The following is a 72,089-nucleotide window of genomic DNA, read 5'->3' as shown; positions in this document are numbered from 1 at the left end:
CAAAGAGGGCACGAACTGCCACTGCCTCAAGTGGTGTTTAAAGAGGTACTTGAGCACACACCACTCCATTCTGCACTACTACTGCAACACCGCCGGAAGGAGTGGGGGAAAGGCGATCCTTCCTAAAAACTTGGTGACGACGTAAGATCTGTGTATGATTGTCATTGAGATGAGTTTCCTGTAAACAGAGCGCCACGGGATGGAGCTCATCAAGAAACATGTTCACGTCATCAATATTACGAAGAAGGCCGCGACAGTTCCATTGCATGACGCCCATATGTTTACTCATAGCAATAAAAAGGTAAAAATAAAAAAATAGACTAAAAAACAGGACGAAACATAAGATGACATCACTATGGTTTAAAATCAATTTTTACAAGTGGAGCGTTTTTTTTTTTTCGACGTATCTGCCTGCCTCCCAGTGGGGTCACTGGGGGCAGAGAAAGAAAACACCGATCCTGAGGAGGGAACCCCCTTGTCGGATCTGGGCCCACTCTCGTCCATGGGCTCCTCATGCGTCGCCGACGGCCGCCCCTGGGGGGTCGACTGCCGTGACGGTTGACCAGGTCTATTCGGACCAGAGGTGCGGGGTGGCCGGACCCGACCAGGGGGGGCCTTCCCCTGCTCTGAAGTGGATGCTAGTGAGCCAGCATCCGCCCTGGGCTTGGGACCCGGTGCCACTGGCACCGCCCCTGTGGGTTTAGGAGGGGACTTCAACGAGAGCCGCAGATCATCCGGAGACGTCTGGGTTCCCGTCGATGCCGTTACTGGTCGTGCCGGTCCCCTGCGCACGACCTCGGCATATCCACCCTTTGATAAGAAAGAAAATCGTTTCTTTGCTTCTACGTATGGTATGTTTTCTTTGGCTTTCAGCGTCAGTATTTATTTTTCTTGTTTCCAAAGAGGGCAGGAACGCGAGTATGAAGGGTGGTTACCTTCGCAGTTCGCACATTTTGGCTCATTATCACAGTTGTCAGCAACATGTTCTTTGCTTGAGCACTTAGCACATGTGTCGGCCCCCCGACAGCTACGTGACCCATGGCCGAACCGCTGGCACTTGAAGCACCGTTGGGGGTTTGGCACGTAGGGTCGGACTCTGCACTGTAGGTAGCCTGCCTTTACAGTCGCAGGGAGAGTGGTGCTGTCAAAGGTGAGGATGATGTGCTTTGTTTTCCGTTCGCTGCCATCACAACGAATATTGATTCGTCGCGCAGCAACAACTCCTTGGCTAGAGAGCCCCTCCACTAACTCTGCGTCTGATGTGTCTAGCAGGTCGTCCTCGGAAATAACTCCTTGGACAGTGTTCAGTTTGCGGTGCGGAGAAACAGTGACTTTGTAGTCCGAAACCGAGTTGAGAGCCAGGAGGGCATCACTCTGCTGTTTTGTTCTGATCTCTACAAGGAGGTCTCCGGATGCCATTTTCTTCGCATGAAAGTTCTGACCAACAACGCCTTCTAGTACCTTGGCTACAAGGAAGGGGGACAGTTTGCCCAGTGGCTTTTCACTTTCAGAATGTAAAACTAGAAATCTCGGAAACTTTTCGGAAACAAGAGACATTTCAAATTGAAACGGTACTTCGGTGCGGGTCCTTTTCAGGGCCCGAGCAGGAGGTTTTTTAGTTTGAGAACCCATATAGATGGGAAGTAGTTTCAGTGCCCGGGTGCGCCGCCCACCACGGAGCCCAACGAGGGGGTAGGTAATGTGCCATAACAAGAAAGGCTTGGCTGACACAATTACTCTACCAGTGCTGCCCGGGCACTATAATCGAGTGTGGATGCAGGGACAGGACCTGTTTCCACTCAAGGTTAGCCCTTGCCGCCTAAGAAGGTGAAAAAGGAAGGAAGAGAGTGCAGAAGAAAAGAGAAAGAGGTGGAAGGAAAAGTGAAAGAAGGAAGAAGAGGGTAGAAGAGGCGACTGATTGAATCATCCTGGTCGGGCCAAGCCAGGACACCCGTCTACGAGAAGCAGGGGTCGAAGCGGTGTATTGCCTCGCCCGGGGGTTCCGAAGGGTCCAAACATACCCCGGGCTCAGCTCAACCACCAGGGTCCCCTTTTCCCCGGACACGGGTGCGCCACGCACAGCCAGACGTGAGTGGGCGAACCCACATGGCTCGGGGTTCGTAGTGACGCCACTCACCAAGCACCTACAAAAGTAGGTGCCCCCTGCGTGCGGGTATGGTGGCCCACGTGGCTGGGGTCCGTGGTGACGCTACTCACCAAGCACCTAACACCTAAGGTGCAGGCGCTCCCTGCGGAGCTCGGGGTCCGTGGAGACGTCACTCTCCAAACACCTGCTTTCACAGGTGGCCCCTGCGGGGGATCAACAAATGGAATGAAATGATTGTATTAGCGCGTTAACTTGCGTTCATCTTCTTTTTTTTCTTCCCAATGTTTCGATTGAACAGGTGGGACTAACAGTAAAAACCGTGTAAGGCGCAGTAGTGGAAGTGGATGATTTCCTAAAAAGGATCACAGTTAAAAAGTAAGACACGCGAAAAATACAAAAAAAAAAGAAAAAAAAAAGTCCCTAGTGCGATTTGAACTTGGAACTTTCACGCCGCGACGAGAAGTACCGGCGGTTTAACCTCTCGACCATAGCAGAACGCGCGAGGCGCCGGCGCTGGCGGAAGTAGATAAATATGCTGCTACCGCTTTTGTCTCGTGCGGTTTTTTCTTTATTTTGGCTCCTATTTACCCTCCCTGGCCGTAACTTTACCTGCCGCTCCTACAGTATAACGGGGCGGTCAATTGGACTCCAGTTGAAAGTCCCTGCAATCAGTTCCTGCGAGCGACATTAGGCTTTTGTGCTTGAAGTGGTCCGGATCTGTCCGCCATTAGGCAGGGACGCTAGGTACTTCCTTGTCCCCATGGAGCTGGTCACGTGACGTAAAAATCCCTCTTGGCCGCGGCCGCAGCCACAGCCCCAAGATGAGCAAACCGGCCCAGCGACATCCAATAGGTCTTCTTGCTGGCGCAGTTCAATAGAAAGTACAACCAGACGCTTGCGCGCGCAGGGACACACGTAGACGCGCACGCACGCACGTACACACGCATGCGTACGCGCAAACGCACACCCGCGCGCAGACGGACACACATGCACAAGCACATATGCATACACGCATGCATGCGGACGCATTCACGCGCGCGCGCACACACATGCACGCACGCAAACACGACTAAGGAAACGTTGCTTGAGTTAGTTTCGGTTTTACACAAAAAAAGAAAGAACCTAAAGTTTAAATGAAACCTAATATTTATTAAATTTTTGTTATTTTTTACATTATTTTTGTAGTGATATTCTTATTGTTACTAATACAGTAATGATTTGCTTCGTTTCGTTCTAATAAAAAGAAGAAAAAACGACTCTTGAAAACTGCGCAGGACCATCGCTATTGCAATCAGTTTCCGTTGGCTGCCGTTGAATGGCCGTTGGAGTGGCAGTGGCTTCAAAAATCTCTTCTCTTTTTACGTATTAGCTGTTTTAGCGGATATTTTAGATATCTTTCCCGCGAAGACCGTGTTCAAGAGTGGCAAGCGATGACTGAAAGCCGGGAGGCGCTGCGTCTTGCCAACGCCCGTAAGTTCAGGACAAGCACGGACGACTCATGAAACGCCGGTAAGCAACTTTCTTTTGTTTGTGCTTAGTGGCTGCCGTTTAACACTTTGTCGTGTACCGTGTGCTTGCTAAGCTATGCTTGGTTCTCACTATGCTTCTGCCCTGTGTTATTTCGTTATTTGAAAAGAGCGTATCTTCTTAAAGACCTGTGACTTGCTCCGCAGTGCGAGAAAGATTGCCATGCGCGGAACAGTGGGCCTGTTGTGGGCGCCGTCCTCCGATGCTCCGACGACGACGCTTTTACGGAGCGTTTAAGTGCCGTCTGACGGCTGTTCAAGCATTCAGTCGCCGTCCCAAAGTGTTAATCACAGGTCATGCTAGTTCTGACGCCTTGTCCCAACAGCCGCTAGTCAACGATTTGTTTCATAAGGTGGGAGCGAGAAAAACGTTACAAGAGCGAGCAGAACCGGCACACTTTCCAAGTTTACGATTGTGTGATGTAAAAAAGAGAAGTGTTTAGATGTCACGTTTTTTAGTGGTGGCGAAATCCCTTACAAAAAGCAGAGCAGCTGGAAAAAGCAAAATCATAAAAGTGGAAAAGAATTAACTTAAACGCCTAGTGTCCAACCTGAATATTCAATGGAGTTGAAAGACTAGGAACCGTATCAACTCGCCCGGTTATTTTTTCTGTGAAAGAATAATAGCCAATAGTAATGAATAAATAAATGCCAACTGTTAATTGGTTGCAAATTCGTAATTGATGCAGTGCAGACCTACCATATTGTACTATTTTTATGATATCAGGTAATGTGTAATTGTATAGGACGGTTCATAGCAACCTTTTACGTGCGACCCATTATATTTAACCTTTTTCTAGGAGCTCGAAGTTATATAAAAAAGTGTTCTTCATAAATTAAGCCGCACCACTGAATGTACAATAGCATGTGACTTGTATGCATGTTCTCAGCAAAGGAAACTTGTATGTATGTTCTCAGCAAAAGAAAAGGATGCATTCGAAAATCGCCTATCATTTTGTTTCCTCTCTGTTAGAGCTTTTTCCTGTAATCACAAAAGGCGGGTGTCTACGTCTAAAATAGTTGAATTGACTTTTTCGGCAGGGCTGGAAGGCCTGTATCAGTTTGGCTAGACGCTTAAAACCTATGGGAGCCGGGGGAACAGCAACACAAGAGTGAGAATGACACCCGCCTTGCATTTCCTCAACGATGGCACCATGAGGAACGGGGTGCTGCCCTAAAAAAACATGGAGTGTGAACAGCACGGACAAGGAGGAGATCAAAACAGCGCTGTGTTGCGTTGGTATCATCTGTTCCCATATTCTTCAAGATTTCTTTGTAATGATTGGCTACCAACTGGTTCAATCATGAGCACTATAGTGCTGATGATTGAACCAGTTGGTAGCCAATAACACCATACTATTATTGACTATAGTGTCTAAAAGTATGCTGCTATTTATTAGTATGCATTAACACCGTGCTTGCAGTCATTCATTAATAGGACAGTGCAACGATTTTAATGTTGAAAGAATTGCCCGTTCGCGTTTTTATATTGTTTATGCAAGCCCAAGTGACCAAAAACTCGTCACCTTTCCTCGAAAAACTGCTATTCTGCTGCGTAATCGCAATTATTTGCCGATTTGCAGTCCTCTGTGGCGGTTACGGGAACGGAAATGACGGCGTCTCTGGGGTATCGCGGAAGTAAAAAAAACCTGTCCCCCTCCACTGCTACACTCGCCGTCAGCCCCGTGATGAACTGTCTTTTGTGTCGATCGCTCGCCGCGACCTTCGACGAGGCTAATCGTTTAAAGTTGACAATCGTGGGGGAAGCGGCTGGGGTTTCTGAAGAGAGGACCCAAGGCACACCACGTGAATCCCCAGAGTGCGTCACTCGGAATTCGGCGTGGAGAGTTGAGAGTGGGCGCTTCGACCTTCGATTCGTATCATTTTTTTTTTAATAAGAACTAGCGGTCGGAAGAAAATCCTGTTTTCAGTTTTTCGTTTCTCGGGTGACGCAGATTAATTTCCGCAGTTAATTGGCCAAAGTCTGAAAATCGTTGCACCGCCCCTTTAGTGAACAAAAATAAAAACGAGAGTGCAAGCTAGCTGTACAGGCTAAACACGAATAATTTATTGAAGACGGGTTTTCTGAAAGATGACACAAACGCAGAGAAGTGTCAAACACAGCTGAGTTTTAACGGACAAAAATTGAACAGGCGACTCAAAAGAGGAAACATAGGGGAAGACATGAAGTCACTCTTTACAATTTCTCTTCTGCTTACCGCCACTTTACGAAGGGAATTCCTTCCTGGACCTTACAGCGTTATACTGCTCACAACCCCTAACATACCCAAAAACAGTAAACGCAAAGAAGCAACCTACTGACACCTGGGTAAACCTGATTAAACAAACAGGGAATGCCCTTGAGCTTTCACCTAGGAAATAAAAAAAAAAAATATCATGCACAACATCAAGATTTCAAAAACAGACAGATATCACAACAGTGTTGTGCACGTTCCGCAAAAAAATGGAACGAAAGCTCGTTCCTCGTTCCTTCTGATTTTTGGAACGCGTTCCCGTTACAAGTTTCATATGAGAAAAATAAACTGCTTAGTTAAAAAAAATGGAACGTATCGTTACATGTACGTTAAATTTGTATTTTACTGATTACAATATTTATTTCGATAGAGCAAAGCTTTTTTTAATCTATACTATTAAATGGCTACATACGAATTTGAAAGCCGTGATGGAAGGTCACCAGGAGAAGAAAGCAAGCGAAGCAGGGTTTCACTTGTTGATATTCACCTTTAAAAATCTTAGCTTTTAACCTTATTCATGTTTCTGGTGGGCGAACGCAGACGTGCAAAATATATTGTTACCCCACATTGCACGAGCGTTTTACAACAACCTAACGCGTTTTAATCTAACAAAGTCGATTGTTCGAACTTAACAACAGTTGCTTCTCGATGTTGCTGTCCGCAAAACGACCTAGTGAAGAACGAGGTAGGTCGTTTGGAAGGTCAGTCTTGAAAACTGCTAGTCCTTCTTGTGAAGGTTGAATTAGTTGTTCAATTCGAAGGTGCGGGGCTAAGGGAAAAGGAATGAAGTTTAATTTTTGTATATCTTTTAAGTGACCAATATTCGGGACACAAGTGTGCGTCCGATGTCTGGTAATATGTTCTTTTGGCGTAACTCTAGGTCTCTGAAAAAGTTCAGTGATGGCTGTAGTAGGCCTCATATATCTAGGTGTATGAGGATTCGTGGAAGCAATGAAATTAGCCGAGTTTGAAACGTCCCTGTTTCTGTGTCTGTTCGTTTGACTAAAAGGTTTGCTTTGTGTACCGCAGTCACGGGCCCTGAAAAAGAATCATTGTCAACAAGCTTTCCTGCACCCGACTGTTACTAATTGAGGACCACACAAAATAAACCCTCAGCTAATTAACCAAAAAGTTAACAAGATTCTGTTCCTCGTAAAGATATTGTTTGTATACTTTAAGACTTTCCCTCTTAGAAATTAAAAAAAGGGCGAAAAAGGAACGCCGTTCCTTTTTCCGTTTCAGTAAAAATGTAACGAGTTCCCGTTCCAGTTCAACTGATGCAAAATAGAACGGCGGCGTTCCTTCGTTCCTCCTAAAGAAAACGCGTTCCAGGAACGCCGTTCCGAACAACACTGCATCACACCTGTTTCTAATGAAAAATATAGGCCAAGAAACTTCTTCCACTCGATGGCAAAACAGAGGGAAGTCATTCAACTGATTTCTAGGTTACATCATTGTTATTGATTCTTTCAGTATACACTTGCTGTCACTCTCGTTAATCAAAATTATTTCAGTAGTGTTCTATAAGGCCTGACAATTATTACATTAGATCACGTGTTTTGACAAAGCTGAATACAGATGCTTGTTTTCCTGCAACATTTATACTAAGTTCAATCGGTCCTCAATGCAGGGTTTTGTCGCATGAAGTGTTCTGTGAGTCAAGCGAGAATTTCTAGCGGTTCTTGCGACATGTCATGTTGTAGGCTTATGTATTACTAGCTTTTCTTTGTTCCTTCGTGGTATATGGCAAGCTGTATTAAATTTATTGCAGGTCCCAGCTGCACCAAGCGGGCCGACTCACCGTCGAACACTGCAAGCCGCTCTCTTCAAGCCGCACAGAGTGTTCTACGAGGTGAGCAATCATTTCTGGCGGTCTTTGGTACACGCTGTGCTGGGGGTTTATGTAAAATTGGCCTTCTCCAGTTTGATCCAGTTTTACTTAACGAAAAAGTGGACCTCTATAGTTGGATGGTGCACGGCTGCATGCATATGCACCCGGAATTTAGATATATTTTTATATACATATAAACAAAGCTTTCTCTTTTAATTCGATCAAAAAAAAAAACGGCGTGAGTGTTATTTCGATGCCGCCTTCACTGTATGTTCGTGGGGCTCGGGGGACATTATATAAAGGGAAAACTGTTGCAGTATGTTATTTAAAACTAATTAACCAAAATTATAATATTTCTAGTAATGGTTTTATGGGATATGTTTCAATTCTAGTTTCAAGGGCAGTGAATATTAAAGACTAGCCCAGTTGACACAGTTTGCGAATGGCAACGATTTCAGGATATTCAATGCTAAAATCTGTCTTTCGTCGCCCAATTCCAAACTCTTGCGCTCAGAAGGCCTCAGGATCGTAAGGACGTGGTTGCTTCAAACGCACCTTCCCTATCCTGCAATTATGACCCCGATGCTTCCACCAGGGACGCACTGTCGAGATAGTGACCCGGTACAACTATGTCACTCTTCTACCAACCATAAACGGCACGAATTCTTGAGCTCAAGCTGAGCGCGGTTTTTGCATCCGACATTAAAACGCAAATGTTGGACAATGAATACCTCGAAGCCGCTTGGCCTTTCGTGAATTGTTTGAATCGGGATAGCCTTTAATATTGGTTGGATTTTAACACTGCAGTTACAACATGGTCCATAGAGCCATTAATTACAGAGCTAACAGATTTTGGCTAATTAGTCAACATACTGTGACGATTATTCCCATTACTAATGTCCGCCGAGTCGCACGAACACGCAGTAAAGAAGGCATCAACGTAACGCTCACGGCATTTTTTAAAAATTCTGTTAGCTTTCAAATAGAATGCTGCGTTTACATGTAAAACGACTTTTAGAATGTTATCATGCACATGATTGTTACAAAGCTTTGCTTTTCACCCAATTAAGTATTGCATTTTGTATCGCAACTTTTCAAACATAAGCAAAGCATCTACTTTGGTGTTCAAAACGTATTCTATTCGGCAATAAATTCAACGGACTACTACTTGGTTGGCCTTTGGCTTCGTACTGAAAATAATAGACATGTGCGAATCATAGAATTCGGGCTTAAATTGGATAAGGATTTGAGATTATTAACTTTTCAGTTGAAGGTCACATAGTTTCTGCACCTCACTCCAAGTCCGCGAATTCTTGGTCCGTTTACATCACGTCATCCAGCAGCCGCAGGCTACCTTTTGGGCCACCGAGATTGGTCTTTTCTTGATGCAGACCAGGGTGTCGAACCGACATTTTTATCAGTTCGGTTCCGGTTCGGGTTCACGGCTTTCGCTTCAGCTCCGGTTCAGTTCCGGGGAGCAACAAATCTCAGAATATATTTTTCGCGTTTCTTTGGCAATGGGTACTATTTCAGCAGTGAAACGAGTATTGTATAGCGTTTCATCATTCGTAGAATCCACTTATATTTTCATAGTATAGCACATAGTATAGGGGGATAATCGCAACTATCAGTCGGCTAATTAATTAAAACTTGTTAATTAACTTTTTAAATATGAAATAGGCATATATATTTAATTAGAAGCTTTCTGAGCATCATCGAAAACCACTAAATAAACTCTTGTTAGAAGGATATGATGCCGGTGCAGCATTTTGCGGTGTTCTGTAAAAACGCTCCATTTGAACGCGTTTCTAGATTCAGGTTTTTTATCGGAGCGCAATTACGCGCCCGTGGTCCTGCTCCCCAGTGGCTGAGACGGGCCCTACTACCCTCCATTCTACGAGGGAGGCCAGGGGATGGCTTCGCGCCGCGAAATCACTTCTAGACGTGCCTATCGAGGATAAATACGCCGGAAAAGATTTGTAGAGCATATATCAGAGATAATTTGGGGATGCATTTACTTATGATGTAAATTTAGGTTGATCGGCCCTTTATTTATGTTGTCAAGTCTTCAGGCAGTGATATTATATGTTTTATTGTCATCAATAAATTTGACTGTATGAGTCCGCTTGAAACCGCTTGATATATGATATGATAGGATGATATATCTCGAGAATACGCAGTCTGTTGAGTCTGCGGAACGCGCTTTTTGGTTCGCTGTTCGGCAGTGTGAAACACCGAGTCGCGGGCTACGCCAAGAAGACTGTGTGCTCACATTATAGATCTGAAGGCAAATGAATGAATTAAACAGAAAGAGAGATAATAAATGGTATTTTTTTAAGATAATCCCATACAGGACGCCTTACTCCAAAAATAAATGCATAGCAATGAAACACCGTGTCGCGGGCTACGCCAAGAAGGACTGTGTGCTCACAATATAGATCTGAAGGAAAATACACAAATATGCAAAAAGAGAGATAATAAATGGTATTTTTTAAGAAAATTCCATACGAAACACCGTACTTAAGGATAAATGCATAGAAATGCAGGTTTAAACGTAAACGCGTTTGACGGAACTTCGTCTTGTTGGGTCAAACATTTGAGAGATACAGACTTTCACCAACCAAGTCTTAAACATCTTGGAGCTCGACGTTTGAATAGGTCGGGCTCAATAGGTCGACAGCCACTTAAGCATCGGCGTATGTCAACGGACTAGGGCACTTGAAGAGCAAAATAGTCCGGGGACACATAAGCACTTCGTAGTTGTGAAGGCGAAATGATGAATGTCGTCTTCTGCTCCCTTCGTTCGTCTACGGCGTAGTGGCGTGGGTTTTGTTGGCCGACGGCCGAACGCGCGCTCACGTGAAGTGGCCTCGCAGCGCTGAGCTCGGCCGTGCAACCTCTCCGAAGTTTGCCCGAGCGGGCCGTGCGGCCAGGCTCGCGCCGCTACACCTCTTACCGGCGGCCGGGCCGCTGCGTGCGCTGCGCCGCCATGGAGAGGGCTTCTCTGGTGGCATTTTTCGGAACTACGCCGAACGAGAGCCATTGGGAGCCTTGTTCCTTGATGACACGCGCTAGCCAATGGGAGCCTATCCATCAGATTTCTGCTATTCGCGACATTGGAACGGGGGAAGGCGCCGTTTGGCGCAGCTTCAAAGCTGATGAAGTCTGTTCGCTCCATGGGACAGTTAATGCTTTCGCATTAGAAGTGAAGGAAGCAAAGGACACACAGTAGGTGAAAAAGAAGCTGCAGCTCTCCACGTGCAAATAGTTTTTCCTGGTGAAAATACCGAACCGGTTTTGAAACGTTGAGGTCCTAACTGTTCAGGACTTATGGTTATCCTCCGTATTTCTCTAAGAGAGATGCATGATGTTCCTAATGTCACATAAATATCGTGAAGAATAGACAATATATTTCTAAATTAAATCACATTTGGACATCGCATTGCACGAGCTGAAACTTCGCAGAATACATTCTCGGGAGGCTAAAGTTTTTTTCGGTTTTACGTGCACTTGTTTTGGGGCCTCATATTTCAACTCTGTGCTTTATTAGACATGCGCGCTCTAACATTTTATTAGAATGCCACATATCATCTCGAGACTGCTATATATAGTGCGCAACTTTACAATTCAAACATCCATTCTTGCTATACTTCGTTTCAGCTTAAAGGGGCATTTCAAAGAGACGAAGAAAACTAAATGCTGCTTCGAAAGGCGTGCCTATCAGTATTACACGAGAGTTCAGTGATAACATTGGTCTAGAGCGTCAGATAATGACGACATAAAAGTGTAGAGGATGGACTGGCTGAACAGAGCCGTATATTGGGAGAGTTTGGCCAATAGGCAGAGCAAAGTCCGCTGCTAGCGCCGAATATCCAACCCGCAGTTAGAGCGTAAACTAAATATGTGACAGCACGTCGACCAATCAGGAAACCGCGACGTCACAATATTGGAAACGACATTTAAAGCGTGAAATAGAAGCGTTCAATCTCGCAGCAGCTTGACGACGACGACGTTTAGAGGATGCCACACCGGACGTCGGCGGTGCCTCAATCTAAGTCCTGGGTCTCGGTACCTCGGTGGCGGCAGCTTTCTGCTTTGACTGGGCTACCCCCTGGGAGCCTGATGCTTCGACTCCAGTGAGCGACAGCACCATCATGCTCCTGGGGCTCCTTTGTGCGACCGTGCACCGATTGAACGGCAGGCTGCAGGTCCCCTTGGCAGGCTGCTGACCCAGCTCAACGAAATGTGGACATCTTCAAATCAGACTGACATCCTCCGCAATAGCAAGAATCCATCTTGTCGTCATCTTGCATGTATATACTCATCGCCTTATCACGTTCCATAGGCGCGGCACCGTGGGCCTCCGTGGTATGGGCTGTTGTCTTTCCGTGGTTTCGACACTCTCCAGTGCCAAATGAAGATATTATTATTATTATTAAAAAGTGCAGAGGGTGGGGCGCGTGAGCGTCATGAGACGCGGTTTGCTCGGTTTGAGACGGTCCCGCACGGTTCGTGCGCTAGCTTTTGTCAGTGCTTTCCTTCCCCATTCTCAGCTCAGACGCTGTTTCTAGCAAGTCAGCCCTGGTTTGGACCGCACGTTCGTTTATTGTACCGTTGAATATGGACATGACAAAACCCTGACATGCGCCAAGTTTTCAGTCAGCAAGATTTACACATTCTTACTCGAGCGACGCTAAAACGACTTAAATTATTTGAGTCACATATTTAGAGCTTACGGCCACCGCTAGGGGCTGTTTCGAGGCCTATGGTTGGCCCCGAGATGCTCGCCTATTCAAACCAATGTATAGCCAAACTCTCTTAATAAACGGCTCTGTGGCTGAATAGGCGCAAATGGCCCCTTCTCATCTCTTCAAGCTCGTGGCTCTCACCCATATTTTAGTAAGTAAGTAATATTTATTTTCAGCAATATTGTGCTGAGGGCACCAGACAAAAAGCTTCCATGAGGTAGCTTGACTGGGCCTGGTGCCCCTGCACTTACAGGGCATTATAAAAAAAACAAGTACTACAGAATACACTTTGACTAAACAAAACAAACACGTACATCTTTTTTTGTTAAACAGTGAATATCATTGTGGTCTATAAGGAACTTGTTAAGTAATGAAGGCAGGTTATGCGCAATAGATTGGAGTGCATAATTTGTACACCAATCTATTGCGCATAACCTGCCTTCATTACTTAACAAGTTCCTTGGAACACCCATAAATTGGTGGGGAGTTCACATCTTCAAAACTGGATGTTAATTTTCAACATTTAGGGAGATCGCGCATGGTCGCGGCACGCTCTTGTCGTTTAGGTCGTCATCAGCAAATAAAATGTGCTCAAAATTCAAAACTTGTTTCACCTATTATGTTCAAAATTAGGCAGATTTTTTTTTATTTCTTTTATTTTAGCTTTAATGTGTTGCTACAGTCACACTCACTAGTTCGAGCGAACGCGATGCAAATAATAAAATGGCCAGAAACGCTTTGCAGGGCCCCTTCAAGTCCAGTCGCAGCCGATGCTACTAGCGCGAGCATGTGGTCCTGAACAGTGCTTGCACTGCAGGATCGCGGGTGCTTGACAAGAATGCTGAAGTCCCGAAGCTCGCTTTCTTTAGCTTCTGCTAAGCTCACAGTTAAAGTGAAACCACGGTGAGTGAAACCGAGTATTGTGTTGAGTAAATCACATTTAATCAGAAAACTGAACTGTTTAACATGGTTTGCACGTGAGGTCATCGCACTATATGCTAGTGGTCAGAAATTTGTCTTTTTGCTGAGAAAATCAAGACCCGTGGTTTACAACGCACGCTGCAGAAGGCTCGCGCTCAGTGCAACTCATGTGTTCAGAGACAAAAATTATTCTTTCTTTGTGCAGCGACGTGAGGAACGGCGCGAGCGTGTGGCACCACAAAAACGCACTTTCTGGCAGGATTGAGTTTGCAAACGAAGTAGCTTTGCGGGATCACGGTGTCTGGTCTGCGCCCAAGATCACCGTGGCCCAAGATGCAGAGCAGAGGAACTTTTACAACACAGTATGTTATCAAAACACCCCCCCCCCCTTTTTTTTTTTCTTGTTTTGCGACGTTCCTCAAGAGAATAATATTTAGTTCTGAGGCACTCCCTCCTCCGTTTGGAGGTGTCAATTCGAAAATTATAATGTAGTGATTGCGCAGGCGAGCTGGTGGATGTTAACCATTTTGTTCTTAGCCCGAGTCTGAGGCAGGAAAAGAGGAAAGTTTCAAAGTAGAAGAAAAATGAACAGTCGAGGACACGTCTCTAACACAGCTCATGAGAAGGGGATCAAGCCTGCTTCAGGTATAATCAATGATAATGTAGTGATTGCGCAGGCGAGCTGGTGGATGTTAACCATTTTGTTCTTAGCCCGAGACTGAGGCAGGAAAAGAGGAAAGTTTCAAAGTAGAAGAAAAATGAACAGTCGAGGACACGTCTCTAACACAGCTCTGTTAGCTGCGTTAGAGACGTGTCCTCGACTGTTTATTTTTCTTCTACTTTGAAACTTTCCTCTTTTCCTGCCTCAGTCTCGGGCTAAGAACAAAATGGTTCGACAATTATATTTGTCTCATTTGTTAACAGTAATCCTCCATTTATTTTATTTCGCACCTAAAAACTGTGAAGTTTAAACAAAAATGCGAGAATTAGAGCGGCTGCATTTAAGGCCACTAGAATCTTTCTTTTCAGGTATCCCTGCCGTACACCCTTGTAGTTTTATTTATCGTCAGATTAATTAGCCACTTTTAGTCCTTTCAATCCTTCTATTCTCGGGGAAAACTTTCATGAGACAGTTTAGCAACAACGAAAATATGTTTGGCTGCCTCAATGATGTGTACATGTAAAATGGTTCATGCAACAATTTTTGCACTTCCAGTAAATACCACTAAGAGCTGATCCCTGACGTTGGTAGTTTGCAAAAGCACCCATTAGTTTTCCTCTCCGCTCAATGGCAGGCGCAAAAAAAAAAAATAAAGGAAAAAATCTTTCCCTTTCTCAACTCGCTATGAGAACAAGCGGCGATGTTATCTGACGCTAATTGTGTACCGCCAGTGCAAGAGTTCGTCTATTCTCATCTTTGATTGAACACGAGCCATTAGTAATCAGACGAGCATAAGGAGACAAGCAATGAGTGAAGCGTGTTGCCTGCAATCCTCTGAAACAAACAAAACATGTCACTTCATCTCCAAACAGGAAAGCTCCACTTGCCTCGTCTGTGGCAGCCCATGATGCTTACAATGGTTCAACCGTGCAGTACGATGCTTGGGGCCACTGCTTGCTCACTTAGAGTTCGAGAAAGGGGGGCGCGATAGCACTTCCCAATTGCCCATGGGGTTATGATTGCATTTTGCAAGGAGCTCTTTTGTATTACTTCTTCATGAGTTGTGTTCACTGTGACTCATTATTTCGTTACCACCTGCCTCGTATGTGGTGATGTGGCAATTCCCCTAAGTGGAAAAAGTGTAAATGTGTTCAGTAAACATGATAAGTTGTGAATCATGTAATAATAATATAAGAATATGCAATACCGTATATGATTTTTGTACAATATACAAGTTCTGTTATGTGTATTGGCAACATTCCTCTAAAATTTTCACTGGGGCCTATACTTCATTTCACCCTTCGTCCGAGCGCGGCAGACGCTACCAGCCGTCCAAGCCAATCCAAAGTTGAGAGACCGTCATGGGACCTTGAACTCCACATAACCAAAACGTCGCGTGATACTCTCCTGGCGCCGAACTGGCTGGAGTGGCCCATCATCCACTGGGCCACCCCAGCGGGCGCCCATTCTATGGCAAGCACCCCTTGCCCAGGTTGTTAGCAAGCACTCATTATGAAGGGTACTTGCCTGAACACCATGAGGGTGTTAGCCCTGGGACAAACTCATTTACATCCTTAAGTGTGTAAAAACTTTTACTGTGTACTCAAGGCTTCTCTTTCCATTTAGTGCCAGTAAGCTTGTGTAAAGTGAAACATATTGTAACTGAACATCGGTTGCACTGTCCCTTCACATAAATTACTTCTTTTTTTTTTTTTTACTGCTGCATAACCGTGGGGGAAGGGGGGGTACTTAATGATGGGAGCACGGACGAGTGGAATGGTGGTCGCCACCCGCGTCGTAAGACGTACTACTCAAAAAGTCCAATAAATATTAAGCAACCTTGCAGCAGCGTCGCTTGTCATTAATATCTAAAAGCTCCTGGGTATGAGTTCTCAAGCTTGAGCTCCCGAAATTCTTGAGTCTTCTGACTAATACCCAAATTTCCTGGCAGTCTGTGATAAATCTTGAAGTCTATAGACGTTTGCAAGTCCGGCTTCAGGGCGCTACCATCTTGCTTGGCTGGGGTGCGCTTGGACGACTCATAATCCGATTACGAAGCCCTGCTAAGGCGCCGTAATTGGATTATGGCCGCCCCCAAGAGCGCACCCCTCTGATATATATATATATATATATATATATATATATATATAGAGAGAGAGAGAGAGAGATAGATAGATAGATAGATAGATATCGATAGATAGAGCTATATATAGATATAGATAGATAGATAGATAGAGCTAGATAGATACAGATAGATAGATAGATATTGTTATAAAGCAAGACTCCGGAGCCGACGAGACAATATCGAGACGTGTAGCGGTTTAGGAACACAGCAGTCTTCATTTTTCACGCGGCTCCATCAGTCGCGAGGACCCACTCCGGAAATATTATAGATCTCGCGACATCGACTAGTATATAACATATATAGATAGATAGATAAATAGATATAGATATAGATAGATAGATAGATAGATGTACATAGATAGATCTAGATATCTATCTATATATATATATATATATATATATATATATATATATATATATATATATAGATAGATAGATAGATAGATAGATAGATAGATAGATAGATAGATAGATAGATAGATAGATAGATAGATAGATAGATAGATAGATATAGATAGATAGATATAGATAAATAGATAAATAGATAGATAGATAGATAGACAGATAGATAGATAGATAGATAGATAGATAGATAGATAGATATAGATAGATAGATATAGATAGATATAGGTAGATATAGATAGATAGATATGTATGTAGGTAGGTAGGTAGGTAGGTAGGTAGGTAGACGGATGGACGGGCGGGCGGGCGGGCGGGCGGGCGGACTGCTGCGTCGTTTGACCACTCAAGACGTGACACCGTCACTGGTTTCACGACAAACCCGTGGCACCGCAAGTTTTGCTGATGCCGCCCGCATAGGTTCGACTGGTTGCGTTGCTCTACAGGGCGCTCGAGATAAACCAGGAAGCCAGAACGTAGATGCTCGTGGCAATGAACCAGTGCCGTCCAACTTAGCCACATCAGCCATCAATCGACAATCGCGCCAAACGACCGAGGATATTACAGGAATAGATGCTGATGGAGTCATTCTTGTTCAACGGAATCGGAGGATCAAGCCTTCTTCGTGATCGTGTAGAAACAGTACGGTGGCTTCGGTTCTAAGACCCAAAAGGCGTAAAGCACTCTTTGTTTCGCGTCTTCACCTACCACCGCGTGTTGGGATGTTGTGGCTGTGCTTGCTCCCATATTAGATGATAAAACTTTTACGTGTACCCAATTTAAAGACAAACATGACAGCTGCTCGTCGTTTCACATCTCTGTAAACTACGAGGATATCGAAAAAAACAGAACCGATGACGTTCGGCCCGTGGGTTCTTTCTTCGTCATTTTTTCGGGGCCATTAAGGGTTGATGAAGATACTTCAACTGCAATGCCGAGTGAACAAAAATGTGTCATTTTTATATAAAATATTTTGTATATTTTCAAAACGTTCGCGGACTACGTTCTAACGCCAGCACATGGTATTAGTATGTAGCTTTGAGTGATTACGACATAATTTCCCTAATCAATCATGGTTGAACCGCTCTTTTTCATCATCTTATTACTTTCCTCCAGCATATACTGCCTTCCGTTGAGACCGGAATTTCGAAGGCATGTCGGCAATCTCCGGGGGTAATGTACTTATTCCTGATAAAAAAGAAACAACAGAAAAACATTTGCAGGTAGTACGGCGATTTGACCTTGAACTTAGCGATTAATCTGTCTGGGTGGAAATAACTTTTTCTGACTCCAACTTGCTCATTGGCACGTTTTACTTCCCGCCGACCCTTGATGTCACCGGATTTCCGGAATAACTGAATCGTCTCTGTAATCAACTAGAAGTAGAAAAACACCGTATTCTTTTTCCAGTATATTTTAATGTCCCGGATATAAACTGGAATTTAGAGCACCCCTTCTCTACTGCTGGTTGCGTAACATCTAAGGTAAACACTCTACACTATTCTGTAAACTACCTAGGATTGAAGGTGTTAAATAGTTTCCAGAACCCAGTGGACAACGTGCTGGACCTCGCTTTAGTGAACTTTCGCGTTCATAACCTCGCACCGGTGTCTAAGCCCCTTGTTCACCCCGATGAGTGGCACGTCCCCTTCTCCGCTTCTTTCAACGCTTCCTACAGAGAGCAACGCATGCAAGCTATGAATCTTTCGATCTTAATAAGGACAATGAGCTTGGGCATTTCACATCTTTAGATAGCGTTGATTGGGCACCACTATATGAAACATGTAATGTAAATTTTGCTGTTGAGTTACTAAGTGTATTAAGAACGCCATCGAAGTGTTTGTTCCAAAACAATGTAGTAGTCCATCCCGCTATCCTCAGTGGTTTTCACAAGAGCTTAGGTCCGAGCCAAGAAAAAAAATTTCACTTTCAAAGCAAAAATAAGGTGAAACAAACACAGTTCTGTTATAATAAGTTTTCCAAATCACGAGCGTTAGCTGTGGTATTAATCAAGCGGGACAAAGAATCTTATCGAGAGTCAGTTGAATGCAGCTTAAACTGCGACCCCAAGTATTTCTGGCGGTACAACAATGATCGCATGGCCACGTCCTCTTTTGCGATAAGCCTATGTGACCCATCTGAATGAACCTGAATGTGTGTCAAAGTGCTGAATGAACCTGAATGTGTGTCAGACGCATTTGCTGATTATTTTGAATCTGTTTACTCTTCACAAAAAGTCGCGTCATGCACGCGAGATGATAGTAACAAGTGTAGTGATAACATCTCGATAACGTATTTTCAAAACTTTGAAATCGAGATTACGATATCAATACAAAAAACCCAAGCTATCAATGTGTTTTGATGGCATCCCAAGCTTTATTGTTAAAGGTTGTTCCTCAACTTTTAAGCCAATATTAACGAATATTTTCAACATGTCTCTATCAAGTCTTACTTTTTCCCAGCTTTAGAAAAATTTAGTAACTGTGCCTGCTCACAAAGGTGGTAAGACCGTTGACGTAAAGAATTAAAGACCGGTATCCTTGCTCTGTGCTTTTCCGAAAGTTTTTGAAATCGTTTTATTTGAACATTTTCACAATTTTTTTAATGTAAAATTATCATTTTACATGTTTTTTTTTCTCTGGCAGGTCGGTAGAGACCAATCCTTTGCCATTTTTAGACTTTGTTTCGCCCATTGCCGATCAGCGTGGGCAGGTGGATGCCGTATGCTTTGATCTGTCGAAGGCGTTCGACTTGGAGAATCATTTTATTCTTGTACATAAATTGGGGACACTTGGAGTAAATACCCACCTTGCAATTTTCTTTTCAAACTATTTGATGGAAATAAAACACGTCGTTCGAATATTGGGAAATCATTTTAGAGTCTAGACCTTACGTGTCTTCTTGTGGTGTACCACGTGGGTCCATATTAAGCCCAATTTTATTCAATGTTTTAATAAATGATCTGGGTTCTTTTGTCCGCCATTCATATATTTTGCATTATTCTGACGACATCGAGTTGCTAGGCAGGTGTCATCTATCTATGACTGTGAAATGCTACTCGAGAAGGTTAATGCTGTGCACCATTGGTGTTGCAGCAATCAGTTAAGACTAAATGCTAAAAAAAATTTGTATTTATGTCAATTTTTTAAGAAATTGGAAATCATAAGTTTTGTTACTATCTTGAGAGCCTACCACTGCGTAGTGGTGAATTCACAGGAGATTTTGGAGTATATATTCATTCATCATTGTCATTCAAAGACCATCTGTCCAATATCAGAAATGCTGACTACCGGATGCTAGGTGTTGTTTCGAAAATAACTCGTAAATTACCTTCGTCGGCTTGTATCTACATTTTTTTTTTTTTAGTACGCAGCAACCTTGAATATAGTTCGGCTCTTTGGAAATGTTTTGGTAGTGTAGAACAGGCAATCATAGAAAACGGGCAGAGACGTTTCTTTTTTATTATTTATGATCGTTAGATTGGCCGCAGTGTGTAGTATGAGTATCACAGGCTTTTACGAGAACGTGCCTGTACTACACTAAGCTCGAGAGGACTTGAGTCTGATCTTATATTTTTGTATAAATGCGTTCATGTTCGCATTGAATGTTCAACCCTTAGATAAGCTATTAATATATATGTCCCGCCACTGCTTTTCAGAGTACATGTACTTTCTGAGTTAAACATAATCTTTCCAGTCCCATGAACCGCATCCAACGCTTTTATAATGCGTTCATACAACCAGCATCGACCTTTTCAACTGAAATGTTCAAGCGTTTAGGTATTCAATGGCTGATATTTAACTGTTACCTATTTCCTGTACCCCCATAATAGATATATTTGTTGCAAGTACTGTCGATTTCTTGTGTGTGCTCCTTTCGACTATGTGCATTATTACCTTAGGCTACTAGCCGTTCATGAGCTCGGAAAATAAATGAATGAATGAATAATTCCATTGAGGCGTTGTGCGTGTTCCGTAAATAAATGAACAAAATAAAAGAGATTAGATAGTGCCAAACTAAACTTTTTTTACTTTACTTTGCCTTTCAGGGTTTCCCACAAAATTACCAAAGTACCAGATATGAGCCAACCACGGAGCGTTCCGCAACACAACCGGCGGTGAATCATAATTTAGGAATTTGTTTGCCAATTTACACCAAAGTTCTAAGGTAAAAAGAACAACCAGATTAAAGCCCGATTCGGGCATATCCTCAGGACCTCAGGTATCCGCAGTGTCGGCGCTTTCGTCACGCTTAATATTCAACAGCGCGTTTGCCCGCTTAAGTTCAGTTCATAGTTGTAGTGCTTCTTTTATCAATGTAAGTGAATAATACAGATGAAAGAGAGTTAACATTGCGTTCTGGCCACTAGCGTCTCTGATGTGGTGCACAGAAGGCAGCCAATAAGTATATAATAAACCCAATTTGTAAGCAAACAGGTCGTTTGTTTTAACCGTTAAAGGGCTCACCTACACGTCCAGGTGGTTTCTGTAGATGTTTCACACAGCGGGACAAAGCCAAAGTTCACTTAATGAAGGGAACGTTCGATTTAAAAATCTAGCCATGTCGGTATTTCTAACCATATTCAATAAATGAGCAGTTTATTTGTGATTGACAAAACGTCATGCATATACACGGCGCACAAAACGCAAAAATGTCTTTATTCGGCGAAACCGAATGTTTCAAGTAAGATATCATAAAGCGACAAGATCTTCATCGTGTCTGATACAAATCACTTGGGCTGCAGTAAACTACAATCCATTTTTTATTATGATTGCATTTTTTTATTTTTTGCTACAGCGCCAAATTTGATTTAAGCCAAACAGCAACACTGTCTTCGAAACAAGTACCGACGTGTGTCAGCCGTGTCAATGTGCCCACCATCACTAGTTCGTGTACGCTGTAGACAGAGAGCTAGCCCAAAGTACAATGTCAAATCAGAGCGAGCTAACAAGCAAGTCCCCTTCTCGAATTTCTCGACTCGCCGGACACCTCCACCAATCCTCATCAAAGCCCAGAAAGGACATCGATCATAGAAGCCGGGACGCTTGATAAATGACTCATGATGATGACCGTGCTTGAATAAATCATAGAACCATTAAGGCTTCAGCGGCTAGACGCACCATTGGCCTTGCTGATGGCGGTGGTGATATGTGTTTGTTTCGTTGACGAAGATGTGTCTGCGCTAGACAACATTGTTCTCTTCCACGCTATTGGTTAGCTTTAACTATCGAGAATGTCTCGTTGAACAACTCTCTCGGGGTGACGAGGTGGATATGCCAGTAGATTCAGTGAGTGAGAGGTACTAAAATTTCCAAGACGCTTCTCGAAGGACCGTTTTTATTGATACCAAGTACTGTTTGTGTTAATGGTTCAATAAATATCTTGTACAGTGGCAACACTTGCTTCAAGAGAGCCGACACGAATAAATAACTGAGGGTTGGAGACGCCAAGTATTCTCTTTTTTTTTAATTTGTTTACTACACTATGTCGGACTTCATCAGAATAAATTTACTTTCTTATGCCTGTGTCCCACTAGAGCGACAGACAGAGACAAAAGACAGCGACAAGCCTCAAACCCATGCAGCATGCTCGCGATAGTACCTTTGGCAGGCGTTTAGTCGTTCGGTGCTCGCGAAGTAAGCACGAGCGATTGCAAGCCTGCCAAAGATACTCTCGCGTGCATGATGCTCTGGTTTCAGCATATCCTCCTTTATTTTACGAAGCCTCACAAATCGCGAAAGACTGGTTTGAGGCTTGTCGTTGTCTTTTGTTTCTGTATGTCGTTCTAGTGCGACGCGGGTATTACAGCGATAGCTGTTAGGGGGACTAACCACGAATCGAAATGACATCCGTTTTCGGGTTCAGGATGTATAAAAGGAGGCAGCACTGAATAAAGTGGTTAGCTGTGTTTGAGACGTCATCGTCTTTCTTCCAACCAATCTCAGGTGGTCTAAAAAAAATAGTAAACATACACCAGCTCGCCTGCGCCCTACCTGTTTTGACATCCGTCTTTGATGGTGCAGTTAGCGGTGTAGGGTGTCCGTCGTGGACGCTTTGAATTACTTGAACAAGATTGTTTGCAAGTCGCGGGAATCCCATTTGTGGCCGCTGCGTGAGCAGCGGAGGCGTTATACCAAAGCTATGCGACAGCGTAAAAAATACACTTTATATTAAAGGTTTTTATGGTACCCGATGACCACTGCATGCGCTCTCTGGAAGAATATGAAGAAAAAGCCGATGCGCAACTGCCGTCGTAGCACACGAATTTTCTCGAGCAAGTGACAGGAGATGCGCTTTCACGAGCTCCGGGACAAAAACAACAATAAATAAAAGGATTAAAAATAAAATGATCGGATGACTTTTTTTTACGTTTTTCTTTACGCACCTTAAAATAAATGAACGCGACGCCGATGCCCACCGACTTCACCCTGACGTTTCACAGCAGTCGCTGTGACTGCACTGTTAATTAACACGGGACCGCTTATTTTTTTTTTTTTGTAGAATCATTCCAGACTTAAAATCCGAGTGAAAATCGTACCTCAATTAAGCAGATAACGAGAGTGCCGCCTTTTTATGCTTTTAATATGTTTAAATTAGTACAACGAAATTAGCGTAGTCGTTTATTAGTCTGCCGTCTTTAAAAATAAATCATCAAACTTACTCGTTCGCACCTTCACGATGGTACGAGACAAAAAAAAAATAAGATAGAACCTTTATAAAGAGCCTCAGAGTTGGTCACACCATATTTTCTGCCCTAAATAATGAACGCGCTACAAATCGGAGACCCGGACTTGATGATCGACTTCGTGAGCCTAGCACTCAGGTGAGCATTCCTGCGGTCCGGGGCGCAACTATGACTCAGTCATTCAGACGAATATGGGAAACACGCATCTTTAATTTTCTCAACCCCCGTAACCGCTTGTGTCACCTTCGCGTCTGCTGCCGTCTCCCACCAATGGGTCACGACCACCTCGCTCGTCCGACCGACTCGGCCTGCACAAGCTGACCTATACAACTCTGCGATAGTCTCAGCCCCCGGTGTAGCCCTGATTGCCGTGTCTGTTTCCGCGGTATGGAGCTTATCTAGCACGTTCGCGCGATACTCCAACGTGTGAGGCGTGTAGCACCGCGCCGCGTTGACACATGGCATGCCAAGGCGCACTGCAGCGTGCTTCATAGGGCGCGTAGCTGACCGACCAGAGTCCCATCACTAGTAAATCAGGCATTTTATCGTTTTTCTTAGCTTAGTGCCTCAGCACCGGGGTGACTATGCGTCCGCCCTCCGTTGGCCGCCATCTCCATTGGAGCCCGAGGGAGCCCGGGCTCTAATACTATAGCACCGTAGTAATCCTATAAGGCAAAAGCTGTGTTCTAAACTAGAAAGGCCAAAGCGTTTCCCGAAGTATAACAGTTTTTTCGGCGAAATCTGGTTATTTTTTCTGAACATCTGAAAGCCGAAATAATGCCAAGGTACATGCCATCTTGATAATATTTTATTAGACTTTGGTTATTTTCCCTTAATCTGCCTAAAGTACAACAGTTACGCTTCCCCGCCTGGGTGTTCGGTTGTGATTTGGCTGCTTTCGCCCCCAGTTTCAGAGGAAATGCTTCGATTAGGCTGCATTTCGGGTTATTTAATTGTCCCCTGGGAAATATGGGCCAACATTTCCAAACCAGTGCTAGAATCAGGACTTTCTACTGATTGTAAAGTTCGATTGTCTCTATTCTGGTACTTCAGCAGTGATGTACCTAACGAATTAAAAAATAACTGTCACTAACTAGCGCCCTGAGTAAAACCTTTTTAGGCCCAATTTAGCACCCTGCGATTGCCAAACGTTGGCCAATTTACACGTTTCTCTGGCGTGCTGCCTCTGGCGACTTCTCCAATATACCTATCTTTCTAGAAATTCGGAGCTTCACCAAGCATGTCCTGTACAGTTGGGAGCCCGACGTTCCAAAACCGATTCGTTTTTTTTATTTTTGTTTTTTTCATCACGTACGACTATTTTTGCGTGGAGAGCAGGAGCTTCTTCTCCATCTGTTGTGTGGTCGTTCGCTTCACCCTCTTTTCCCTTTTTATGTGCCGTAGTCCGGTGAAATACGCCGATGGTAAAGTGCCTGTCGGCCTATCGATATTCGCTGGCGTAGTCTGGATAGACCAGGATTTCATGAGAAGTCTTTGGTGGGTGTTAGTTTAAACGTTCATTAATCTGCTGTTGTAAAACTCCATACGGTGGTCCTTGTCGTCACAGTACTCTGCCACAGCACTCCGCTCCCGGACAAAATTGAGTACATTCTTCTTGTGTTTCATAGTTCTTTGTCTCGCCGATGTAAGTGGAGGAACATTTAGAGCAAGGAATTGGGCATACAACATCTTGTGCTTTTTATTTACTAGGGCGGTCTTTATTTCGGGGCATTGGGCACCGAAGCGTTGATATCGGCTCCTGCTTGACTTGAATACCTTCTTTTGCAAGCGCACGTGCCAACCCTTCACTGGACCTCTTTATGTACGGAACACAGATGCGGCTGTCCCGGCAGGACTGCATATTCTTTTTGAGGATACAGATTCCAATGACCACGAATTTAACAACGGGCCACAGGACCAATTACCTTCGACATCATCTCGCTCTTCATAAGTGTTCCAATCCCTCTGAACGTCAGCACAGCGCAAGATGCCATTGAGAAGGAGGGAGGCTTGCATGAAAGGTTGTGCCTTGGCGTGAATGAACTGTGCCGCCTCATTGAGTTTTTCCTCAGAAGCACCTACCTCAGCTTTCAAGGAGAATTCTTCAGCCAGGCCAGCGGAACCGCAATGGGTACGTCCATCTCAGTTACTACAGCAAATCTGATTATGGAAGTCATTGAACAGAGGGAACTGCAGCTATTCCCAGCGAACCCAAATGTGTTCGTTCGCTACGAGGATAATGATTCTGCATCATGAGAACGTCAGAGGTTAGCAACGTTCTGGGACTTCTACCATCCAGGCTACAGTAGAACGCAAAAAAGACCATATCTTGCCGTTCTTGAATGCACTTGTCAAACGACAGGAAGATCTGACATTTACAGTGTGCAGAAAATTGATCTACACTGAACGTTACCTCCGCTTTAACTACCACCACCTTACGAGTCACAAAGCCTCGGTGGTTAAACCCTCGTAGCCAGAGGTAAGAACATCTGCTCCTCAGAGACAGAAAAAAAAAATAACGAAGGGGAAAGAGTCATCGCCGACCTGAAAAAGAACGGCTACACACGCAGCTTCATCGGTCTTGTGGCCTGCTGTCAACATCGTGGTCATCGGACCCTGCAGCAATAAAATAGTACGCATTCCCGCCGGAACATCCGCATCTCCGTACGTTTCATGAAAAATACTAGCCAAGCATTGGTGCGTACGCTGGTAAAAGGAGGTATTCAGGTATCAACGCTTGAGTGCCAGATGAGGAGGTATCAACAAGGAGGTATCAACACTTGAGTGCCAGGTGCTATGACCCAAAAAACGGTCTCCAAAAGAAAAAGCAGAAAGTGCTGTATACCGAATTCGGTGCTCTGAAGGCTCCGCCACTTACATCGGCGAGGTCTAGAACCTCAATGAAAGACTTTTGCAACACAATAATGGTGCGCTCAGATTTGACCGGGAGCGGAGTGCTGTGGCCGAATTCTTTTGACGACAACGACCACCGTAACGATTTTGACAACTCCAGAATAATGAGCGTCGAATACACCATCTGCCAAAGTTTCCACATGGAATCCTGGTATATCCGGACTAGAGGGAATATGAATATGTCGACCGGCACTTTACCATTGGCGTATGTTAACGGACTGGGTCACTTGAAGACGAAAAAGTGAGTGGAGCAAACGACACCCCTGTAGGTGAAAACGAAGCTGCTGCTCACCACGTGCCCATAATTGCACCTGATGAAATAACCGAAACGGTTTTGGAACGTCGGGTTCCGAAATGTATAGGACTAGGTTTGTGAAGGTCCATATTTCTTTAACCTTCGACCAAACCAGGGCCCCTTTGCTCGAAGCTGGTTAACTAACCGCGGTTAACCGGATTTCCCTACGAGGGGGAATTTCGGGTCACGTGACCGGCAAAGTAAGGACGGCGGGGAAACATGGCGGTGCCCCGGTGAGTGAGCGCCGCTCGCTTTGGAACTAATAGGTCGTAGTAGCTGCAGTAGCGGGCGCGTTAGTCAGCAATGAATGGCGCAGGAGGTTTTCGCGTTGCCTTACCTCACTTAAAACGCAAAACATGAGCAATGACCTCGCCCCATTTTTTTAGATAGTCTTTTGACTCTGGCCATTCCTAAGCCAAAATGAACGCGATAGTTGTCGGCATGGCAACGTCTTTGGAAAGTGGATTGTCTTGACACAATCAGCCGGGTATTGATAGCACAGAAAAGCACAGAGCGTTCCCATAGACCTTTTGCTGAATTTCAAAAGCACCGAGGTGCATGCTACGAGTGTAGTTACACGCGTTGCACCTGCTGGCGTCTGCAGTAATAACTATTCTGAAGCAAAAAGCCTAACAAAATTTTTGCCGCGCACGTGCGTTCGTCAAAGATTTATTATGATTATTTACTTCAAATCTTTTATAAGTGGAAGGCCAGCGCGCGCGGATCGTAGAATTACACTTCCAGCGTTCTTCTCGATGTTCGGGTAATTTACTAATAGGTCAATTTTCAGTGGAGCCGAATTACAGGTTTTTCAATTTATGACGGTGTTATATACAGTTCTTACATGCTGGCCAACCATGCTGCCGGTGTACCTACCCGTTTTTCTCTGCTCACTTCTTTCTCATCGTTTCTAAGACTCAACTTCGTCGTCCTCTTTCGAACTCGGCAGGAAATTTCAACGAGGCTTTTCTTCACTTCATACAGCCGAATATTTAGAAAATTTCTAAACAAGGGTTAATTTAGTTTTACCTTGCCGATTATTTGTACCACGAGGAATAAAAATTGTTTCTTAAGCTCAAATGTATGCCACGCTGCGTCACGAAAACCAGGCAGTGAGCATTTTTGGGTCCCCCCATTTCGGGAACCTTTTCACGGAAGCCACGTATATTCGTTACAGCCAGTAGGTGACACCATCTACCACCCCATAATAAAACACGGAGCTATCGCTCATCCGGCCTTCGTCAAACTTAGCTAGGTACTTGTAGGTACCTAGTAGGGAAGGGCGGTTAACTTTCGACCCACCACGGTTAAAGTTAACCGGTTTCGAGCCAACGGGCCCAGGCGGATTTTCGTCAAACATATTTAAGTTTAAATTTCTGTTAACCATGTTGGATAAATCTGACACTGGGTCATAAATTAGCACGTAAGTCGACTTACGTTTCCATTTCTGCCCCAGTCTCAGGTTTATTCAACATGGCTAACATTCACCAGCTCGCCTGCACTTTTGCTATATTAAATTTCTGTATTTGGACACGCCTTACTAGGATATGGAAAGAATTTCTTGATGGAGTTTCTCAATTCCTCTTCTCTCGCAGCGCCTTGAGGAATCGTGGGTCAAGAAAACCGGATCCAGTTCCTAACCAGTTATCGTAGCCTTAATTTTAATCGGGCTTTTGGAATGTAGGGATGCGGCCACACCATTTCCCGTGCGTTTCTACCAGAGAGTTCTCAGACCATTTCTACGGGTATTAATGCGCTTAATCTGCGATGGATAATCGACCTCTATGCTAACATGTTCAGGCAATGACCAGCCTCAAAACACATACATGATCAGATGGAAAGGTGACGTGGTTGGTACGAATTTGTTGCGGAAAGAAAACAACGCGAAAAGATACGATGCCTAAAAGAAGATAATTGTGAATACCGAGCAGTTGACAAATGGAACGCAAGGCGTGTGAACTCCAATATTCCTCAGTGGTAGATAAACGCCGTTTTCTGCACGTCCAACTGGTGAAATTTTATCTGAAAAATCCCGCTGCTGTTACGTAGCGTTGTGAACACGGTCGGTTTACCGAGCGAGTGCATTACAGAGAAAATACTAGGAAAAGGGTAAATGTCCCGCAGAGACACGTCGTTAAGGCGTCTGTACTCTACAAAAAATCTGGCGGTTTCATCTTCTTTCGGAGCGAGGATCACGAGAAACGCCTTATGGCTCTTTGACTCCGATACTGCACCAGTGTCAATTATCTCCTTTAGTGGTGTCTGCAGGAGTTCCCTTTTGTGCACACTGATAGGGTCGGATTGCACCTCCGGGGCAGTACGTCACCGGTTTCGATTTGGTGCAGTAGGATGCCTGTCTTTCCAGGTCCCTTCATGAACGTGGGGGAGAACGGCTACAGTACATCCTCCAGATGTTTGTATAGAAAGTCACTGCCCGGGCGCTTCTGCGGTGCAGCGTGAGCGCCTCCAGGCAGAACAACTGGGGCTGCCGGGAAGTGGGTCAGCAGGATTGGCCTCTAATGCAGTTCTGTCGCCTGGAAACCGGGTGAGTATCATCTGGCCTTTTAGCCGTTAGCGTCCACCAGGGAAATCAAGCGACATGTTTTCGCCTGCAATAAAATCTCGGCACAAGACTATGGGTACAGTGAACCCAGGTAGATAAGGAAACCGCTGAAAGCCTGGTGGCTCTACACTCTGGTTTTGCAGAATCGGAAGCTAGCTGCAAAATAGTGTCATATGAACGAATCATTTTATTTTTGTTCGATTTGCATATCTCATGTGCGTCATCACCAATAAGCGAGATAGCGGCCAACGTTTCCAAAAGCGCGGCAAAAGAAAAACCGAGCAATGAAATCGTCATGTGAGGTTCGATCATTTTTTTGACAGGCTGCAATTCACATCCTGATGGAACAAGCGCCGCACCTTGTGTGGTCCCAGCTGTCGTGTTTGCAGACGGCGGCTGTAATTTAAGGCTAAGGGACACCGGCCTTAATTGTTTCCATATTTAGTTTCCCTATTACTGCCCGAAATTTTACGGCCTCTTACTCCTCGAAGGTTGACTGGGGCTTTATAATCCTTCTCGCCACTTCCAGCCATTCAGCCATTCCGCCATTAGTTTGATTCTGCATTGACAATCTATTTGGGCACTCTTTATAAAAGTAACTGCACTGTCCTTAATCATCTCAGCGTTCTGATCAGATGATTGAGCAACCTGCACGAGGGCACTTTTCGGACATCCTCCAGTACCGCATTGAACAGATACTGGAGTGCCTCCGGCTGCTTTCATGGGGCATCCCTCGGCACCTGTAAAAGTGCGTGCGGATTCAAGACCGTTTCTGAGCAGTGGTTAGGGCAGAGAATTCTGCTAAGCGAGGATTATCTCCTTTTTGCCGCGGGCATGCTGGGCCAACTCTAGAAGGGTCTCGATGGTGGGGCCGTGCAAGTAAGCGTGGTATTCTGGGTGACATTGCCTTATAACCAGAGCTACACTCTCCGACTCGAGGGCATCAGGTTTCGCCCTTCTTGTGAGCTGCTGTATCGCTCGAACATTTTCAACGCGGTTTTTGCTCGGATGTTGCGATTTGAGCAACCAATTTGATGCTCATAACCGTGGGGCGGGAACTCATCTCGGAATAATGTCACCCATATGTCTCTTATAATGTCACCCATATGTACAAATGGGAGTAAAATAAAAAAATGAATTGAATCTCCGCTCAAACTCCGCTATGCTAGTGAATGTTGTTTGAAACCTTAACCAGCACGCAGCGCTTGAGTGTAGGGCAAGAAGAGGTTTCGTCTTGATTATGAGAGATTTCGAGCCGCCTGAGACGGCTTTGTAGGTGTCCACCTAACTCAAGAATTGAGCGATGGACTTCGTTTCGTTAGCCAGTGAGGAAGGGCACCTCAAGGTGTGTACGCAGCTCCGGCTTGTGTGCCTGCTGTACGACAAAGTGTTCTGAGATGGAGTCCAACAAGTTTTCCACCTACTGGAGCAATACAGTCTGGGCGTCATCACCGCTGTCATCATTCGTCATGTCGTTTCGCAGTTTGGCAGGCATGGCGAGAGAAAGAAACGAAACGCACCAGGCCGACGAGCAAATGCTTGCACATGAACGTAGTATTCGTGGACTAACAAGAAATACACGCCTCCAAAAATGGCGTAGACTCTAGCCGTGGTGACTCCAGCAATAGTCATGTCGATTCTAGTAAAAACAAATGCAGACGCAGTACACTGCGAAGAGAATAGTGGACACAGGCTTGGAGAAACGCTCACCGTGAGAAGAAAACCAAGACCCGGCCCTGTCATTCCCACAAGATGGCAATAAAGCCCGTTGAGCGTCATCTGAGAAACGTGCCTTGCTGCGTGTCCAACTTAGAGGAACAACACGAGCCGGGATTCCCGAAAACGTGAAGCAACATTTATTAGTAAAATTCAAACGGAAAGTTACTATAGTTGTTTAAGAAAGGTCATCGGTCGACACCGTCATAGTTGTGCAGAGGCTCGACTTCTCTTCTCCCGGGTGGGCATTGCAGCCGCGACTTATAATGTCTCCTTGTCTGGTTTAAACCCCCCCCCCCCCCCCCCCTCGTGCTCCCTAAGCCCAATGTTAGCTTCTAGGCACACTGGTGCCCCCTAGGCAGAGTGGCGCCCACTATATTTTCCACAAGGTATGAATCAAAATAGATAAAATGAAAAAATAACGTTGCGAGATGTTGCACGTTGTGTTCTACCAGATGCTGTCTATTAATTAATATTTTTATGGTGTTGAACGCTTAATGTAGAAAAGTGTTCCTAAAGTAGTCCTAATCTATTCCCAAAGTTGTCATTATTAAAAGCAATATCAACTTTAAAACAATAATTTGCTGTCTCTGGTATGGTGATGCCTCTTTAATATGAGTACCTCAGTCCCCCCCCCCCTTCCCCCTCCTGGAAAAGAACAACTACAATGTGACCTGTTCACATTAAGGATACCACAATAAAATATAATATTTACTCAGTTATTCCCGTAAATTGTGTCTATATAGCGGGATATTCACATTAAAAGTGTCGGCATTAACGGGACATGACCACACAATATTCACTAGGAAAGTGTTACCGCTGTCTCCTTTCATCAAACCAACTGTCATGGATATTTATCGTTGGTAATTTGTTTTGTATTCGAACACTAAATAATGTTATAGTAATAAAAACATAGGGTTCTTGCTATTAAAGTAAAACCGAATTCGCTGGAAGTACTATAGACATTTTTCGCCTACTCTCCTCCCCAGCCACATGGTAGGCATATACGGTATGGGTGCCGAAAACATGACTAAACATTTCAATCTGCAAGTAGTAAAAAAATAGATGGGAGGCCACACATGAATCAATTACGTTTATGCTTAAATTTTAAATGTGTCCTATTGGCGTGGTGATGGCAAAACAATGTTTCCGCCCGTAGAAGTGGCGATATTGTATGATGGGGGCGCCCTTAAGAAAAACTGCCTATAAAATAACTCATACTTTATTCTTGTGTTACAAAAACTACGCTAAAATAAGAATAAAGCTATAAGATCAGTCTAACAACATTCGCTTAAAAAAATAGGGCCCCTTCAATGCCCTTCTGAACTAGAAAGCACCCGAACAAAACACTTCGGCACGACTTTTCGCTACTTATCTCCCATATGGAGAAACGCAGGATAATGAAAGAAACATTGTGTAGGTGCGAAGAGAAACAATGATAAGCTTAATATAGAGGTTCCTTTCCTTCATAGCCAAGGAAAAAGAAAGCATTTTGAACCGCAAGATCTTTCGCCGCGTTAAACCTTCTGGGTTTTCGTAGATTTCTGCTTTTGACGTTTCTGATCAAACTTCCGGGTTTCAGATTGCAGTTATAACGTGTTTTCAAAGGGTGCCAGCAGGTCTCGACTTTCCCTTTATATATTCTTGTCGCGTGATATGTTTTGCTTAAATTGTTCTTGATTTTTTTTATTAGTCTTGCAGGAGAAAGGTTTCTGGCTTCAGACTTCAGAGATCGAAAACATAAATTTTCTAAAGTTTTCGATTTTAAGGAAAAGTCTACATCGTCGGAAACATATATTTCTTTCTTCATGAGATAACGGCATCGCAATTTAAGTTGGAGTGATACTTTTCAACGCATTAAAAATTACTGTAGTTGTGTTGTTCAATCGTAATATTTTTGCACCTCATGAGTAATTTTGCTTTTCATAACTGTAAAAGAGAAAAGGTATTCTTCTAAGACGCATAGTCCGCGGCATAGTCGGAAAGCTATTCTGCAATCTTGTTACGAAAATATGCGTGTATCACAAAGACTGACGTTCAACAGCCAGCAAACTTCAGTATTTAAAATCATTATTGTGATCCCCGCTCTTATTAAAGCGAAATCATTAACTGTCCCAGGAAGCGCAGCCGGCATTGGCTGCGACTGCGAAAAAGAGGCATCTTGATAAACGGCAGTTAAAATGGCTGCGACGCGTTCCCATTGACTGCGACGCGTCATATCAGATGCTTCGATCGTGGAGGAAGTCGCCGAGGCGCTCAAAATCAAAGCGGACGCTACTCGAAAAAAAAAACGCAAAGAAAAGCACAGCAACGCAAATGCTCCGTCACAGAAGGCGTGGGTGGAGCCGGCGGAGTTCGCCGCACCTGTCCAGTGGAGGAGCGTGATGTCACCGCTGGAGGGCCGTGTGGGATAGGAACACGCGGCGCGGTTCCTGGAGGAATCCGCTGCGTGTAGGAATGCTTTCGCAGTTCTTCACCTAAGCAGTCTTACGGCCACTGAAAAGGATACAAAAATGTTTTTACCTTGTATGGTAGGGACAGCCTTGTCAAAAAATCAATTTTACGCAAAATGATTTTTTTTTAACCATATTGACGGCGCGAGACGCTATATAGTCGGCAGTCATTTCCTTTCCACTTGTTTTCTCTCTTGGGATCTCAGACTCGTGGAGGAGACATGGATCGGCTCAGCCATCATGTTGTGTTGGAAAGTGTGTATGACCATTCCAAGACGTCAAAGACTTTGCCCGTTGAATTTGAAAATAAATCTCGCGCCGTCAATATTGTTCTAATATTTTTTTTCGCGTAAATTTGTTCTTTTTTTTTTTGACGCGCGTGTTCCAACCAGACTTTAAAAAAAAATCTTTTGTTTTTTTTTCTTTTCTGTGCTCCTTTGGGCGTCCTCCTGTAATTGTTTTTATAATTTCTAACTTTACATATGAAAGGTGCTATTTTGACAAAGTGTTGACTGCACCTCGGCAAGTGCTTATGTGCCTTTTGCTTTGCGTCGAACCGTTACTTTATACGTTCTGTTCTCAAACGTTTTTTGATGAGAATGAAAGGAAGGGTTCTTAGGTACCCTCTAATTTAGTCGAGACCCAGCTTCCATCCACATCGTAAACTAAAATGTAAATATTGGAGTGGAGATTGATTTGCAAATTAAGGCTATTGGATGATGCTGGAACACTAAGGTACTTTTAAAGGACAACTCCGGTCAATATGTTTTTTTTAGATCACGACTGTTTTTAGCTAAGACAGTGCCCTTGGATTAAAAGGTACACACTGTTTTCAATATGCTGTGTATTTTCATAAATATCATGCCTCAAAGTCTGGTTTCGGGCGTCTACGGAATAACCGAAACTATCGTCTAGAGAGAGGGCAACACGGATCATCAACCGCACGGCCGCGACGTAACGTCACAAGTAGGTTGCGGTACGCGGAAAAAGCAATCAACTGCAGCTTCACCGCGGTGTGACGTCAGGAGGGTGCTCCGCCAGTGTTCCTTGACTGAAAGCTAACCCGCTTGTAATCCGCTACAGAGCAGCTGGTCACATCTTTAAAATCGGTTTTGAGGGGAGTATGCGCCTTTTCTTTGACGTAAGATCTCCGCAGTGATCATATTTCGGGTCAAGGAGACGATGCCAGTGATTTATTATGGTTTCATTTTCAACCTTAGTTTTCCTTTAACCATAGTGATATGATTGGGCCGGCTGTTCCCCTGCACTTGTTGCGATGTAAATAAAACTATCAGAGTTCAAAGCGAGGCGGCAATAAGAGACAGCTAATGACGTCGAACAATAAAAGGGTTCCAGCGAATGATAAAATGATAACCCTAAGAATACAAATACATCTAAAAAGATTGATTGACACAGGGAAAATGAAGAACTGAAACATCACGTTGATTGTCCCTGCACCATCGCATTCTGTGGTCGAATCATCATCAGTATTTCGTAATTTACTTTTGCCCATCGATTGCTTGCTGTGATTTACTGCCCGCGCGTCTACTTACACGCAAAAGACTCAAAAAAACAATCTCTGCTATCTACTAAATCAGCTCAACGAATCATGCGGCGGTACATTCGTTTAGACATAAAAATAAAGTGTGCGTTGTTACATTAAGTGCGGAGTGTCATACTTGCATTACGCACTGCAAGCATGACATTCTGCATTGCGTAATGCCATAACGCAGGCTTAATTTTGAGGTCTAAACAGATGTTCCACCTCATCATTCGCTGACCTGATTTCTTAGATCGCCGAGATTGGCTCTTTGAGTGTTTTGCGGCTAAGTAGACGCGCAGGTATTTCTTAGAGTGTACAACGTCGCGAAGGATGAGAGAAATGCAAAGGGGCTTTCGAACAAGTGTTTAAATCAGTGCTCTGCCTGTCTGCGCCTTCTCTTGTCCTCCGTCTTGTTCGCGCTGTTTTTCATTCTTTAATACGGAAGTATTCGTTTCCCCGTGGCATGGTTGCCGAAAGTGGAGCAAACACCCTCGATAGACAAAATTGCTGTGGACAAACCAAATAAATACATGCATCTTTGGCTCTTTATTATGGACAACGCGCATTATAGACTGTTTTAATTGTGCACGTGAATATATTCGTAGATGTTTTTGTTTTTGACCATAAATAAGCAGGACACTCTCTTCTTCCTCGGATGCGACTCACAACACACTCCTGACTAACAAAAATAACAACTACTGACACGTCCTTTGTTCTCACTATTATACTTCACATCTTATTTATTACGACTTTAATGCAGTTTATGAACGGCGGCTCTGCGATGACACAATGAGGGGCAACCGTGAAATCACATTTTTGACGAAACCTGAATCCGAGCTCAGTTGAGTCGCCTCATGAATGAAGTTCGTTCATACTGGACAGAAACGATCCTTAGTTGGAACCAATCGGCGCGTCATAATGACTCCACGATAGTGCCTTTCAAACGGAAACACATTCAAACGAGAGAAACAAAAAGGCTACAAAGCATGATCACAACTTTAAAAAAAACAGACACGAACAAAAATTTGATGTTGGAAAAACCAAGGATGCTGAAAAGTTCAGTTAATTATTCCCCCATTCCGCAGATGCGCCGACTGGCTTAACTAGGTTCGGGCATTGGTTAGAGCCAGAAAAGCGGGAGAGAGCAAAGATTGAGAGAAAAGAGGAAAATCCCTCTGGTCTTCTCGTTCAGGTAGAATCTGTAAAAAGGTTCGAGAGAGGCAGGGAAAGTTCTCCCTGGCTTTTACAAATAGAGACACTCATGATATCTACATTCGAAGCTGGGATTATACCTGGAAACTGCGAGCCCAATTTTGATTTAAGACCGATGAGCGCGGACGAGGTAGTCGTCGGGGTTACAGTTCCTCTCGTTTTCTCCACTGGGGATTTTGGGATTTTCATTTCAATTTCCTGCGCAGTCGAGGCGTGAGTATCATTGGAAGTAGAGGGGGCTATGTCAAAAGTCGCATACCATAAAATATAGATCAATGGAACACGTGCCAGGAGTTTTCTTTGCAATTTACGGCTAGCATGAGTCTGATTTTAAAGGGGGGTTTACCTGGGAAAACACGAGACCTCGGCGGCATGTGTGTAGTATTCAGACGCCTTTCCTTATAGGCCTTCCGAGCTGGTCCGAATCAAGTGATATTTTGAAATATATCAGATGATATTAAACGAATTGCAAGGACATAATCACGAGTAAATTGAGACAGTACTTTTGATAAATTACAGTAAATTTTTAGAATCTTAAGCAGGTATATTTTTACTTAATTTATTATCGTCTCGTGTATATTCGTCTAATTTACATAGGAGCTGCCTCCAAGACTAATATTTTATTTAAAGGGATATACGCACCACTGATACGCCAAAACTAGACTAACCTATTTAACGGCTGGATACAATTGATTGCGACAAAACACAATTACCCGTGGAAAAGAAAACACTTCGGCTCGATTCCTTTTCGTTAGAAACCCAATCAATACAAGAATAACATTGAAAAAAATGATAATTTCTAGAGCACACAAATTTAGTATTGGAAACGCGCAATTAAAAATATATCACTACGAATAGAGCCTTATTTACAGTAAAAAAGTTCCCCGCTGCTTATTTATGATATACAGCAAGTTAAGTATTTATTCATTTCCAAACATGAATAAGTGAAAACCCTTTTCCGGGTCCTTATATAAAGGTTTATTACAAATGTGAGAAGGACCGAAAAAAAAAATGCGAGAACGTATAACATTTTCGAACTAACGTTGAAAAACAGCCCCTTCAAATAAACGCACGAAACAGAACACTTAACGTACGAAAGCTTAAATATATCAATTGCAACTAGAACTTAACTAAAAAGTTTGCTCAATACACTGATTTCTTTCTGACTATTTGGACAGGATTCATTTTAGGAATGACTAAGTGGAATATTTTATAGAGTCGGAAGGCATTGAATAATACGCACTGTAACAAAATAAATTTTTAAACACGGCTAATCGTACAGGCTTGCTTCAGACCAGCAGATTCGGGAAATACCCTGCAAGTCTTGTGGGTAAGTAAAGTTTCACATTTAATGTTCATGCTTTTGTTTTTGAGTGTTCCTTCATAGCAAAACTACTATCAATGATCAATGCATATGTTAATAAAAGTACCAAGCACTTGATTAGACGACAAAATGTGTGAAGTTCTTATTTTTTTTTTTAATGTGAGCCTTGAGCAACGCGTGTTTGAACGCCAGGTCTTCTTGGTTAAGTTTAATTACATAAGTAGAGCCTAAAATCCTGTTGTGCGTAGATGAACAGTTCATTATTTTAAATTTTGTATGTATTTTATTTTTATACTTATTATTTTTAATATTATTTTCTGTTGGGTTCTCGCTTCCGGCCATTAAAAGAACGCAAGTAATATATTTATGCTTAGAAATTTTGAGGCGTCTTCTCCTTACATTGAAAACTCGTAATCCTATTATCCACCGTTTAAACCAATCTTATTCACGTTTTACTCGGTATTAGGTGCACAGGCACGTGTGACCAGCAAGACAGAAATCAAAAGCAGAGAAGAGCGAATGCGTTATGTAATATTGTTTATATTGTTTTCGAAAAAAATATTTCATTTTTTGTGTCGCGTCCTCGTGCCTAGGAAAAACTTCGGAAACTAATTTCGCTTTTAATTGGCTAAATACACGAAGCCATTCTCTGCAATATTCGCATATTATCACCATCAATTACCGGTTTATATCACTACATATCGGTACAGATGCTGTATATTCCGGGGCAGGAGTAATATATCTGATGCGAACAAATACATCTTCTCGAATTTCAGCTCCCCCTCTTGAAAGGCGTGTGCAATTCAACTTCATAATTCCGTGTCCGTAAAGCTTCCACTGGTTTGAATCAATGGTAATCCGAAGCTTTGTGCGCGCGTTCACCCTACGCTTACTCACTCAACTCGTTAAATGCAGATCGCAGTGCCATACATACAATAGAGATCTGTCTGCATGTAGGCATGATTAGTTGGAGAGGAGTTAAGACCACCATGTACAAGGAATACCAGAAACCAGAGCCAAATAGGCCTCAAGGAAGATTATCAATCTAAACAATAGGAGGCCCTGTAACATTTTCTAAACACTAGTCTTTACTCTCATCCCCATCAGGTTGTTGGACATTGATGGGTGGACATCAGATTTAATACGGAATAGTAGAATGCCCCAAATGGAAAGGTCAATGTTTTCGCCAATCTTAGTATAGCGCCTGGATCGCGTCTCCGAGTAGTGTAAATAATGGATTCTCAATGTCCCTTAATGTATTACCGATCACGTCATAAAAAGTATCAGACTGTTGCCTGCCATGTTGCTAGCAATGGCCCAGCAGCAGGGGTCAGGAATGGGGACACGGCAATGGCAGCGACAATCTTGCTTGCCCGAACGTTTTGCTGAAACTTCAACAATAAACCGCCAGGATCGCGACAGCCGTCAGCATGACATTGCGACTTTTTTGGACTCATTTGTTGCTACATCGGTGCAACTTTCGACGCAAGGACTGTATGCGGAGCGAAAGTTTGTCTGCTTTATGAGCAGGGGTAGCGGTGACGTTTAACGTCTGACCTCTGATTGGAAAGATGGGGGGTAGACCTAAAGGTTCTGTTCCATTTTCACAGTTCATCTGCCTGCTTCACAAATGCCGCAACTTTGTTGACTTTAAAAGCAAAGTGACCGAAATTATTTCTTTCTTCTTCGACCGGGGATACCCTCTTCATGTGCTCAAGGGGCAAAACGACGGCTCTTCGGCATTAACAGTCATGACGCCCTTTTCGCAGACGCCCGTACTAAGGACAAAAATAACCCCCTTATAGTTACGTACCACGCTAAAGTCCAAAAACCAGCACACAAACTCCTGTCTGCAACATCTAGCCTGCACCTCTCCCAACTAATTTCGAAGTCCCCTTCCGTCGATTACCGCCGTCCACCGAACCTCCGCACTCTTCTTGTCAAAAGTAGCCTGATGGCGAAAACCACTTCTGACCCGGTTGGCATCATAAGTGGCGCCACGCCCTGTAATGCTCCCAAATTCCTGACTTGCAAGTGCGTTGGCTCCCAACAACAGCTTAAACTCAGAATACAGGACAACCAGACCTGTAAGTCGGCCAATGTCATCTACTACGCTATTTCTTGCACGAGCTGCCCTGACATTTTGTAGATCGAAGAGACAGACCGACGGCTGCACGAACGATTCTGTGAACACCTCCGTCTCGTCACCCGAAAATTGTCAGGAAACCTTTCTTCATGACAATCAACATATATTGCTTACCATTTCTCGATCTCCGGCCTTGCTGAGTTAAACATACGCGTTTATGTTATCAGATCAGGCTTCCCCTCCACCCATGTGGGCAAGAGAGGAAAACCGTCTTATCTTCATCCTCAAAACAGAATTCCCCATTCGTCTCTTCCCTAAACTTCCTTTCGCGTACTAAATTTTTTAAAAGTTTAAAAAGACTTTTTTTTTGGTGCTTTTTTCGGCTATTTTGTGGATGCGCAGGGGAAGCGACGGGCGCGCTTGCACAGCCGTTTGGTCGGCACTTGCGGTGCGCGAGAGCATGATCGCTCAGGACTTAACGGCGTGACCGCGGATGGTAGCCCCCCCCCCCCCCCCCCCCCTCCCCCCCAGCATGGTAGCCGCTTCTCCTGTGACGCAGTCGATTTGCGAGGAATATATTTTCTGCCCTCGCCTTTTTGTTATCTCTATGAGCCTTATCGTTCGCTCTCGTGCATTCTTTCCTCTCGCCATTATCTTTTTTTAGTTGCGTCTGCTCTCCATTCCGACTTCTTTAACCTGTATCCCGTTATGTACAGTGGCAATACTTATATCCGGTCCCACAGTGTTCTTTATCAGGGGGGGTTCTTGCCGCGAGAAATGGGTAAAAAAGAAAAAAGGGGAGGAGGAAAATGGAAAATGAGGGGGGGGGGGGGTCGGTTGATAGGGATAACCAAATGTTTCAAAATTACCATTTTTTTTTGTTCTTTTTTTCTTGGGGGGGAGGAAGGGGGAGTAGCTCTTGTGTTCGTGCCGGTTTGCGAACAACCTTCTCGCGTAGGCGGTTTCGGCACTGAGAAGCCTTGCGGACTAGGATGCAAACAAATTAGCACTGTAAACGAATAGCCATAACCTGTCGTTACTGCTGTGAACAACACTGTTTTTTTCTTTCTTAATCCTTCTGAAACAAACGTCTCTGAAGTTAGCATGCGTTACCCGACAGCCGCATTGGGGGGGAACGGGGGGGGGGGGGGGGGGGGGGGGACTTCCTCGAACCGATCCTGAACCGCGCTTCCGCCTGTCGTAACCATTGTAGTCGTGGGTGTGGCGGCCGGAGGCCCCCGAAGACCACTCTAGGTGTCGTGTTCTCGCGGATGACGCCATAGGGCAAGTTCGAAAGACCGTGTCACTTCCACGTCCCGGTTTTTTTTTAAATTTTTTAATTTATTTAGTGCAATAGATGACAAGCTAAGAAGTTGTGCTCCGTCTTCTAACGGTTTCGCCTCCCCGCCCCCCCCCCCCCCCCCCCCCCCCCATCGCTCGGCTAGTGCACCTAGCCCTAGTTTTGTGACGTGTACGACCCTTGCTTGTTCCTTGCCGTTTTTCGCGTCTATCACTTTAAAAATGGCGTCCGCCCGAAATGTAGTGTATACCTTCCTGTCCACGTCTTTTTTCGAGTAGCACAACTATATATTTTCGGTTTCGCATTAAGTTCTACCCACTATCCCTCCATCAGAGTCAATCAGAGCTCCGTGTTCTGACGTCACCGCTACCAAGGCGCAAGAAGCAGACGAAATTTAGCTCCGCATAGGACGCTGGACACGCCAGTCAAAGATGATTTTAAAGCACGAAAGGCAGTTGTTAAAGAGAGCGGGGAGCTTTCAAGATTTGTTAATTACACCATGAGACAGGAGCACATACACACACTTAGCCTCAGACTCTGTTCACCTGAAATCAAGAGGTTAGCTTACACAACCCTCGTTCGTTTCCACTAAAAAGCGCATTATCGATTTGATCACCATTTCAAAGTGATATCTAACGATCTAGGAAATACTAAAAATAAAGCACTAAGGTACGTTTACTCCGACCACTCTTCCTACTACCAGCATCACATTACATCGTAATCGTCCTGGTCTTCACTCTCTTTTCGCCGAAAGCTCTTCCGAGTTTCCCTCCTTTGAAAAACATATTATCACAATCCTCAGATAAAAATTGTCATTCTCAGCGCCCCAGATCAAGGGTCCCCTATGGTTTATGCTGTGTGTAAAATTAAATTCATCACCACTTCATCCTTGTTTTTCGCAAATTCTATTCCACCTCTGTTACTGACGATTCAAATTCATGTATCAACAATATTGTAATAGAAATTAACGCCTCCAAGTTTTCTTAACTTATCAGTGTTTTCTTTGATCATATGAACGAGTTGTAAAATTTTTTAGTGATTTGATACAATTAACATTTTGTTAATTGTATCAAATTGTATTAGACAACAACATAAACATGTTGTTATTGCCATTTAAAACGTGTTCTATGTTTTGTTTTTCTTGTTTTCTTTTGTTTCTTTTAATTTTGTGGCTAAAATGTGTCTGTCTTTACCTTTTTTAATACGCGGAAAAGGGTCTTCAAGGGAAACAAATTAAATGAAACTAAATACACTTTTTGTGGTAGGTGGGTTGAGCTCTTAGAACTTCACATGACACCTAGTTTCCTTTTTTAGAAGACTCCTTTAGATGTGAAAGCGACACACGCGAGTGATTGTTTTCCTTGCACTGCAGTCTGTTGACATTGATAATGAACCAGGCGATAAAAGAAATCACTCGAGAATCGTTATATCCGTGGTTTTTAAATTTTCAGCAGGCTTGAGAGTCTTGAGGATGTAGGTAGGTACGGACGTCTGAAGTCAAAAGGGTCGGAATTATTCGGCGTCTATGGCAAGCTATATAAAATAATCTCAGTGCGCAGTATGACTTCTAAGTCGTAGATGGATGGATCTAAAAAATGTTGGGTTCTAGCTTCCCCAGGTAGCGTTTCACTGGAAGAGTTTTTTTTTTTATTAATGCCTTAGTGTTAAAACAGCCGACCGCGTTTAGATGTAGCATTTATTTTTAAACGTGTAAAACAAAATATGTGATAACAAATTAATATGTATATATAAACTTAAGGGGCAATACGCTTTATCAACGTATGATGTTTTGTTTTTTTCAATCTTTTCTCATTCGCATTCTAAAACGAGATATCGAAGCTGTATTATTAATTTAAAATTTTGCGTATAATATGTAGTGTTTAAAGACAGGAGGAGGCAAGCAAGTTACAGGCTTCCGTTGCATGCTCAGTGAAAAACTCGTGAACATTTATTGGAGACATTTTTAATTTAATGTATCCTAGGTACAGCAATGATGATTCTGAATAAGACGAGACGCCATAGGTTATGTAATTGTATTGTACAAGAATAGCTATTATTATGGCAATATTTGCCTCAGTGTGGTTTGAAGATTCTGTTATTCCTATCACTTGCATACCCTTGAGATGATCACGGCGCTCCCTAGAACAACATCTGACAACTCTTGATGCATACAAAAATACATCGCTGCCATTGAAAAAAGAGACGTTAAGAAAGAAAAAGAAACGTAACGTTCTGATTACTAATCCCAGAAACCTTTTTGCCTAGAGCGTGTCCCCAAAAACGTTTTACATTGCTTTTTTACGGCAAAATAAACTACGTATCACCTAACGTTCATTCTCCTACCCAAACGTAAATATAGCAGTTCGAAACAGATACCAAGGTTTCACCGCGAGCAATAATTGTATTCAAAATCGATACCTGAGCTTTTTTTGAAAATAGCAATGCGAACATGGGGTTCAATTTCGCCCGTTTTTCTGAACTTGCACTAAAGAGCTCCATGTATTAAACAGCTCTGACGGCCGCTATTTTTCCATTCAAAGTTTCACAAAATGACTCATAAATTTTGAATAAAATAACGGTTAGTCTTAAAACGCTGGTTTCTAATTCGGACCTTCAGTGCCACCTTTCGGCGAAGAATGAACGTTCGGCGATGCATAGTTAATTTTTGTGGTTAATATAAGCACTGTTTACATGCTGTTTACATGCGGTATTAAATTCTAGGTATTTTGTGCATTATTTTTGTTTCGAGATTTGAAATGAACTAAATGATTGCTCTACCTCTATAAAAAAAAAGTAGTCATTAAAGTCAAGCAATAGCTTGTGTGCGTCCAACAGCTGTGAAACAGCACGACCAGTCGCTGGTCCCCCTCCCAATTAGCCCATGCCCCAAACCAGCGCAAGTGCTATCCGCGGCTGTTCCGCTCAGTTGGCTTTGTTCAGTTCACAGCGAGAATGGAAACAGACAGCGTAATATAACCCTTGGCTTGAACACCTGAATTATCTGGTTCATTCATTGAGGCGGGCGTCGATAGCCGAACACCACATGTTCATAAAAAAATCGTGTTTATACGCAAGATGATAATATTTACATTAATGTTTATCTTTCAACAAACAGCTCTAAGCCTAGAAGTGGTTCACTGTCATAGAAATAGAAAGAAAAACACGTAACAGCAGGAAACAAAACAAGCAAATATATAATCAAGCATGCACCCACTAGTGGCTCCAGCGCACGGCGGAAAAAGTTCATTTCACAAAAAAAATAAAATACAGTACAAATTTGTCTGGCTTGTCATATTTGAGTTGCATTCTTGTGATTGGAGACGTATTGAAGAATCAAAATGGGTACAAATGGCAATGCCAGCTACTGAACCCAGAGAAGACTTGAAAGCAAACAGTACTTAAAGCAGCGAAATATCAACAGCTGTTTTACTAAGTTATGTAAAACCTATAAATCACGACAACGACGTCTATTAAATAAGAAAAGAAAATTGGTCATAGCTGTAATAAACGTTTCGAGAAATGATGCTAGTTATACTACCGGACTGTTGTGCTACTTTCGATATTATCCTTCAAAAATATTACCTTTTGCATATTTAAGTACTAAAGAATTCCAGGTGCTAGTTCCTCAAGTTCATTACATAACTAAACATAATTACATAAATGTTATTTTGATCAAAAACTCGTTATTTATTCTCGTAAAGAATTAAGTCATAAATGCTGCAAAACTAGCGATACCAGTCTAGCTAAATTAGCGGCAGGTATGCTGTACGCAAAACACAAGACTCTAATTTATTTTAGAGGTGCGGATATAAACGGTCAGTTCTACGATTCTAACGCAGGAAAACTCTACACTGTGTTACTACTATTTTTTTTTTCATTTGCAAAAGTAACAAAACAAAACAAAAAACGCCGTTTTCACCCCAAACATTTGCAAATAAAAAAAAAAACGAATGATTTTGCGTTTTCAAGTTACAAGTGAGAATCATAGGAACCACGGAGTGACAACATGTGAAAGTATCTGGTCTGTTGCAAGCACACTACTAATAATATTGTCGAGTAAATATAAGTAAATCTATCAAGACCTTTCTCGTCGTCGTCAAGATTTATTAGACGGAACGTCTGTGGGACGATCTACTCGTACTTACCAAAACCATATCATATCCGCTGCGTTTACCTGAAAAACAAATAAAACCGTGCGTCGAAGATCGGCTTCTGATCGCGAAATCCGACGTGATGTTGGGTGTTGTTCCGACGTGATCGAACTGGAGGTTGAAAGTTTTTGTAATCCGAACCGAAAACTTCCGGTCCATGGGAGGGCGAAGAGCTCAGAAAAATTGTTTTTCTGTGCCTTGTATTTGTTCTCCGTTATCGAAATGCCTTCTAGCACAAAATGAAAAGAAGCGTTGCAGCCCGACCGCCGAAAAAGTAGCGAAAGGTATCAAGGGGATTGGCACCTGGAACAACACAACAAAAACAAGGTGGCTGCCTACACTTACGTCCACCGCATATCGCACGGGTTGATGGGGGAAGCCTCGAGATAAAGAGTGAGTCTTGTTTTTTTCGGCAAAAACAAGTTGATCCAGTTTTGCCCTGTCGGAGAACAATGCGAAGGAAGAATAAGGAGAAAAACATATTCACGGTTGCACGTGAGATAGGGTACGAACTTTCTGTCGCGAAGCGTTGCCGCAATGTATAAGACACCTTTCAGGTGCGGGCAGCTTGATAGCGACCAAATGGGGTGGTGTTTCAACATCCGATGAAAAGAGCGCGAGAGTTTGTTGAAAAAAAACCTACTTACACGCCTATTGCTATGCAGTGTCATTATTGTGGGTGTGAGGAAAGATTAAGTTACACAGAAGTAATTTGTAAGTAAAAATACCACCTCTCTAGAGAGATAGTTGAGGAATACAAAATAAAAAAATGCGTCCGCCAAACTTTGTTGGCACTGCTAAATGGTGAGTGTACGTTTTTGGATTTGGGCTATGTTTTTTACTCCTATTGTGACGCTTTTATGAATAGTCATGTAATGTCTTGGCGCGGGATAGAACTGCCATGGAATAAAAGACCGTTTTTGTTGTGTATCCCTATAAATTAAAGGAAGCTCTATTGATGGATCCTTATAGAATGCGTTAGCATGACCCTGGAGAAACGCCAGACAAGTCCCCCTTTGGGGAACACTTACGCTGACCTCTTCCTTTTCTGTTTTGGCTTTCTTTTTTGCTTACTTTATTTTTGTTGCCTCTTTTTGGCTTTGTTACGGGGTCAGTGTTAGCTTATCCCCGAAAAGACATGTGTGGCGTTTCCCAAGGGTTAACGCATTCCCCAAGGACCCACGAATGGATCTTCCTTTCATTTTTTCCGGCCTTGAGGGTTCTCGTTGGTCCGCCTTCCACACTTAACAGCGGCATCCGCTGCTTTCGCTGTTCACCGGTTTCGGCAGCCTATCTACATCGTTCACAATCTGTCTTCTTTTTCCGCCTACTTGGAACAGCTCCAGCACTTGGTTCACACTCCATTTTGGAGCACGAACCAAGGTATACGCGCTCCGCAACACCTGCAAGTTCGGACGCACTCCTGCATGCGCGAGCGCATTGGCTTCCGCGCCGTGACGTCGTCTTTCCCTCGCCTTTGCCCTTCACTATTTTCCTCCTCTCTGCGCGGCGCGCTTCCCTTTCCACTGTTTTGCCCACAGACGGACGCCGTCAGCTTTTCATTTCATTTCATTTCATATATTGTTCCCTCAAAGCGCCGAGAGGCATTACATGAGGGGGGGGGGGGGGGGGGGGGGAGAGACAAAAAAAACGTTCGCTGCAAAAAGAAGAAAACACTAACATTGAAAACACCACGCGACAGATCGCGCACATATACACAGCATACTATATACACAACAGCTACACACCAGAGAGCGTATAAAATTAAACTGACTTAGATGATTCTCCACATACACTCCTAAACTGTGCACAGTCTGAGATATCAACCACACTTTCAGGGAGGTCATTCCATTCACGAATAGTCAAGATCAAGGGCGACTCTGAAAAATGCTAAGTGCGACATAAGGGTAGCCTAATTTTATGACTGTGATCATGCCGAGGAAAAATCTTATGGGGCGGAAGTAAAAGTTGACTTTTAATGTCAGCGTTGTAATAATACACGCGATGAAGAAAAGCCAGTCGTGATACTTTGCGTCTATTACATAAAGAAACAAGGTCAGCTCTTGTTTTTAGTGCTGTCACACTCGACGTAAAGGAACAATCTCTAAGAATAAAACGTAGGGCTCTGTTCTGAACAGACTCTATTTTTTTAATTAAATAATCTTGCCATGGGCTCCAAGTAATACTCGCATATTCTAGTTTTGAAAGAATAAACGATTTGTAAGCTAACAATCGAACGTCACTTGGTGCTAAGAACAAGTTCCTCCTAAGATACCCTAGAGATCGATTCGCTTTGATCACAATATGATCAATATGCATTTTACACTCGAGATTATCCGTTAGAAATCCTCCGAGGTATCTGTAATGAGTTACATTTTCAAGAATTGCACCATTAACTTTATAATCAAAGGCAGACTTAGACTTAATTTTAGCAAAAGTAAGAAGCTTGGTCTTTGTAATATTGATATCCATTTGCCATTTAACACACCATAACCATAGCGAATCAAGGTCATGCTGCAGGGCGATGCTATCTTCGTTCGAGATAATGCGCCTATATATTACGCAGTCGTCAGCGTATAGCCGAATTTTTTAACAAATTAAGTTAGGTAGATCATTAATGTAAATTAAAAAGAGAAGGGGGCCGAGGACGGAGCCTTGCGGGACACCGGATTTTACTGAGATACTTCGAGATGAGTCGTTATGGATCGAGACTGATTGAGTTCTTTCAGAAAGAAATTCTTTGATCCAGTCTAGAAGAGTCTGATGCTTATTAAGTGACTTAAGTTTACTTATCAAACGCTGGTGCGGGACCCGATCAAACGCTTTCGAAAAATCGATAAAGGTAGCGTCAGTTTGCGTTTGTGAATGAATGTTGTCATGGATATCAGTGATAAATTAAATAACTGAGTTTCACACGACTTCTCTTTACGGAAGCCGTGTTGGTTAGGAAAAAAGAAATTATTTTCTGTAAAGTAATTCACAATATGGCTGTAGATCACGTGTTCCAGAAGTTTACAGGGTATGCTAGTTAGGGAAATGGGACGGTAGTTATTGGCGGACGTAGCATCACCGGATTTAAAAATAGGGGTAACTTTTGCATGTTTCCAGTCCTTAGGTAAGTATCCTTGGTCCAGACTTTGTTGAAATAAAAGTTGCAGAAGAATACTCGAGACCGGCAGCGCGAGTTTGAGCAGTTTAGACGTAATTCCGTCACTACCCGGGCTAGTTGAATTGGAAAGGTTAAGGATAAGCTGCCTTATCCCATCAGAATCAACCAAGATGCGATCAAGGAAAGAATTATTATAAACGTTTGTACCCACATGTCCCGGACATGTGGGTACAAAGGCTACCGCATTAAACACTTCGTCCTTTGATAGCGTGCGCTCGTCCCGTTTGTCTTTTCTAAATCCCAATGTGTTCTCACGAAGGGTTTGCGAGCATATTCAAAGACATAACTGTAAGCTGCCGTTAACCTAGACCGTGTCAATGCGCATGTGCTTCGGAAGACTGTTTAAAAGTTGCAAGGTACCACAAACAAGTATACTACACTCTAAGAAAAAATGGAGGAAAAAAGTAGCAACGGTGCGTCTTCCTCCCTTCTACTGACGCGCCCCAGAGCGGACACGAGAAAAGGGAGGAACGAAACGTTTTTCGCCTTCTCCCGGCAGACGGGAGAAAGGTTTCGCCCTCCCGACTCATCTTTTTTCGGTTTCGTTTTTTGAGCACGTCGCGCACGTTGTTTAATAAATAGCTGTTGAGTTGATTGAGCTTCAGCGGCAGCGAAGGCCGCCTGCTATTGCGTCTTCTAGTCTAAACGTGCAGAACATTTCGGTTGCATTGACGTTTTTATCGCTAATTCTATCAAACGAGCAAACGAAGCCGCTAGAAACAGCGAAGTTCCGGAGTAGTGTCAGCAGCGCCACGTACACTGGGGGATGGCCGTCTCCGGATCGCGGGACTCGCACGAAACGGAACCGACGGAACTACAGTAGCGAAACCACGCGGAACTGTGTCGACGTTTTCGACGTTATGGAAACCGCAGGAACTCCGTCCAAGACAGGCAGGTTTTGCTGCCGGCTGCCTGGGTGCCTTCCGTGCTGAGTTCGGTTCTGGTTTCCGATGCCGACTGCAACCGGCGTTCAACGTGGTTCTGTATTTGTGCGTGTCAGCAACATAGCTGCAACATCTTGATGGCAGTGTTGTGGGTTGTGAACAGAAGACTGGAATTATCGCCGATGTGTTCGTGTGTTCGCGTATCAGTGGTGTAACAAGAAGATGAGATCGTAAACTGTCGGGCATTGATGCCGCTGGTCGGGCCGTGATCGGAGGGGGCGGGGTGTCGCAGGTTGATATTCCGCTTTACGTTAAAAAGTTTAATACCACTTGAGGGATTACGTGCAATCGATCAACGTGCGGGTAGTCATGTTGGAACGCTGGTTTGAACAGTATAAGCTCCTATCGTACAGTGGCCAATGTGACTGTCGGAACTGTCTCGACCCCGAGAGCGATTGCGCTCTGGGGCAAGGACAACAGTACGAAATCGTGACGGAAAGTACGTATATTTACAGTGTGGAATTTTAGCATTAAAAAACAATAGTAGGCTAAATCGAAAAAGAAAGCTACCCTTTATTTTGCTGTTTAAATATACTACGGTTCCTGGAGAAACTGCCCTCCAAGTGGCGCACTGGGATGAGCGCTAGAAGTTTTCGGGCTCGCCACGGAATAGCTCCGTACACATAAAACCTGCCGAAAGTCGCGGCTTTGACTGCATTCAAGTTGATCAAAAAGCGATTTCTCAGCCCGTGAAGCATTACTTCCAACTGAGCGAATATCCGCTCTACAGAGATTAATTCAAGACGGCAATTGCAGCTTTGCGCGAACAGCATAAATAGAAAAACAAACACTACAATAGAAATACAGGCTGCGACGTGCCGTGTGGGGAAACAAACTCATGGCTTCGAACCGCATTGGAGCGGCTTAATTTATTGGCTTTCAAGTAATTACGGCATGATCGAGCGTTTGCTTTTTAATAAGAGATTCATCCCCTGAGCCATTCAAAATACTCTTAGAGGTATTACATTGCTGAAAAAAAATCAACATGCTGGGAATATTTTTTATTGCTTATTCAGTCACCGAAAACTTCCGTCCGTTCAAAACCACCAGTATAAAAGACGGAAACGCAGAGTACGGGTGTAGTGTTCAGGTTAGTGTGGTGTTCCGTTGTATTGATATTTGTGTGTGCGGTGCATGTGCTCAATGTATGTTCACCTGATGCTTATAAGCGTAATGTGTGTATAGTAGAGAATCCCCAAGCGGCAATAGTGGCCTAATAAAAATAAATCATTTTTTGTAGAACATGAATTGGGCGGTACCTAGCGCCACCTAGCCTAGCTAGTTGCAATTACTCTGCTTGACCGCGCCATCTGGTGGCTTGCGATTTAACCTTCTTTCACGCTACGCGATAAACAGCGGCATCGAGTTTGTTCTTTCGAGAGCGGCTTTTGGTTTCGCGGATGGAGTTTTCCCTTCTCCGTGATGTGCGGTTGACGAAGGAATTGTGACTCGAGGAACACCAAAGGTAAGACTCAAAGTGCGCGAAGTAACTAGGTATCGGTTGTCTCCGTTTAACATCGCAGTGCTGTCGACGAGAGAGTAACTGCTTTCGAAACGCAAGTTTCTGTACCTCTGGGGAGAGTCTGGCTTCGGAAATAAACACAGTTCGCGGAAAGCTCGTGTTACGCTTTTATTCCCTGCTCCTCTCGTCCCGTACAAGAGACGTAGCGTCCTCGTCAAGCCTTATTGGGCTCGATTTGCTCGATTCGGGGCCGCCATATTGAGATGCAAGCGACGGAGGAACTTTGCTCCCCTGCTTCAGGGACGAAAGTTTCTCCCTTTCTAAAGGAACATAGGTTACAAGACCGTTCCTCCCCTAAGGGAGGACTATCCATACCCTTTTTTCTAAGAGTGCACGTGTCGCCGGTTGCATGCCGTACAGGCGAAGGCAACGCCATGTAAGGGTAGAAAGAGCAAGCACTAGAACGGCTGGGCAATAGGACAAAAATTTTATCTCCTCGCTAACATTTCTAGTACTCTCCCATGCTCCCCTCACCCTCTATTGCTATTCTTTCCCGTTCCTCCTTCCAAGTGCTCTACTTTTCTCTCTTCGCGTGGCGCTAGCTTCCCCTCCGCTGCCCCCACCTAGTGACACGGAGTATATTTATATAGCTTTTGTATAAAAACGCAGCACAGGCTAGCAAACCTAGCTTTTTGTCCTCTATTAAAGAAGTGACAGAGACTAACTACTCCAAGTACTACCGTATTTACTCGAGTAATAGTCGCACTATTTATAGAGCAAGTCCCTTGAGTCTACTTCCCCACAGAACACATATACAGCCAATCATAACCAGATGGAGAACACGTTTCTGCATACAAATGCAATCTTCACAGATGGTATCTTTGCACGAAGACGTTATCTCTGACCTGTAAGCAGCTGGAATGAAGCTGGCGATTGCAGTGATTGGCAATCTGCGTTCTCCGCGAAAAAGCGAACCCTCAGGTTTTCGTCATAACCAGTGCGTCTATTACTCGAGTAAATGCGGCAGTCTGAAGTCCGAAATTTGCCGCAGCGCGCGCGCTCTACTCGCTAGAACTTTCAAATTGAAACTATACAAGTGCAGCTACGCTATTCAAGTCGTCCTAAAAAACGTGTATCAGTGCCTGAGATGCCTGCCTATTAATGTTTCCGTCAAAAGCCACTATACATTTTTGTTTTTGCGCGTTAAATCCTTATCGGCCGTTCCCTGGTTCCCGAACTTAATGACTAATAACAGGCGACGGTAAGAAAAAAAAAACTAGAAAAAACTAACATAAACGACGGTTTATCCGATCATGTTTTCCAATACATGCATACGTAGAAACTGCTGCAACAGTGTCCGCGCTAACGTCTGTCCACCATTGCTTGAGAACATACTCCGCTGATTTCTATGTCTGTTTGCTGGATCGCGTTAGTCCAGCTCCGCTTATGGACGGGAATGCGGCCACGGTCGGCCATCTTTTTGATAGAGTTATGTTATCTCTGGCCATCATAATGATATGGCCGACAGCACAATGGCGGCAGACTGCCATAAAATAGCCGTGGATTTAGTACACCGTACCGTGGGTGGTATTTCGTGCTTGATTGAAGTTGTTCGACGAAGCAGATTCTCGAAACCCGGCGTGAACTGCAGCCTCATCTTTGAGGACCCGGCGAAAGTTCTACGAAAGCGCAGCACCGGGAGAAAGCAGCGCAGCTCGCATTGAAAGCAGACTCCGTACCGGCGTCTGCTTTCGATGCTTCTTTCGATGCGACTTTCGATGCGTACTGTGCTGCTTTTCGCCGGTGCTGCGGTTTCGTCGAACTTTCACCGCGTCCTCAAAGATCGGGCCACCGTTCACGCTGGGTTTCAGAAACATGTTTCTTCAAACAATTTCAGTAAAGTACGAAATCTCGCCCACTATATTTTGATGGCAGCCTGCCACCACAACTGCCATGGCGCTGTCTGCCATGGATGGTTGATAGTGGCTGCAGCAGCTGTACCTTGGCTAGAGGTAATATAACTCTACCAAAAAGATGGCCGCCAGTAGCCGCATTCGTAGAGCGGGCAAACGCGATCCAGCAATAATTATAGAGATCAGTGACATACTCTGAGCATGCGTTGGACACGAGGGTTACGTCCACGTTCGGGGTAAGCTCGGCTCATTTCGTATTGAAAACGAGTGTGACGTCAGCATTCGGCGAGTACTCGAATCCAATCGCGCATCGTGTCCAAGCAGTGGCGCCCGCCAATGTTGCTTGATGAAGTTCTATAAAAGGGCTATTGTGCCAACTACCATACTTCCCATTATATTCTACCTTCAAACGTGCTATAGGTTATTTTAAATCTGCGTGTCTCTGAGTTTGATTCTGATAAATCTTAACCAGACCGCCTGCATACTTTTGCTTTTTGCAATGCCACGTATGTAGCCTGGCAAATAATTCAGAGGTAAACATGGGAACAACGGGTACCCGGTTGGACTCGCATTTACGACGAGTGGTTCCCAGTAGCTGTACTTCGTTCCACACTAAGTCAAAGCGCAGCCGACACTGCAACTCAATCAGGCCCATCAAGCAACACACGAAGCATTAAGTCCCGACGTCTGACGGCCTTGAGTGCTAGGCGCAATTTCCTTGAATTTATAATGTTCATACCTGTGCTTGTGTCTCCTAGCATCAGACTCTGCTCTGACGTGGCTTACCTGGTGTACTCCCTACGTTGTCCTGTTGGCTCAAGCCGTTTCGTTTTAGTTTATCTTAACGCACACGGTGCAAATAACACAAGCATCCTTGAAGCATAGAATTAAATGCAGCATATATTTGTTGGTGACGGAACCTCGGAACCAATAACATACCAGCATCTAGTGCTCGCTTCGTTAAGGTATTGCGATGTTTCTTAAAGTGGAGTCGTTGGATATTTTCTTCAGGCTACGTTATAGAAGGTATCTTGATGCAGTCCACTTAAGATAATATTGAGGGTAAAAAAAAGTAAAGAAAAATTGATTTCGTATTTTTATATTGTTTTCAGCTTTGGGTATTCGGTTTTACAATCCCTTATTCTTATCGAACAAAGAAAGCAATAAATAGAGGAAGCCAAGCAGTAAAAATCACCGCGTGGTAGACTGTACTGACGCAGTTATCCACAACTCAGGTGTGCCTTGGGGAAAACAGTTGCGAGAAAATCCACTTTCCAGCTAGCGGCGTCAGCCTGCCTTCCCCCATTCTGCTCTTGCTTCTTCGGGGCCCCTTCGTTTCAATGTTTGCGTATTTTTTCGTCGTATACCCACTCTCAATGAGAAGATAGGGTCGCTGATGAAAGGCATAGTTTGCGTACGCCAGCCTGACTTTTCTCGTGCCTCTGGGGAGCCATGTGTTTCGGTTAAGCTGGCCGGAGACGTTGCATTTCTTTCAATTACGGGGCGGGCGGGATGCGGCAAAACTCGATCTCCTGACGGGGACGCTTCTTGTGTTTTGCTTACGAGTCCACGAAACTGCACGGTCGTTTCAGTTTCGTATTCTTTAAAGCTTTTCTTTATGTAATCGGAATGCAGCCCACGCTATTAGCGGTTTTCTAAACACTGCGCATTCAGCGTCATGATTCTTCGTTCTTTAACTTAAATAAAAAGAAGGAATGTATTTTAAATTGCCACAGGAAAAGTCCTGCTGTTCTCCGCTGACAATCTAACTATCTCTGCGCTCAATATAATAATAATTAGTCGAATATTAACTGACTTCTATTTAAAATTTCTATAATTTTGTTTTGTGGCCTACAATTGATCAACACCGATTAAGCCAACTGTGGGAACTGAACAATGCCTCCGCTTTGGAGTAATGACGCCTGCTTTTTTATGGTGTCTTAGCCGTGCATGCTGTTTCTAAGCATCATTTTTTGTTTTCTTAGAAACTGACGGGATCTAGCACATTTTACTACAATATCGTATTGGTGATTCTCAGGCTGCGGACGATAAAACTAAAAAAAGCAGCTATCGTATGTTTTTAATAATGTCCTGCGCTATAGGCATATCTGACTAAACCTTCAGGCCAATTTCAATTGTTGGGCAGGATGACCGCGGCATGACAAAGTTTGCTGTTTCCACATTGCAAAACTGGGTGCAATGAAAATATAACCCATCTTTTCTAGTGGTAATTATTGGTCGTATCTACTTCAATGTGGTATTTTCGTCTGCACTGTGGCACAGACTTCGTTTCATTCATTTATATCGACTCACTCATCATGAATAGCTAGTTTTTGTCATTTAAAACTGCGAGCTCCTATGAATCATACGTAAACCAATTTAACATTGTCTGAGACCTTTCAGCCGTTAAAATTTTAAATAAACCTCTAAAGCATATTTTTGTTCACTATGTAAAGGGTTAAAATATCAATCACGCAATAGCGTTCATACATACTCCAATAAAGGATTGCGTCGACATATGACTTGTTACGACATCTGTGCAAATCCCAATTTGTATTTGAATGTGAGGGTCGTCAACCTATTAAAAATCAGCTATGTAAATGCAAATTTGTTATCGTTTTTTTTACCGAGGAATTGTTTCATCCACCAAATTGGATCCTTCATGATGCGAGCCATTTCCTTCCATAAAGCAAAAATTAAAATATGTGTGTTTCAAAAAAAGAGTGACTTACAAAATTAAGTATTAAGATTTTGGGGGTTTTATGGTCTGATGTTGCTGCAAATATTCTCGACGTTAAAAAACTGAAGCGCTCGAGCTTTTTTTCTTTTTAACAACTAGTTTGACATAAAAATTGTCACAAAATGCAGTAGTACCGTTTTTTTTATTTTCACTCAAACGGCCCTCTTTGCAGAAAAATGAGGCTGTCACTGACTATCGTCATTGCTGGTATTAAAATGTTGAATAAAAATAGCATACATCGACATCCTGAACCTATCTTTGTAAAAAAAAAAATAGAACGCCCTCAACAGGACGCCAGATTGCTCTGGCCCAGTGGGGTGACAATCACGAGTTAAGCATCCTGTTCAGTAATCTGTAGATTCAATCATTTGTTACTTGACAAAATCATCGGTTAACCAACCTTTTCTTAATGACGTCGGTATAAGAAGGGTATTCGTTTCATATGAATAACTGTGTTTAGGGCTATCTATCTCAAATTAAAACCTGCATTCAAAGTTTTTGCCGTCAGCAAAAGGGTGAGACAGGCGCCCAAATATAATCGCGGAGCACTGCAGACAGCAGGTCTAATTATTAGTATCTTATTACTGCGCAAATATCTGTGACATTCCGATACTAGAGTAAGTGACAGCTCAAAAACCCCGGTTGAGAGAATCACTAGCAAGTTATTATGGCTGCACTACCAGTAAAATTGCGGCAAGTCAATGGCAAGAATGTTGAAAGACTCATCACGAAACAAGAACTGTAAACATAATAAACGTGGCTCTCCGTTGTTTAAGTAGTCAGTGCCTACGGCCCATAGGAATGGGAAAGAACCTCGATTGTTTCCGTATTTGGACGCAAATATGCATTTGCTCGGTGCCATTCTTAAAACAGGCACGGAGCAGGGGGAAGCAGCACACTTGTTTTTGATGTTTTTTTTTTTTTTCGGCATAAATTTGAGCGCAGTAAAAAAGTAAGGAGGTACCATCGCAGTCGCACAGAGAAGAAGTCACAGGGCAATTCACCGCACTCAGTTGTTAACCCCGGTGATCAGTTTTAATTAAAAAACTTTAATGGGGTGATTACCGCGTTTCTGGTGCATTGTCCAGATTCACACCATTCGGTCGACGCGTCAGCTACGCTCTGACTTAAAGTGAAACGAAGTATGGAATGGTCTCTTTGCCTCCGCCTAATCGGCTTTTTATGGGGAGAGCAACTTGTCGGCTTCTTGTAAAGGGGTTGCGGTGACGCCAGAACGACACCGAGTTCTGATTGGCGTTCATCGGAAAGAGAGTGGGTAGACCTTAATGCTAAATTCCTTTAGGTCAACTTACTATAATTTTTAACAGCCAATGAGAACTCGCCGTTCGACATGATCGCAGCCCATACGCAAGGAGCAGAGACTTGCTCCCCGCATAGGTACAACGAGCAGGTAACTTCTAAAGCACATACGAACGTTTAACAACAGGCACTAATTTTTTTTTAAAGCACATGGCGCATTTACTGCTTTCGAATAATTTAGCCAATGATCGCACAAGCACAAGAAGAGACGAGCTCCGTGACCTTGCGCATTTAGCGATGTTTCATTGAACCCATGTGTACGTATGGGGTTGGCTGCGCTCTAGCCTGACGTGAGGCGAAGTAGAGAAGTGACGGGCGTGCCTCATCACGCTCACATCTCTTGACTAATGATTCGTTCCATGGTAATCTTATCTGATAGTGCTGCAGTAACCAATGGACCTTTTCCGAGAAGCGTTCTGCGCACGCGCGAGCGCCCGATGCCAAGCGGCGGAAATCGGAACGAAAAATCGAAGAAATTCGGAAGGAGGCTGGATATCAGCGAGTAGAACACGTAACTGTAGCATATATATAATTGTGTTACACAAAAAAAGAACGTCGACGGAAAGGAAAACACGACGTTTGGGTGGAAGCCACGGATGCCCCTCTTTCAAGTCGCGTTGGGCAGGCGCCGCTGCTCAGAGAGCGAAGAAACTGTTAGCGTAGCTCCCATTATCGATTGGTAGCGCAGGTAGGTCACTTCCTCGATTTTTAGCTCGTTCAGCCACCGCCTGGTGCCGTCGGTATGTGGAAAAGGTCCATTGCCGCTGGAGCGACGCTCAGACGTTTAAACGTCTTCACGTTCTCCCTTTCTTAAGCTGTCAGTTTGTTCATACCTTGCATAACTGTTTGAATATCTGCAAATACCTAAGCTTATTTGTTTTTCTTTCTTTCAGTGAGGCGCCACTATTTTTTTATTTAACCGTATCTCATTAAAGAATTGCGAAATCGACGTTTTCTTTTTTGGCATGAACAAGTGTACGGGCTCTCTACTACAATCAGAGCTTAATCAATATCTCTTATCCTTTGTTTCACAATACGTTCTACGGCAGCCAACGCGACGATCCGATGTAGTCGATGAATCACTGCCAAAATTTCAGTGTTCGGCTGAAGTGTTGTGGCAGTGTTAGGGTGGGACTGGTGTTCTCACTCACCGATACGAGTGTTAGCCGAACGTGCACGCTTCGACCATCTCCAATGCGAGCTACACGTGGGCCTTCTGATGCTGACGTCACAGCTTCAGCACTACCGCCTTGCTATATAGGAGGAGTTGGCTGATTTTCAAGCTACTCCCACGCTTGTACTCAAACTGCAAGTCTGCAATTGATGCGCTTTGTCAATCAAGTTGCGCGCCGCGATCTTTCGGAGAGCCCCGTTTCCCTATGCGTCCACCAGTTGGCGCTCGCTCGGCGGAAAAAAAAATCGAAGGAGCGCGGGCCACAGGGAGAGGGTGTGAATCTAGCGCTCGAACCGCGGTTTGAAGTCGCCTCACGGCGCTGCGTCTGTGTGGATCTAGCCGACGTCGGGAAAGGCCGGCACCGATCCATAGCGACCCGTGAGTCTCGCCACACGTGGCAGCTGCGGCGGGAATTTATCGGGTGGATTTTGTCCTTTCCATGGTGAGATACACTTTCGTCTCTGCTTTTTGTGTTGCTCTTGTTTTTCTCGTGCAAATCTATTTGTTGACGGAATCCTTTGAATTTTGAGAGGAAAGCTTCACCTTTGATATTGTCTGTGTACATTTTTTTTATTATTTATTGTAAACGTAGTGCGATCCTTGAGGCCGGAGCAGGTAAGTATTAATGTAGAGAGTAAGAATATCATCAAGTATTAAATGCGTTATAAGAAGATCTGTCACTGCCACTATTTATAACACTCTTGAATTTTCATCTATGGATGATGTATTCAAAAAGAAATCCGGGTAGAAGCCATTTTAAGCGTCATGTATAAGATGTGTTTTGTTTGTTTTGTTATAGCTGAGTTATGACATTTGCATAAGTGATGAATTTGTGAATACTAATAAAGTAATTACCACGTATCAAGTTGAAACTACTTTTATTTCAAGTCATGACAGGAGATTTGTAAATCACTCAAGTAAGGCGACAAAGTGAGGATTGCCCTCAAATGACTCCATTTGTTTCTATATTTTTGTAACAAAACAAATGCTTCTTTTGTGTAGGATAAAAGTTTGTAATTGTTTTTAGAAACTCACAACAGTAGTCAAAAAACATTAATAAAGAAACTTCTTTCGCAACTCCAGCAAAACTTAAAGCAACGAACAAGATATCACTCAATTAGTAGGAACAGGCGACTTTGAGAATTCCGTTGTTTCTGGCAGCTTCCTCTACTGCGTTTAGACGGCTGTCTCAGCGATGAGAAACAAACTGAGGGAACTCCAAAGATTACTAATGTATTGCACATTTACATTTGCGTACCCAAGAAAAAAAAACTGTCATTTTGTCACATGCTTATGAAAAAATCTTCTCGGTTTACTCTAACGCGCCATCGAGGCTCTTAAGGTTTTATGCAGAAAATATGCTCTGCCGCCGGGAATTCAAGTTCCCATAAAATATTCCATATTTTTACTGTTTTAATGAGAAACAAATAAAAAGCTTTGGAGGGCAGTCACTATACAGTCAAATCGCTTTTAGTGCTACGACTGCTCCTCACCTAATACGGAATTCTTGTGTAAACGTGCGCATTAGTGATTGTCATATAATAGCCTCGTGTAGTTCGTTTAAACAAAGTCACTCGCAGGACCACGAACATTGTTGCCGAGTGAGTGTTGGTTTGGTTGGCCTCTCCTGCGTTTTGCTACGGTTAGAGCCTCAAGGCACCTAGGACGATCGCTATGTCGGCTAAACTCTTTAATCGGTTCTTCTCTCATAAAAGCAGCACCCCTAGTGGGACAAAGCAGCTGGGCCTCTTTCGCGATTACAGAACCTTAAGGAGTCCAATTAAAGTGGTCCCTCAACGCCTTGCTATATTTTGTTTCACACAAGGCCTGGGGATAGCCCTATGCTAGCATCCGATGGAAGCAATCCATCAGCGTTTTAAATGCCTCGTTTCGGCGCTCGACGTTTTTGTTGGTTTGCTATCAGCTTCTAGACCAATCACACAAAAAGCACGGAACCATGGCTCTTTCACTGTGAGTGATTGGAGTTGGTGGTGGGAGCAAGCCAACAGCCACTAGCTAAGAAAGCAGAAGTGATACATTTTCCTGCGTCACTAAAGAAGGCCAACGTTGTGCTACTGATTGGAAACGACGACGGGGATCGCGTTGGGCCAGGAGTCGTGTCCAAGCAGCGAGAAGACGAATCCTAACCGAACGCGGACGCCGTAGTCGTGTCCAATACGAGGCCTGCGGGGACCCTCTTTAGTGGCGCAGCAAAATTTTAGCACTTCGGCTTTCTAAACTAAGAAAGGTTGAGCAAACCAACAAAAGATGACAGGGGCCGTCACATTGCACTTGTGGCGCTGAGTGATTGGTACCATCGCATCTTAGCATCAGCCGCACTTGGACCTGGTGTAAAACGAAGAATAGCTGCATTCGTTTTCTGATGAAAGGTTGCTGCTCTTAGAAATGTATAATGTGCGAGGCGTGATTCTTCAAATTTCGAAATTGGCACGGTACCGCTATCACTTGGGCTTTCAAAATTTTAATGAGCGGATTACATCAGTAGTGCTCCGACGGATTTTAGATTATGCCACCAGGATAGAACAGTTAATTGTTATTTGATAAATTTTACTCTTCAGAATTCGAAGTCAAGCTTGTTGAGATGGAGGTCGGCGATGATGCGTCGTGTCTGGAGAGCCAGTCTGATCATAGTTTATATTTAGGCATTATTATCTGTACACATTATTTTAATTTATTATGAACACTATTATCAGGGCACATCCTAATTATTTGTGATATTATTTTCTTTGAATATTAGGCATTATTAAGCGTACTTCCATCAGTGTTATCGCTATCGTAATCATCGCATTATTATACTTTTTTATGATCACACTATGTTATTACAAATCATTATTATCTGTACTGTCATTATTAGCTTTGATTGTTTTGACAATATTAGCTGTACTGCCATGACTAATATTATTAATATTGTAGTCATATATTATTATAATTTATTAACATCACACCATTATCATCACACATCATTATTATCCGTACTGCCATTGTTGACTTTAATTACCCCGCACTATTGTATGCTTTCATGAATGTTCTTCAATACAAATTGCTATGACTAATAATATGACGAACTTGCATTGGCCATTGTCGTTCGAGAAGTCCATCTTTAGACTACAGTACCAATACTCATTAAATTCGCTAGACGTTCAAACCTAAGATCATGTCTAATATCGCTTTATTAGTACTTAATCTGATAACAATAAAATAGTGTGACACAATTACACACACCTTCTGCTAAAATGAAGAATAAATTGCGAATACTAACTCTTCAGGAGCCGACTGGGATCGCTGATGAAGCCACATTATCTTTCGTAATTTTCGTGAAAAGTGTGTTTTTTTAATATCTGTTTGACCAGCTCACTGCTGCTCTCTGGACTGACACACGTTCAGATGCTTGGCTGCTTGATTTCGAAGTCAAAGAACAAAACAAATATTCTAGGCCGCCGTTGAAACCGCTAAGCAGAACTTTTTGGGGAATAAAGTTTGGCTTAACGTTTCTGCAAACGAGCCTTAACCGCCTTCGTTAGCTGCGCTTACCTCTCTCCTGAAGCCGTAGCTATGATTTTGGTGTAAATATCTGAGGCCAACTGATTAAGGTCCTTAACTACGTACGGTAAAGGAGAACAAATTCTACACCTCATTTCAGAAACTCCGACACTCATAAAAGCGCTCAAACGTTAACATTAAAAGCATGGCGGAAACCTGAGCCCTTAGAAATTGAATGTGGCTTCAAATTACCCATTGGCTTCTTATCTCGCGTGTCGGTCGTGCTTGTGTACATGCCAGAATGCCCGACAACAATTCTATATTGTAATTCGGTTTCTAATCTTGTTCCGTTTGATCGGGAAAACGCCAGTCCTGTTCCGGTTGTTTTATTGTTTGTTTCAAAATATTCGCCAAAATTGGAAGTGGAAATGAAATCAACTCGGTTGACCGCTTTAGATGGGAAAAATATATACAGCAGAAAAACGTATTTAGGCGGTTGTTTAGAGTTTCATGACATATTATTCTTTAAGTTCTTCGACGGTTCGGGCCATTTCAAGTAAGACGACTGCGTTACCACTTCCGGAGTAGAGTCGTACCACTTTGCATATCTCGATCACTATTGTGTTCTGAATTGGAAATTTGCACGAAAATTAAGGGAAGCATTCACTTGGGCCCCAGTTCTTTGCTGCTCTTCAACTTCTCGAATGCTTCGAACAGTGAACCAGGGAACATAGCTATTGACACGTCAGTTGTCTAGAAATAAAAAGTGAACAAAGATCATAACTCTAGGCCAAGTGAATGCCTTTAATTTTAGTGCAAATTGACATTTTGCAAATTCATCTGGTGCTTTGTAGTATAAAGAGATTGTTATGCGATGGGTTAAACCGGTACAACCTAACCTGATCCTGGCCGTCCTGTTTTGTTTTAGTGTCGAACTTCTAGAATCTCGCATAGCACAGCAGGTTTCACTGGATATGCGCGATTTTACGAGAAACGCGCATAGGGCTGTAGTCTTCTAGAACCGCGCATAGCGCGAGATTTACGGCTGCAAAAATAGAGAGCGCGCTTGATTTATGACACGCCCTTTATTCCGTGTCACTAGTTGCGTGCAGTACGGGCGAAGGCAACACCAGGCAGGGGGAGATAGGGCAAGAACTAGGAAAGGCTAGGGACATGAAAATAAACCTACTCCCTTCTCTAAAGTTCCGAGTGCTCTCGCTTTCTCCATCGACCTCCTCTCCCGTCCCGCCTTCCTAGTGCTCGCCCTTTGTCTCCTCGCCTGGCGTTGCTTTCGCCTGCACTGCACACAACTAGTAACACGGAAGTATGGTAGCAGTTATTGTTTTTTACATTATACATTTTATACGTTGATTTATTTTGTTTATGGCTAACGTTGGGCTACTCGAATTGGTTGAATATTAGTGCGATTGTTTTATTAAACTATAAACGTCACTTCAACCTTCGATGTTTAATGCTCAAGAAAGGATTTCGGTCTGCTCACTGATTTAATGGACCAGTTCTTTCCAACAGAAAGTATTTTAACCATGTGAATGTTTGTATGGAGGTCGAACTTTGTCTGACTCATTTATTTGCGGGCTGACATTTAAGACAAAGGACGGGAGCGGACTTGAAGACATAAGTTTTTTGATAATATTGAGAAATTTGTTTTAGGCTTACTTCGGCACTTGCATACAAGATTGTTAAGGTCGGGAGGGAAATATTGAAAGTATGGCAAAATAACGCTGACCCCCTTTTTAGTAAATAGAAATTTTGGATAGCTCCCTCAAGAAAATCTAGCTGGCGCTAGGTACTTGCGCCTGTAGGCCAATACGTGATATTTTGAAGGCTGCGGATTCGAAAAAAAATTGTAGAGTAAAGCAAATGCCCACAAAATGTTTTCATAATCGCAGTTGTGAAGAAAGTCGGAAAAGGGAAATGTTGAATAGGGCTGGGTGCAGTTCCTCCATCCTTTTTGGATAACTAAATGTCCCCGAACATTCGAAAAATATTATATGAAAGGCGTTATGATATAACATTTTTCGTGAGGGTTGGCAAGTATGTGACAAGAAGCACGTAGACAGTTTTCAAGCATCCAAGAATTGATATTTATATGACAATCCGGTATCATGTGGGTTTTCCCATTTTCGATAAACCAATGCGCATTTCAGTCATCGCTTGTTTGGGCCGAAATAGGCGTTAAAATAAACATCAATACATAAATAATGCCACGAGTATTTAAGATGAAGCGCGAGCACAGAACCCATGAAGTTGCGAGTGAGACTGAGGAAATGACTCCCAAACACGCAGATTTGGGCATTCATTGGCCAATAGATGGAAATTGTCCTTTGGCGAGTGGACAGACAGTGGCCAGCCATAGGTTGATGATTGGTTTTTCTCTGGCTATTGGCCAATGGCCACTAGCCATCAGCCATCGGCCAAGCATTGGCCGATGAATGGCCACTGTCCGGCCACTGGCGTAAGAGCATTTCCAGCGATTGGCCAATGATTGGCCAAATCTGTGCTGCTTTTGGTCAATCTAACGGCACGGTTCAGTTAACTAAGATGCAACGGCCTCGCATTTACCGGAGTGTTCACGAAGAAACCTACCCAGGTAGCACAGTTCTTTCGCTCATAATTCCTTTTGGACAAGATATTTCGATTTTTACAAAGCCCGAAGATAATGTGCAGCCAAAGTGTGCCTATCTTTGCCGGAGTCTAGGTATCTTGGCTCTAATTTGCCTAATAAGTGCCAAGGTTTGGCTTCACTGCGGGTCGTCTGGTTGGCTTTTAGTATACTTCGGCCTAAAAATTACCAAACAAGTGTAAGAGTTCGCCTTCACTGATGGTTTTTTGGTTCATAGGTGGCAACCTTGATTCGAACCTGGTACTGGTGAAATTATGTGGCGAGCGTGAGTAAATGCATAGCAACGCCAAATGAAAGTACTCTGGCACAAAGAAACGCTTTGGACCAAATCCGCTTTAGGCTTGTGCAAAGTGAGGCGTTGCTCTAGCGTTCTAGATGAAAAGGGACGAGAAGTTCCTAAATTATTTAAGTTTAAGAGCTAGAAACGAATGTTACGTTTAAGTAGCAATGCAATTTCGTCCCATTGAAATAACTCCTTTCTGGTCGAGTGCTTCAAAATGTCAAGATATATTAATTTTATGAAGACTACAGGTGTTGTGCCCTTTAAGTTTCATATATATATATATATATATATATATATATATATGTATAGCTAGATCAGACATTCCGGACTGCGCATTTTCATATCCGACCTATATCCCCACCCGTGCACATTTGTTCATTGTACCCGTAATAACATTTTGTTTAGCCTTGGGTATCGAATCCGGTGCCAGATTTGGTGTTCAATCAAAAAATCTTTACGCCACTCACCTCGATTCGTTGTCTTGAGGTTAATTGCCTAAAACAACGTTGTTACATTAGAAACACTATGGGCTGTTTCAGGCGTCATACCCATGAAACAGACTTAAATATAAAGCTCGGAAATTACCATGAACAGTCATTGAAAAAGAGAGGAGAGAACCATAGAAATACCAATCCGTACCTGACGCTGTCAGTCCAATGCGCCCAGTTCATAGTGAGTTCTAGATTTGTAACGTATTCCGGAAAATTATCGCCAATATTCATTCTCACTCACTGAAGCGTGGCTACATTCCATCATTTAGACCTAAAAGACGCTATGTACCCAGGTGCAGAGAGCATGGCCCGATTTCACCATCTTCTTTTCTCTGCGTGCATTGCATTTTTCGTTTCTATAGTCACTGAAAATGTAAGAACTGCAAGGCGCGGCAAGCCCCGAGCATCTAATTATTGCTCCAGAGCCAATACGATTCGCCGATGAGAACACCGAAGGGCCAATCACGAAAACAAAAAGGTGAAAATGATCGGACACGCCTACGTCTCTTAAAGGGCAATTCTGGTCGAAAACGAAACCAAAATGATTTATTGGTATCGCTTTAGTGACACAAAATACCATCGCAGCCGAAATAAAGACACTGACTGAGTTGAAAACCCTAGTAATCCCAAACTGGAAATATTTACCCAGAGTTGCCTTTTAAGCTCTCGGTGAGTATGATCGCATTCTGAGCTTTTTTTTTTGCTAGAAGGCTTCTATTATTCACTTTGATTGCCTGTCTACGTGCACGGAAGAGAAATCAGATCACAGACTTTTTTTTTTCTTTTTTTTTTCTTCTTAAGCGAAGTTATTGCGACGCGCTTACTTGATGAGATAACTTTCCGAGACCGTCAAAAGAAAGTCCTCGTACTAATGGGAACTGACTGCACCTCCGACCACTTACCACGCAGACAGTCCAACGTCCAATCGGACCCTTTCGAAACTAATTTGACGCCGACCAGAGCGAAACTGTGCGGACGTCCGTCCAGCGCCGGACCACCTCGGCGGTCGAGGATTGCGCGCGGGGCAGCGCCGACGCTGGGCGAGAGGAATGTTGGCCACGCTGGGGAAACACTGTAGAAGAGAGGAAGGACAGGCCTCTAATTGGACGAGACACCGAACCAACCTGGAGATTGCGTGTGTACGAGGGCCCGCGTCAGCGATGAAAGCGGCTCGAGGAGACAAGAAAAAAAGAGCCTCTTCCATTTGCTCATTCCTTCCATTTCCCTTTTGGTTCCCCCTCACTTTCCCTACCTTCTTTCCAAAGACTCTTTTTTCTTCAGTTATACCCGTTTTTCCTGACGATAGATCTTAATGAGCGCTACGAGGCACCGGGAGCCAGTCCTTAGCTCGTAGCACGTCACGTGATCTTTCTGTGAGGGTGGGAGACGGGGAGAGCAAGAAGACACGTGGAAATCTCCAGGCTAGTTATTGGCTCGTGTAACTCGTTGCGTCCATCGCGGTACATCGTAAGGTAAAAAGAAGTATAGTCTCTCGTTTGGAAAGTGCGGACATGGGGTCTCTTTTTACTACGATTTTTTTTTTGCAGCGTAGAGGTAGCCTTCAATGAAAGTGTGTTTAAGTTACCTTTTTTTATCTTCGATAAGGCGATGCACTAATGAGATTGGCGTGAATGTGGGGCTTGTGTTGTTACGGGTAAAAAGCGAATTGATATTGCCGATAAATACATGTAAAAAAAGTTTGTCCGCCGAGGTCGAAGAAGCTAGCGAGACTTCGCTGAATTAGGAGAAATTGTGTCGAATTGATGTATACTGCATTCGCTTCGCAGTAGGCTTTACAAAGTCGATCATGCAGGCAGTTTGCTCAACTATAAAGGTGAAGTAAAAAATACTATTTATAATAATCAAGATTCAAGAGGATATCGCTCCGCAATAACATGTAAAAAAACGTCAAATATGTGTGCATAGCATAATGTACAACTATGTTAAAAATAATTTATACTAACTCTATACCGTATATTGGTCTATACCAGGTGTGTAGTCCTCAAGGGAAAAATTTTCGCTTAAACGAGGTATTTTTTGGGGACACTTCGAATCTAGTGAATAGTTTGCACAATTTATTTTTTGGTTCTTGTCTCACTCCAATAAAAGTGATACAACTTTAGTTTCGCAACAATAGCAATCCATATTGCATAGTAAACAATATGAATGTATCTGTGTCTTATTTTCAAAGATAAAAATAAAAAAATAAAAGACCATGAACGCTCTAGCCTCATCACAGAGACGTCCGGCCACGTTTTTTCACACACAGTACAGTCACATATTTTCCAGTATTGTTGGTTTTACAACCGGAAGCAGTGGTTGTCTGGGCCATCAAGGTCAGTCTTAATCCACGTTGCCATCTTTGGCGCAGCTGCGTTTCGCGTCACCCTTCGGAGCCTGGGTGGTAAATGCGGTGCATTGAACGTCTTAACTTTTCTGGCTGACTAATGTCAAGCGTGAAACCGCACTATGAAGCCACTTTATGGTGCGGAAAGCCATTATGTTTGTGAGCGATTTCGCAACACACTTTTTTGTATGAGGCGCACATGCAGATAGTCTGCACAGGGTAGAACATCAGTATTTAAAGATGTAGTGTCCACGGGTTATATTTAAGAAAATGTGAATCAAAACATATTTGTCAATTAGTCTTCTTCCAATCTGAAGATCAGAGTACCCATTTTCCTTTTTTTTCTTTGCTTTGGTGGTTTTGAGAAACGGGTGGTATTATGGTATAACACGACTTTTGATTGGGTTAGTTGGTTCTAACTTGACATTAATAAAATGGCGCAAATTGATCAAGTAAGAAGCTGCACACAAACGACCGGAGCGTCAGTCCTGTGGTGGCTGCGCCATTTCGTCTTCTATCTTCACGATGAGTAGATTGCAAGTTAAAACAGCGCAACAGGACGCGGACGAAGTAAAGACGAGTCTCTACACAGCGCTGTTCTTCCTCATGTTTACCTCGTTCGTGTCCCGTTGCCCTGTTTTATCCCAAAATGCTCAACCAACTCGGCCCCCTTCCCTGCCCCCGCCCCCCCCTCCAAAAAAAAAAAAGAAACCTTTAGGACGATAAGTATTCCTTGGCTCCAAGCGCCATCGATGGAGCGCTTGGTAACACTGATACTTACAAAGTGCCTGGGGTACATAGCGTATGCGTTCATCGAGGCTACAGTATACAAATGTCGATCGTGCATAAACGCAAAAAAGAACAGGCCAATACAACTAACAAAATTACCGTCGATCGTTAGAAAACGAAGGCGAAGCGGGATGAAGTGGGACTAAATAATAAATGAGAACAACATAATGGGCCTCACAAGACAAGTGTCAAAGATCCGTTTTCCTGTTTTAAAATTAGGTCCGTGTGAGTACTTCTTTCAAAGGATTTCTTAAAGAAAACTAATCACAGGCGCATGTATTTCTTTCTCTTTTCCACAGTACCAGAGAAGCATGAAGCAGAGATCTACCTCAAGGAGACAAAGACGTAAAAACCTCTGAAGACACGTGATATCCGATGCGTGGAAATCACCGAGGTGAACAAATCCTGGCGACTACGGGAAGTTGGCATGCGACATTGAGATCCCACAGTTCTTCAAACTATAATCTCCAAGCGTGTGCTGTATGTCTAACAAGGCCTGAAGCAACAGCAGTGGATTGAAGAGAAGGAAACCACCAAAAAACTGCACTCTACGTCAACAGTAAACGAGAGCCTAGTGTCTGTACAAAAAAAAAATCAGGGTCGACAAAACCGTTGCAAATCTTCAAATATTGAAACAATATCATATTTGGCACCCTTAATGCTAAAAGCTTACGTAGGAAGCTGAAATTGTGAGGGAAGAAAAAGGAACTACAGACCCTCCCAGGCTGCACTTTTTGACACTGTACTTAACGGAACCATTCAATTGCAAGTCTTCGAAAATTTCAACAGAACTAGTGCACAAGTCAACGAAACTGGAGCTGCGAATTCATCGGAACACTGGACATTTTGCTGTGCAGACAAGAAAAACTGAAATTTAATGAACGAAAGTACATCACCTCGACATTGTTGATATAAATCCGGCGGAAGGATCTTCCTTTTTTCTGGAAGTCTACGGAGCACCACTGAACAGTTTGAATTCAATTGCTGGTGTCACTCCTAAAGATTTTTGTTCAGTGCACTTCTGACTACTCATGATCGGCAAAACAAATTTGTCTTGTGTGTAACGCCGCTTTTTCTCATAAGTGCAACACGGATGAAGACTTTCAGCATGTGTGATAGACAGATGATGACCTTGGTCGCCATTGCCTGGCTGGCGTCGATTTCAGGTAGGTGTACATTTTTATAAATATACTTAAATATCTTCTACAAGATTGAAGTGCCATGTCGTAAATATTTAGGAAATAATGGTACGAATAAAATCGAAATTATTTTTTTACGTAAGCAGTTCTTAATTTTGATAGATGGCACACTCAAAGGCCGACGCAGCAATTTTTATAATTTTATTATACGCCGCATAGTTTTTAATCTGCGTACAACGGCGGTAGCGGATATCATTCGAGAACAACGAGCAGAATTCACCACCTGAAGTAGCAATCAAAGCACGCTGCCATGTGACCTGGAGCCGATTATTGTCCGGCAATTTTTATCATAGTCACGTGATCTGGATGGCGTAGCACAGGGCACGGCCTGAATTCCGCACGATATTAAGGGTACCGCTATTTCCGTAATCACAGCGATTCGGCGCGAACCACTACCCGAATGCATGTCGAGGCAATAATTGTCCCGATCCCAAATCGAATGCACACACAGTGTTCATATCCATTGCCTGAGCCGCAAATGAATGTCGTCACCGGGGTGTAGCAAAGCTTGATGGCAAAATCTTGGGTATCACATTTTCACCATGCCAGCAATGCGATTTCAACACCTTCGCCATTAAAGTTTGCGAAGGAGAGAAGAAAGTGTCCGATTTTCTCCTGGAAATTACTCGGTTACAAAGAAGCTTTACGATAAGTGGCGTTGCTTGCGAGTATGCTTGAGTCCTTCTAGTGCGATTAAGCGCAACCAATAATGATGCGCGGCCCCATACTTATGGCTACTTAGTCGGACTTGCAACAACTTTTTCAAATACTCATTCTTTACGCGAGTAGTGTCTGAGTGGAATAGCTTACCTGACGCCATTGTTCACTCCACATCTATGGAATCATTCTCAACTGCTCTGGGCAATCACCTCATATGATGTGTATTCTACTTATTCCCATGGATTCATACTATTCTAGTGGTCTAATGTTATTTTCTCCATTTACAAGTCTAATCCATAGTATTGAGATCCTCCCGTGTCTCCACTGAGTCGGCCCATCCTCACCACTCTCTTTTTTTTCAACATTGCACTATAAACTATGTATGTATATTGTGTTTTACCTTGTAACCACCCTATTAAAGTTTCCGATTAAAACTGGTAGTATATCTAAATAAATATATAATGAAAGTGTTCAATGAAAACTTAACAGTAAAAGATGCCGAATTGTTTTGCTAAATGTATATTTTTGTTGTGTTATTAAGTACGGCTGATTTTATTTAAGGCTCTTCATTTAACATTAGATTATTTCGACTCTGATATATTTACATTCAAAAGTTGACTTCAGAGTAACGGACTAAGGATGTAAAGAAATACCCAAAAAACTTGCTGATTCAAATTGAATTGGCACATGGCTGGAATTCATGATAGAAGAAATATTTCTTTTTGATCTAACCAAAACATTTCTTATTTTATAAACATGTTGACTGTTGAATCTGTTTAAACTGGCATGTTAAACTGCAAATTATATGAAGGCTATACATATTAGCATATTTTCAGTTTAAACCGACTTCTGTTAATATTACTGCGTGTGGTCATTTTAATAACTATAAATTATTTTCAATCAGCCGTAAAAAAATATTTTTCAACACACGTGGTCTATTTTATACCTCATCTTTTTTACAGCGTCCTCAAACTTCCGTCGGCCTACACGAGTACATATCCCCCCAAAAAGATCAAAAGCTATTTTTAAATACCTTGAATTATGTGAACTTGCCTTTAATGAGAACTAGTTAAACGATTTCACTAGAATCACCTCAAAATTCTTCATGTAGATTACTTTCTCATCTCCTTTTCATGTAAATTGTCTTTTTTCCCCATTTTTTGCGTTCATGGCCAATCCGACGGTGGAGTAAAACCCGCGAAAGAAAACAATATCAGTTGTGCACTCATTAACGTCAACAGTGTCGCCCATAAGTTTATTCAGAAGTGTCTCAATCAGAAAAATATACAATAAATTGCGTATGAAACCGCACATGCAGTAGCCATACTCCTCAAAAGTATCCTCCCTAACATTTTCACAGCGTAAAAATAATGTCATATTTCTGAATGCTTTTTATTCGCCTCTACTCAGTTTCCACTGTCGTCATGTATGAACAACACCAGCAAAATGTTTCCCTCGCTGTTTTATTCATATAACGGTACATCCCACGACATTTTTTTATTAGGTAAAAGTATTGCAGAGATCGCTATTTATTTTAGGAGCCAAGCCAGATACTCTGAGAGTAAATCTGAGGATGCTCTACTTCCGCCTCTATCCTTCGTCGGAAGACAAGCCCAAGTCTTCATTGAAACAGGCTTAGGACTTTGGGAGGATCAGACCTCAGTCGGCGGCATCGCAATGCCGCAGGATCCGATCCAAGAGCCCACAATAACCCCCCAAAATAAGAAATAAAGCAAAGTAGGATAAACCTAGCAAGTCGGAAGCAGCAAGCTAAAGACGAGACGGAGAATTCTGGCATCGGGAGTGCATGATATCGTCGCGATGCAGGATGGTCAAGACGACGGAAAATCGATTTCTCCTCCCCTGTCAGTGGGCTTCGCCGCCAAGCTGGCAAGTGAGGCGGGAAAGCCGAGAGACGGAATGACAGGGGCGGTGCGAGCTGCTGGGAATCGCCTGCGCCCTGGATCCACCTCGCGTGTGGTCGTCCCGTTGTTACGGGGTTCCGAGATCCGGAAGTGGACAGACGTGTCTAACGGAAGTCGGGAGGAAAATCAAACCTAAAAAGAAAATGTGCTCGAGTAAAGTGTGTCTCCGCTCTTTTGTTCTGATAGTGAAGTACTTTATGCCGTTCTCTACTAATTTTGTTGCGTGACGGATGTTCTGCAAACCTTGTAGTTTTCAAGAAGAACGTACATGGGAAGTCTTGTTTGTTTGGTCGAGTGCGTATTGAACTCGAGCGTTAATTATAGAAGTAACTAATGGTAGTAGGATTGACTTTTTAGGTGCATTTTTTTCTGCGTTATCATATGACAGGGAGTGAGAGGGGTTTTTGTATGTATGAGAAAAAAAACACGTTATGTCAGTTTAAGAAAATGTTTTTAACAGCAATTAAATAGAGAATATGTTTTAGATATGTGGTTCTAGTTTTCATAATCTGTTCACGTCTTTTCGCTAGGTTTAGCGGATACTTTTATACAGTTGTCGTTTTAGCATTTAACAGAGTTCACTGCAAGAAACGGCTTAAAGAAAAGTAATTTGACTCATTCGAAAAAGTTTTGAGAACTACTTCCAGTCAAATATTCGCACAAAATGTGTCACAAAACTTGACTCATTCATTTCATAAAAGCGACAGTAGGTTTC

The sequence above is a fragment of the Ixodes scapularis genome, unplaced genomic scaffold, assembly GCF_016920785.2.
Source record: "Ixodes scapularis isolate PalLabHiFi unplaced genomic scaffold, ASM1692078v2 PGA_scaffold7__128_contigs__length_106722199, whole genome shotgun sequence".
Taxonomy (NCBI): Eukaryota; Metazoa; Arthropoda; class Arachnida; order Ixodida; family Ixodidae; genus Ixodes; species Ixodes scapularis.
The sequence above is the reverse complement of the archived record's forward strand: the minus strand, read 5'-3'. Positions refer to the sequence as shown.